General features: G+C 39.2%; 2 protein-coding genes across 4 annotated transcripts; one reads left to right on the top strand and one right to left on the bottom strand.

The window, feature by feature from the left end:
- Window positions 1-14,127: 14,127 nt before the first annotated feature.
- HNRNPDL (heterogeneous nuclear ribonucleoprotein D like) lies at window positions 14,128-19,369 on the bottom strand. Of its 2 annotated transcripts, XR_005028998.2 has the most exons (9): window positions 18,701-19,369; window positions 17,754-17,922; window positions 17,488-17,649; window positions 16,900-17,031; window positions 16,660-16,774; window positions 15,971-16,141; window positions 15,551-15,643; window positions 15,072-15,176; window positions 14,128-14,387 (listed from the first exon to the last, which is right to left on the bottom strand). XR_005028998.2 is itself a non-coding variant. In XM_036906411.2 (8 exons), the coding sequence occupies exons 1-7, from the start codon at window positions 19,141-19,143 to the stop codon at window positions 15,573-15,575; spliced, it is 1,263 nt and encodes a 420-aa protein (XP_036762306.1). In that variant the 5' UTR covers window positions 19,144-19,369; the 3' UTR covers window positions 14,128-14,387; window positions 15,551-15,572. The 2 variants fall into 2 exon arrangements, 1 of the variants encoding a protein (XP_036762306.1); XM_036906411.2 differs by lacking the exon at window positions 15,072-15,176.
- A 721-nt stretch (window positions 19,370-20,090) lies between these two features.
- Window positions 20,091-59,574, top strand: ENOPH1 (enolase-phosphatase 1). 2 transcript variants are annotated; one of them, XM_036906413.2, is made up of 6 exons: window positions 20,091-20,376; window positions 46,955-47,056; window positions 49,193-49,395; window positions 50,905-51,037; window positions 52,938-53,061; window positions 58,470-59,574. In XM_036906413.2, the coding sequence occupies exons 1-6, from the start codon at window positions 20,293-20,295 to the stop codon at window positions 58,607-58,609; spliced, it is 786 nt and encodes a 261-aa protein (XP_036762308.1). In that variant the 5' UTR covers window positions 20,091-20,292; the 3' UTR covers window positions 58,610-59,574. The 2 variants fall into 2 exon arrangements, with proteins under 2 accessions (XP_036762308.1, XP_036762310.1); XM_036906415.2 differs by having other exon boundaries at window positions 20,093-20,347.
- Window positions 59,575-64,749: the final 5,175 nt, after the last annotated feature.

Here is a 64,749-nt window from a genome sequence, read left to right on the forward strand (position 1 = left end):
TAGCCTTCTTGTATCATTTTCTTTTGGGTGTATCTCTTATAAATGACATATCCAATCTTTGTCTTTATTTTTCCCATTCTGTCTTTTATCAGATGAATTAATTCATTTATACTTCAGTTTCTGTTATGTTTGGACTTTTTCCAGCCACCTGATTTTTTTTTTTTTTTAGTGTCATCAATCTACAATTACATGAGGAACATTATGTTTACCAGACTCCCCCCATCACCAAGTACCCCCCCACAAACCCCGTTACAGTCATTGTCCATCAGCGTAATAAGATGCTGTAGAATCACTGCTTGTTTTCTCTGTGTTGCACAGCCCTCCCTGTGCCCCCACCCACATTATACACGCTAATTGTTATGCCCCCTTTCTTTTCTCCCTGCCTTATCCCTACATTCCCACCCATCCTCCCCAGTCCCTTTCCCTTTGGTAACTATTAGTACATTCTTGGGTTCTGTGAGTCTGCTGCTGTTTTGTTCCTTCAGTTTTTTCTTTGTTCTTGTACTCCACATATGAGTGAAATCATTTGGTACTCATCTTTCTCCACCTGGCTTATTTCACTGAGCCTAATACCCTCTAGCTCCAACCATGTTGTTGCAAATGGTAGGATTTGTTTTCTTCTTATGGCTGAATAAAATTCCATTGTGTATATGTACCACATCTTCTTTATCCATTCATCTACTGATGGACACTTAGGTTGCTTCCATTTCTTGGCTATTGTAAATAATGCTGCAATAAACATAGGGGTGCATCTATCTTTTTCAAATTGGGCTGCTGTATTCTTAGGGTAAATTCCTAGAAGTGGAATTCCTGAGTCAAATGGTATTTCTATTTTGAGCTTTTTGAGGAACCTCCATACTGCTTTCCACAATGGTTGAACTAGTTTACATTCCCACCAGCAGTGTAGGAGGATTCCCCTTTCTCCACAACCTCGCCAACATTTGTTGTTTTTTGTCTTTTGGATGGTCAGCCACCTGATTTTGTACTTACTGTCTATAATTCTTTCCCATGGAGTAATCTTTCTTGTCAACTGTTTTTCCAGCTCTGGCAGACAAATTCTAAGGTAGCCCCCCATTATCCCCTCTTTCTAATATTCACGCCTTTATGTAATCATCTATCTTTGTGAGTGGGGTTTCTTAGTTGCTTCTAACCAATAGTATACAGCTAAGGTGATGAGATGTCACTTCTGTGATTACTTTATCTTGCATAAGACTGTCTTGCTATCAAATTCATTCCATATTCTTTTCTTGCTGGTTTGTGGATCATTTAGATTATTGGGGCAGACAAAGCTTAAACTGGATTGGATATTTAATAATTTCCCTTCCTAATAAATAAAAAGATCAAAATAATTTTAGGTTTAAAAAAAGCAGGAAACTTATATTGTTCTCCATAGTGTTATTTTATTGGTGGGAAATTGGCCATACTTAAATATCAATGGGATAACAAATGCATTATAGTACAGCCTTATGATGGTTTATTATATAGCCATGAATAAAATCTTGTTTTGGAAAAAAAATCACAGAAACCCAGGATGGACTAGAATGTCATCTTTCTATTGAATAAAAAAACCTAGTGTGAGAGGAAAACAAAAAAACTCTGTTTTGTTCCCTGTGCATCTGAATTGTAGTAGAAAATAAATTTTTGAACTTATTTCAAAAAATTGACATCAGAAAATAAAAACAAAAAGAAAGAAATAAAATAAACATTTTCTAATTTGATTATGCTCCCCCATACACATATACATCTAAATGATATTAAGATTACTTTTGATGCTTCTCTGTTGAGATTAGAACATTTTTATTATGTTTTTATCAATAAAAACATTATACTAGAAAGATACCTTGATGAATTTTCAACTCTTTTATAGCTAAATATAAAATAAACTTAAATCTTTGATTAATTTTATATGGAGAGCAGTAAAACCATTTCCAATGTTTATCATTTTCTCTTTATTTCTCTGAAATTATTTAATCAGAATCAAATCTCTGTTTTGAAATTTTGGTCATGTTTTGCCCATATATAATTTTACCATACATTTTGCCACTAACTTTCTTTTGGTGACCATAATTTCTACCAAGTCAAATTTTCCAGGTCTAATTTTATGTATCTAAATTTTGTTTAAAAGTTTTAGTTCATCAATTTTTAGTTAATAAAGGTTTTTCTTTTATCAGTTGAAAGTTTTGTGTCTTAGTTCATTATTTCTATGCTTTGCTGGGTCAGTATTTAAAGTTTTCAATGATATAAAAAAAAAGATGTGATTAAAAAAAATAAAATGTGCATCACTAGTTTTACATGTGCAGTTTTAGGTGAAATCATTTTTATTTGTTGCATTCATACCAGCAGTATTCATTTTGAATTTGATAAAAGACTAATGATTTGTATTTTTCTCTTAGAAAATCCACGAGAAAATTATAAGCTTTTGATCATCCAGGATTCTTCTGTTATACTAGATGGTCTAACATTTGGCTAATCTAATTTTTCTGCATACTTAGGTCAGCTTCTATATGATGTTATAACTGTTCACACTAGGGCTAATGCAAAGACTAGGTAGTAGTATATACAAATATTCTGAATGTCCAAAATAACAGAGTCAAAATATTCTGTCAGTAACAAACATATAAGGTAAATAATAAAATCCTTTTGCATTTGGAACTAACTAATAAAGTCATATTAAAATATGAAGAAAGACTAAAAGATCTTCAGCTGCCATTACATTTTCTTAGGTTAGGGGAAAAAGAAAAAGTAAAGGCCAATGTTGGCAAAGAAACAAAATAAAATGAATGAGTACAAAAATGTTGCAAAAGGTCCTGTAGCTTATTTAGTCTTTTTGGAAAGCAGTATGACAATAAGAATAAGTTATATTACTTTGAGAAATGTATAAGAAAGAATTACCCCAATCCAAAAGAAGAATATTGAATAAAGACACTTATAGTCTCTGTTATAAAAATAAAACTCTGAAAATGCCAAATAACCATTACCTTATAAAAATGATGAAAGGTACACAAGAATATATCCTTCTTTATGAACATTTATTTTTTCATAGCCAACATTCATGTCAAATTTTCCCATATTTACACTACCATTTTTTTTACATTCTTTCTCTCTGTGATAATTCATCTTCTACTTTATATTTTAGTGTAGGCTTTAGAATTTCCTTTAGTGAAAGCCTCCTCATAGTGAAGTGTTAGTTTTTTTACTTTTAGAAAATATCTTTATTTCACTTCCAATCTTGACAAATTTGGAGCTGATAGAGAACTTTCTGTTGCAGTTATTCTTTCAGCATAGTGCATGTATAATTCCACTGTTGACTGGCTATCATTGTTTCTATTCAGAAGTAGTCTATAAGCCTTAATGTTGTTCCTTCGGAAATAGTACACTTCTCCTCAGTTGCTTGTTATTTTACTCTCCTATTAGTTATTTTTCATATATTTAAGTGGAAATTTCTAAACACAAACTACACTAAAAATAATGATATAATTAACTCACATACCCATTACCTACTTTTAAAAATTTATCAGTTATTTCAGTTTTGGTATATTTGTTATTTCTTATTAAATGCAGTTATTATATTTGGTATGTGATATTTACAGCATGAAAAGAAAGGTAGAAAAAACCTTTCTTTTTATGCTGTAAATATCACATACCAAATCATTTAGAATAAATATTTTTATATGTACCTCAAAAAGTAAAAATTGTTTTTAAAAGATAACTAAATATCATTGTGATGTTCATGTTCAAATTTCCTTCATTTGTTTTAAAATTGTCATGTTTGGTAGCTCAAATCTGTTTCAAATAAGGCATTTACTTTGTATTGGATAGACATCTTTTTTTTTTAGTAACAACTTTAAGGAAATAATTTGCACACTATAAAATTCATTTTTTTATGTACAATTTAATGGTTTGTAGTATGTTCACTGAGTTGTGAACCATCACCACTTTACAAGCTTTTCTTCTTGCCATAAAGGAATCCTATATCCATTGGCCATCATTCCCCACTCTGTCTTCTAGCCCTTGGGCAACTGCTAATCTATCTTCTGTGTATATGGATTTACATATTTTGGATATTTCATATAAATGAAAGCATATAATATGTCACCTTTTGTATCTAGCTACTTTCCCTTAGCATGATGTTTTCAAGTTTCATCCATGCTGAATAATGTTCTATGAACATTTGTGTTTAAGTTTTTGTGGGGACATGTTTTCATTTTTCCTGATACATACCCAAGAGTGAAATTGCTGGATCAAATGATAACTCTACATTTCGCTTTTTGAAGAAATGTCACATTGCTTTCCACAGTGGTTCCACCATTTTACATTCCAACTAGCAATGTATGAGGGTTCTACTTTCTCCATATGCTCACCAAAACTTGATCATTTTTTTTCTTTTTCTTTTGTGCTTTTGGAAAGTGTTGCCTAATCCAAGGTCACAAAGATTTACTCTTATGTTTCTATATTTTATTCTAAGAATTTTATGGTTTTAGCCAGTACATTTAGATCTTTCACCCATTTGCTGTTAAGTTTCGTATATATTTAACGTAGGGGTACAACTTCATTTTTTTGCATGTTCATATCAAATCATTCTAACACTGTTGAAAATACTATTCTTCCCTCATGGAATTGTGTTGGCACCCTTGCCAAAACCCAGTTGATCATAAATGATTTATTTCTTGACCCTCCACTCTGTTTAATTGATTTTTATGTCCCCTTTATGCCAATACAACACTGTCTAGATTACTGTAGCTTTGTAGGAAGTTTTGAAATTAGGAAGTGCAAGTCCTCCAACTTTATTCTTTTTTCTCCAAGATTGTTTGACTATTCTGGGACCCTTACATTTCCGTAAGAATTTTAAGGTCAGCTTGTTACTATATGCAAAATGTCCACCTGAGGCTTTAATAGTGATTGCACTGACTCTGTAGATCAAGTTGAGGAGTATTGCCATTTTAACAATATTAAGCCCAATCCATGAAGATGTGCTGTATTTCCATTTATTTAGGTTCTTTATTTCAATAATGTTTTATAGTTGGCTATTTATAAATCTTACATTTCTTTTTTTCTTTTTTTAGCTTTTGCTGTATAGCAAACCACCATCCTTGGTGATTTAAAATAACCATTTTATTTAGCTCATGAGTCTGTATATTATCATTTTGGGCTGGGTCTGCAAAATGGTTCTTCTGGATTGATCTGGGCTCACCTGTACTTGACTGGGCTTACACACATAGCTGGGGAGTTCTCTGTAAGGTGTGTCTTTCTCCAGAAGGCTAAACTAGCCCTGTTCATATAGTAGCAGAGAATAATGTTAGTTCAGACTTCATATATAATTTCTGCCACATTCAATTGGTCAAAGTAAGTCACTTGGCCAGCCCAGATTTAAAGGATAAGGAAATAGACTTCCTTTTTATTTTATTTATTAATTATTTATTGACATATATTTGATAAACAATATTAATTTGGTCTCAAGTATACAACATAGTGATTGAAAAGTTATCTACATTATTATATGCTCACGCCAACTAGTACAGTTACCATCTGTCAACATAGAAAGATGTTATAGAATTATTGACAATATCTTCTGTGCTATACTTTTATATTTTGTAAATTTTTTTCCTAAGCATGTCACTTCTTCTGATGCTCTTGTAAATAGGATTGTTTTCCTAATTTATTTTTGCATTGTTCATTGCTAATATGTAGAAATAAAACTGATATTTGTATATTTACCTTGTACTCTCCAACCTTGATGAACCCATTTATGAATTCTAATATTTTTGCAGATTTTTAAAGATTTTCTATATACAAAATCATGTCATCTGCTAACAGAGATAGTTTTACTTCTTCCTTTTCAATCTGGGTACCTTTTCTTTCTTTCTCACCTAACTGGCCTAGCTAGAATTTTCAGTGCAATGTTGAATAGAAGTAACAAGAATTGACATCTTTATTACTTCATCTTAGGATGAAAGCATTCAGTCTTTCACCATAAGTATGATGCTAGCTGTCTGATTTTTTTAGACAGTCTTTATCAGGTTGAGGAAGTTCCCTTCTATAATAGTCTGCTCAGGCTGCCATAACAAAATACTAAAGATTGGGTAGTTTAAATAATAGACATTTGTTTTCTCAGTTTTAGGAGGTAGAAGTCCAAGATCAAGGTGCCAGCAGGGTTGGATTTTGCAGAGGCCTCTCTTCCTGGCCTACAGATACCTTCCTTCTTGCTGTGTCCTGACATGGCCTTTTCTTTCTGTGTGTGGAGTGAGAGATCAATCTCTGGTGTCTCTCCCTTTTTTGTTATAAGGACACCAACCCTATCAGATTCGGGCCCTATCCTTACAACTCATTTAATTACCTCCTTAAAGGCCCTGTTTCTAAGTATCATCACATTGGGGGTTAGGGCATCAACATACCAATTTTGGTGGGGGAGGACACAATTTAGTTCATAGACCTTTCTATTCCTGGTTTGTTCAATTTTTTTTATCATGAGAAAGCATTGGTTTTTTTCAAGTGCTTTTTCTGCATCGATGGAGGTTTTCATGTGTTTTTTTGTTCTTTAGTATATTAATATAGCATGTTACATTGGAATTGATTTTTAGATGTTAAACTAACTTGCTTTTCTGTGATAAATCCTGCATGGTAATTGTGTATAGTCCATTTTACATGTTGCTGGATTCTGTTTCCTAGGGGTTTTTTTTGGCAAATTTGTATGAATATATTCATAAGAGATATTGATCTGTAATTTTCTTGTTATGTTGTTGTCAGGTGTTGACATTAGGGTAATGCTGGCTTCATAGAACGAATTGGGAAGTATTTTCTCCTCTTTTTTGGGGAAGAGTTTGTGAAGGAATGGTGTCACTTCTTTAAATGTTTTGGTAAAATTCACCAATGACATATCTGATCCTGGGTTTTTCTTCATGGAAAGTTTTAAAAAATACATTAATTCAATCTCTTGTTTGTTTTTTCATTTCTTCTTGAGGTAGTTTTAGTATTGTCATCTTTCTAGGAATTCGTCCATTTCGCCTAGATTATCGAATTTATTTGGTATACAATTATTCATTGTCTTCCCTATAAGGAAGTTACAATGCACAAAGCACATTGTTCTGAGATTCAATCATTTAAAAAATAAAGAAATGCTCCTGGGATTGTTGCAAGACTATTTTCAGAATTCTGAAAAAGTTGATTTTGACAATTTTTGTTACTGTTCTCATTGCTTCTACAGAGAAGTGAAATTGTGGATGTCCTCACTCTGGTGTTCTGGAAGGGCTTCTGATTAATATTTCTGTTACACATCCATTTCTCACTCTGTTTATATTTTTTGAGCTAAGAATGAATTCAATAATGACTATTTTAGTACCTCACACTCTCCAGGAGAGTTGGAAAGCCCCACTTGGGACTCTCATCCAAGAACTATTTCCAAAATCACATCCCAGAACTCAATCCATAAAGACACCTCCTGTTTCCACTGCTGCTCCTGCTGTACCCAGGTGCCGCTGCTCTCAACAGTGACATACCAACACTAGATACTAAATGTTAGGCTAGAACCACTGCTCTTTTCAAAAAACAGCTGCTACCATGGGTGCCACCTGTCCTCGTATTGATTGTACTAAATCAATTTGATTCCCTAACCCCTGTCTTGAAGTCTAATGTAGGGAAATTCTAATTGACAGAGCTGAAGTCACATACCTGTGCTCTGGCTGTAAGGCAGCCTGGGAAAATGATTTTTAAATTTCTACAGCGATTGGTAATTTTTGTTTTTCACCAAGACTCATCTGATGGGAATTCTCCAAACACAGGAAAACAGTCTTCATTTTCCATAAAATCCATAGTCATAATTAAAGAATAATGATTTGCACTTTAAATGCTTGCTTTCTATAAGTCTCTTTTCATTTTAGAACCACCTCCACTGTTTTTATTCATTTAATTTGTTTGAAGAAATCGGACATTCTAAGTTGAATTTTCCATATTCTAGATTTGAATGGTTGCACCTTTACAGTAGTTTGATATATGACTCTATTTCTTGTATTTCTGACTTACTAGTAGTTAGATCTAGGTTTAGCTGCTTTTAAGATTTTTGTTGAATATTTTGGTTTCACCTAGATGTATCTCTGTGTAGATTTTTCTTTATTTTCCTACTTGCAGTTTGTTGGTATAGTGAATCTGTAGATTGCCTTTCATCATTTCTGGAAAATTTCAACCATTATCTCTTCAAATATCACCTCTTATTTGGTCTCTTCTTCTAAAACTCCAGTTAAATATGTTATTCCTACCAACTATATCCTTTATGTCATGGGTCTCCATAGCAATTTTTTTTTTTTCCCATCCACATTTTGGAGTTTCTTCTCATTTATCTTTCAGTACTTAAATTGCATCCAATCTGTCAGACCCATTCATCTTTTGTTTTAAATTTCATTTATTGTATTATTTGTACAAGTTCCATTTGATTCTTTATCAGATCTGCTATGTTGCTTTTATAGTTTCCTCTTCCCTGGAGATTTTTTCAGATATTTTATTTCATATTTCATGTATTTTATTATTTATAATACACATGGAGGTCTAATACCTCCTAAATTCTATCATTGTGCTGATTCTCACTTGTGCTAGATTTTAGTTTATTTACGGAAGTATATTGATATGCAGTATTATATTGGTTTCAAATATACAACACAGTGGTTCAACAGTTACCCATATTATTAAATCCTCACTCCCACTAGTGAAGTTACTGTCAACATAGAATGATGTTAAAGAATCATTTACTATATTCTCCATACTGTACTACCATCCCTGTGACCAACTTATGATTGACAATTTTTGTGCCCCTTTATCCCCCTCACCCTTCCCACCCGTGCACCCTAACCCACCCCATCACAACCACTAGTTACTTCTCAGTGTCTATCAATCTACTGCTATTTTGTTCATTCTGTTTTGCTTTGTATTTATATTCCAAAAATAAGTGAAATCATATGGTATGTGTCTTTCTCTGCCTGGCTTATTTAACTGAACATGAATACCCTCTAGATCCATTCACGTTGTTGTAAATGGAGATTTTAGTTTATTAAGTGTTGGTCATTATATTTGAGAAAAATAGTTGTAGAAACAGACATCTAGGAGGTAGAAATGATTCTCATTTGCTTCTTCCAGGCACTTGAGGCCTCTTACCTTCCCAGATCTTAGTCTAAATTTTTATATTGAGGTTCCCTTTAATGCATAGCTGAGGAAACTGGGTTATCTCTGGTTTTGAGAGTGTAACCCTTTGGAAACCATTAGTTTAATGGAGCAATTGGGTATCAAAGTCTCCAGCTGGGATTGGACTTACACTTTTGACTTATGTGCCCTTTATCCAGGAAGCCATAGAACCTTTAAATGACATGCTTACTTCTCTAGGTTTTTACCTTCTCCTAGTCTTAGCTAGTTGAATTTGTATTTTTAAAGCTCTTTTTAGTTCAAGATTTAAAGAACTATTGCATTGTCTGTCTTCAGGATTGGTTTGAACTTAGGCAATAGTTGCTGAGAGCAGGAAATACTCTTTGAAAAATTATATACTCCTAATCTGTAGATATATGTATGTATACCTGAGTACATACTCTTAATACTGTGTTAATGAATGGAAATGTGAATGTGTAATGCTAAATAAATAAAGAATAGGATGTGATCTTAGGACTATTTTTGGAATAATTCTAAGAATTTTTGACATCTTCATGTAAATCCCTTATTTTTTTCCCTTTCTCGTGGCAATAAAGGTAGCTCATAAACTGAACATTTTTCTTAATGAAGAAAGAGTTTGCATACCTTTCCCAGGTGAATTACCAAGAGAACAGTAATTAATGTCTGTTATTTCCTGGTTATGAGCATCTGCTTTATTGTTTCTAATTAAAAGTGGAGAATGAAATTTACCCATTGGTATCCATAATGAAGTAAGAGAAGAATGATTTCATCAGGGAGCAAGTATTTACACCCAAAATTTAAAATAAAGATCCAGATTAAACAATTAACACTAGCCTGGCTGTACTATGGATCTTGGCTATGGGCCAATGGCAAATCTCACTGCCACCAACACAAAAGAGACCCTCCTCTCTTTGGGGTTCAAGATATTTAAAAAAAAAAAAAAAAAACATGGTCATCAGAGAATTGTGTAATGGTGTATCTGAACTTTGCTGTCTTGGATGGGAAATTCCCCTCTGCTAATATCTGTATCAAGGTGTTCTAAAAACATCACACGAATAGCGATTAAAATAGCTGTTATTAAAAGAATAAGGGGAGACCTAGGCCAGAGTAGGGTACTTCGTAATTTTGACAGGCTATAAGTCCTGTATTTATTTTACATGGATTATAATTAAATATGAAAAAAATGTTAAGTGGTGATCAAAGGTGTAATTTGGGTCTTTTGCTGATGAAATCATTCAAATGAAGTTTTAGCAATTATAATTTTATCTGTACTGCAAGTATTTTAAAATTCCAGATTATGAACCTAATGCATGGTTAAATATGCCTTTGATTTTTCCTAATCTTCAATTATGTGGTAAGGGTAGTTCTAAACTCCTAGAAAGTAGTGAACATTTTTGGCTTTACTTTTACTATTTTACAAGTCTGCATGATTCTTAAATATGTAGAAAATCACGTATTTTAGAAAATCTGCATAAGCTAATGACAATTCATCCTTGATTTTAGCTGTCATTATTAGTAACTTGGTGGTATGGTGATTATCACACTTAAGTTCTGACAACTATATTCCTTTGATTAACAGTAATGTCACTACATAATGAGGGATGTATTTGTCAAGAGCAGCCATTCCAAACATGTAGTCCATGGGGGAAAATACTTGAGGGATTTCCTGGCAATGAAAAATGTTTTAATTACCCTACTGAAATCACTTAGCCCCCACTACCACACCACCCTCCTCATCCCTCTGCTTGCAAGTTCTATGAATGTTTATGTCCCAAACATCTCACGGTTTAAGAGCAACCTAAATTATCACTGTCAGTTCCATAGGACTGATCTCTCATGGGAATGAGTAACTGCTCCAGGTTTCTTTCATCAGAGGAACAAGAATGAATAACCTGTAATAAAACTCTATTTTCCTACAAAAGATCTCAGCAGTCACAAACTGTACTTAAGACTGCTGAGCAATCTGAATGCTTAAATCTAATTCCCAAATCTGACACACACTTCTATTTGAAACTTGGTAGAAATGTAGTAATTTCCAAAATGTAATGTTATTTTACACTAGTTAACTTCCCCAACTTGAAAAATCAGGTAATTAATGGTTTTGCATGGGGCCTTTTGTGGGGTTGGCTGTTCCTGTCTACCAATAAAACAATTACTCTGTATGAGCTTTCACCAGCCAACACATACACAAATACCCAGGTACAGAATATGCAAAGATATTCCCTTTGTGCAACTTCATCCATGATAGCAAGTTCAATAATTTTAGTTCACCGTAAGAACCAACTACTAGAGCCTTTTAAATCTACACCTTTCCAACAAGCCTGCATTTCTATTAAACTTCATTTAATGTATAGACATGCATTTAGAGGAATTCATTTTGGTCAGATTTTCAAGAAACAGTATGAGAAAACTTGTCTGCAGGCTAGTTTCTCACACATTTTTAACTTGTGCTGGTCTCTGATAAACCCAAAGCTTAGGCATTGTTATTGTAAATTTCCCCATCTTTAGTAAACAAATCAGAGATTATGTTGGATATCCTTTTCCAAACTATAAATCAGTATCAACAACCTCTGAAATGATATGCCCCACTGAAAGGAGGTATGTCTCTTGAATGAGTTACTGATAAAACGGGAAATTAAATGGACACTTAAAACATGTTCAGCATTACCGTTAATTCCCAGACCACCACTCTATTTTCTATTTTATAAAAAGCAAAGGTAAATTTTTGCTATACAACCAAATCTAAAATCCTACATCCAACTTGACCTATGCACACACACTGTATATACACACAAAACCCCAACCAATCCTAAAAGAACAGCTTATTTTATGGCAGTAATTTTTCAATTTGTATGAAAACCAACCAAGCTGTGCTGCTTTTGCTCCAAGCTGAGACCACAGATGTCAGTTCTATTAGGTTGTAAAGTTTGAGGAAGACTTTTTCAGTGACATTCACTAGACAGCATCAAGTCAAAAATTCCAGTTTAACCACAGTATCCTTGAATCACCTTTTCAAATCAGTGAAACTTTGCATCCTGTGGTTGACATCCTATAAATCTTGGCAATGGGTAGTGATAAACTTTTGATGTCTTTGTATTAAGATTAGCAAGGGCTCCCCATCACAATTATGAAAAAGATCAATGGTAACAGAATAAAATTGCTTATCCATGTTAGTATCCCAAGTCATCTTAACTGTATTTCCAATCTTGTAGTTATCAGACTGGAATATTAATGTTAACATTGTTAGGATGAAAAACATCACACAGAACTTGGTCAAAAACAATTCAGGAAGCATTTTTAACAAGATGGAGGTTGTCTGTCATAGATACGTCAGAATTTCTGCCTCAACCCCTTCTACCAACTTGTCAGATTAGAGTAAGACCTTGACACTATCATTCAGTACCTAAAGCACTTAGCCTTGGCCTATTTATTTCAAATTTTTATCAGATGACATCTATAGGGCCTAGACCTGGGAAGTCTAGAGCCCTGTGGAGAAAAAATACCAAGTGCATTCTCACTCCTTCAACTCAAGACAATCTATTTCTTCACTCACATATATCAAGACTTGATTGAAGAGTTTGGATTTTGTTTAAAAAGCTTTTATTCATTTTTTTATCAGGGAGGACAATCTCAACATCAACTTGTCACCTAATCATCAATTTAAATGTACAGGATTCACTGCCCTGAAGACACTGCACCTGACTTTAACATAAAATGAAAATCTTTGTTGCCTAAGGTTGCATATTCAAATACAGAATCCCTTCCAATAGCCAACATTGTACTCAGCCTTAGGTTAAGGTCAAATAGCAACTAGCAAAACAAGGCCAAGGGCATTTATAACTTGAAAGCCCAGCAAGTACAAACATCATTGGAACAAATTTTCAGGCACCAAGTAAGACGCAGGTTCAAACGGTGTAAATTCATATTTGAAAATGAAGTCAACTACTCTGCATGTAGTATGTGTCCCAAACCCCAGTGGCCAACATGGAACCACAAAAAGTAACTTAAAAACTAAAATCCACTAAATATAAAATTCAAAGCTTGGATTTTACCCAGGAAACCCTCAAAGAGTCTAGGGTTGAAACTGCTTTTTAATGCACCATGAAGATCTGCTATGACATGACCTGGTCAGTTAGATTTGCATTTACATACTTAAGACCTGAACTGTACCTTTCCTACTAGGTCTTCCTGCATCTGAATGTGAATATGCTTATCTACTTGGCTCATGCACTAATGCATTATATTGAGACTACCATGACTTTTTCTAAAAACTCAACACATTATAGTCAACACCCAATAGAACTTTCTAAGTATGCCCCAGAAGAAAGTAATTTATTCAGTTTGGTGCTGGCTGTGACATATCAACAGTACAACTAATTTAGACTTTGCCACAACTTTTGTTCCAACTTTAGTATAATTTCAAACCTGTGAAGTCCTTGTGTTATATATAATGTAATCACTTCTGATGTAGCTACTATCAGTTTAACAGTCCTTCTTCCCTGGGTATGTGGTTATCAAGAGAACATTTAAAGTCATGACATTATGGGTAGCCAAAGCTCCTCCTAGCAGACTATTAAAGTTAGATGCATTTAGCAAATGGCTTTCCAGACAGGAACAAAGCAAAATCTTTTCTACTCATCAAAGCTACCAACATGCTTTAAAAGGTACATTATCTCCAAACTATAATCCAGAGAACTCAAGGTCTACTAGACAAAGCTTTCACTAATGACAGCACTATAGCATCTCCAGATAAAGGAAACATTTAAAGGTGTGGTGGAAATCTCGGTCAACCAACAGGAAAAATGACGACTTAGAACACAGAATGCATCTAACAAAAATGGGGAACAGGGTGACACTGTAGCTGGCTATTCATAAAGGACCACAGTTTTTTCCTATAGATGATACTCTCTACAAAATGAACTGGGCCTTAATTATTGCTTATTTAAATTATTTTACAGAGCTATTTAGTACCCGACGCAGAAAAACAATCACAAAGGAAGCATTTATTTGAGGTTTTAACATGAAATCATACAAAAAAAATTTGTATAAACACAAATCCACATCCAGTCATAACACAGATAGCAAAAGACAAAGTAAAAACAAAACTAACTGGCGGCTATATACAGTTGGACACAGTTGTGTCTTGTACACTAGAAAGTCTTTTACAAAATAATCATCTTAGATCAACAGAAGACCAATCTTCAATATCGTCCTGCAAGATGGGTTACTTTAGCAATCTCCCCCTAGAAATAAAAACAAAATAGCAATTACATTTCTGCAACTCTAGTAAGCTTTCAAAGGTCCACTTTCATGAATTGTTTTAAGTCCTCACTTTATTCTTTTCTTCAATAATTAAAGATCATATGCATATTGATTGGCGAAATGCAGTTCGGGTAATAAATTCACCCTGGAGTTCCCAAATGATATTCAAATTAAATTTATTTAGAAAGGTACCTGGGAATGCAGTCTTCCCATATTCACAGTTTGAACTGTGCTAGACTAAGGTCTACTAGAAGTATCTCTAGTAAGCCAAGTAAAATGCCATTACAACAAATACAAATTTCTAATAGGCTTATTTTATTCCAAGGAAACAAATTGCTGTGTGCATATGATCTTTAATTTATATCCCAGATTTTAAAGTTCTTGTTTTGGTTTGTAGATTTCACTATTAGCTATAAAAAGAAAAAGCAAGCATTAAATCTTAAAGAATGAACACTTAAAATGAGGCTCCACAATTGAAATACAACACTAAACAGAAGACCAAAATGATTAAGCTGTAAAAAGGCATTTATGTACTTTAACTCCTGTAAAAAACCATTTAAGTTAAGTTTAGACACTTAATCTTCAAAAAGATTAAAAAGAAGCCAAAGTCTGAAGTTTTCCACTTTAATCTTTACGCTGGTACATGAAGTTGGAAGAGACCATACCACAGGACAGCGTTTTCTGGTGTATGCCTTGCGCTCTGCCCGCAACGTGCGACCCCCAGAGATAGACGTGGTCAGGGTGACACACGGCCTGCAATGAAGTTCCCGCTGGCGGGTACAAACAAGGTATAATGTCAGAGTTAGAAGACAACATTCTTGTTTTCCTTAAGTTGTACCCATTTCAGTACTTTACCTGTTAATAGTTCTAAAAAGTTTAATTATTCCTCTAGACCACCTGGTACACAAAGCAAACAGAAAAACTCTTAAGTTTTTCCGTAATACTAAAGAAAGTGAGATAAGACTTTAAAGTTAAAGATCTATAGACACTTTAGGCAAAACAGGCTCATAAAGCAATTAAAAAAATCAACAATTTAGTAAGAACAGGCTACATAATATTTTGTTTTTACGTTATTTTTCATTTGTCTATTGATCTTTAAATTAAATTAGACATTTCCACTGGTTTCTTGGACTCTTATACACACCTGTTTCTGCCAGTGTCCTCCTTCAGTATGGCTGGTAATTGTTTTGGTGATTGCCACCCCCTCGAGATGCCTTGCCATAAGTGCTCTGTTGGCCTATTTTAAAAGACAAAAAATTCTATTAAGAATTTTCTATAAAACGGTTTCACTACACATTATATTTAAAAACTATTAAACATGTAAAACAATGCATGCATGCCAAGTATGAAAATTAAATATTTTAAGTCATTATAGACTAGGCATATTATCACATATTATAGAACATTTGTAACCAGTCATAACCACGCCCATTAACTATAAAATGCCTCCAAAACATTAGCTCCACACGTATAAATGGAAAACCCAAACAACTTCAGATGGGATTGTACTTTAACACTAAATTTTAATACCACAGGTTTATGAAATTAAGTTAAATATTCTTACCACTGTAGTCTGCATATCCCTGTCCATATCCATAGTTCCCATAGTTATACCCAGTATAATCATAGCCGCCATAGCCACTATAGTTTTGATCACCACCATAGGCACTATTGTAATTTCCATATCCTTGATCATAATAGTTATTAAATCCTTGGTTCCAGTTTTGGCCCTGACCTGAAACAATACACGATTGTTAGGACACAACTCTGACCCCCAATCTTAACACAAAATGATGTTTCTGTTCCTTACACCCTGCAATCTTAAAAGGTCAGAATGGACATTTATATTCCTGTACAGAGAAAATAGCCATTTCAGTTTTCATAAAAAGGAAGGCAGAAAGTCCAACTGTGTCAGTATCAAAGCTTCCTAAAACCTAATGGAAAACCAGAATAAAGATGAGAAGATTGTTTAAACTTTACAACAAGGACTCCTGTCCAAGAGAACCTATCACACCATGATGTTATCATGTAATCTTAACTCTTAACAGTATTTTCTTCTTCAATGAAGACACTCAGAGTGGCTATTGTCTGAGCAGGTGAAACCAGTGAACTAAAAAACAAAACCCACCAAGAAGCGTTTTTCATGTTGTAACAGTTTAAAAATTTGGCATTACTTTCCTGTGGGCTTAATTCATATTTAGCAGTTACAGCTTAAACCACTGAGCCAAAAACCAAGAATTAAGCCTCACTCACCTCGGCCTCGACCCCTAGTCCCACCTCGTCCTCCAGCTGCAGCACCTCTTCCTCCTTTCTGTTGTTGCTGTTGCTGCCTGTATACCTCCTTGGGTTGTGCAACTTTGATTTCACACTACAATCAAATTTAAAAAGAGAATAAATAGAATTACTGAAGTTCTAAAGTCATTTTATTATAAAAAATAAATTATTACACACACACTCAAAAGTTTTCATTTTGTTTAATTAAAATGGTTTTACCTTCCCAGAACCAATTTGATGGTATCTGCTTTCTAACAATTTCTTTACTGGCTCTTCATCTGTGTATGTGATAAAACAGAATCCTCTTCTTTCATTTGTTTTTGTATCCATGGGAAGTTCAATATTTTCAATCTGAAATCAAGATACCTACACTCAAGATCATCCAGTAATGGTGAAGCGCTACCTAAAGGTTTCAGAATGCTACAGGTCCTCTTCCAAGCTTTAACATGTTTTTCCAGTCAGATGATTTATGTACAGAAACTGCTTTACTACCATCAATTTAGAATAATTTGTTCAATCTGCAAACCATTCAGAGGGGAGAGCACACCTTCATTTAGTATTTCCTACCCAACAGATGCCACCAGTTACTACGTGGAATGGCCACACCAAAGCATACTTGTTTTGGCCAATAGATACTCATTTCCCTTATTTTATAACACATAACCAGCGATTAAGGTGACTAGAAGGGACCTAAGCAGTAATTTAATCCCATTTTCACTTGACATGAATTTGTTCTGTAAGTGAACCAGGGATAATTAAAAACATTATCAAACGTAAAATACGCATAAACATAATCACACAGCGCACCTCTCCGAAGGCTCCAAAATATTCTTTAATTTGTTCTTCAGAAGTGTCCGGGCTCAGTCCACCCACAAAAACCTTTTTTGGAGGTTCCTTTCCTTTTAATGCTTTGGCCCTTTTGGGATCTATCAATTTGCCATCCAATTTGTGTTCTTTCAGTTCCAAAACCTAGAAGACAGACTTATTTAATCTAACAGCCACACGTAACCTACCCAACGACTTGGGAGGGGAGGGGAAAGGCACACAGAAGCAGCGCAATGAAAATGTGCTACCTTATCAACACTAGCAGCGTCTTTGAAAAGCACAAATCCAAATCCTCTTGATCTTCCAGTGACTGGATCTGTTTTAATTGTACAGTCTACAACTTCCCCAAATCGAGACAAATATTCAGTCAGATCCTTCTTGCTTGTATCCCAACTTAAGCCTCCAATAAACATTTTACTGGAAACGAAAAGTTTTAAAAAAGGTTAGCAACATTCAAATGGTATTTCAGTCCTGCGATTATGTTTACGAAATGCAGGGGACGTTTGCCATTAAGAGCAAAACAATTTAATCCACGCTTACGAATACATATTAAGAATAAACCACAAAAATCTCCAAACCCTATAAACAAACCTCAAAAATCTCCAAATTCTATCGAGGTCATTTAGACAAAACTTGGCCCTCCACATTGCATAATATAAACGAGACCAACAAAACATTACAGATTTAGTTTAGAAAATTCAACTTCGTAAGCTGATCCCTCCCAATTTAGGCCTATTCCCTTTCTCAGCTGTCAAGCCTAGGTTCTATCTAAAGAGCCCGTTATACCGCGTGCTGGTGATCTGGGTACCAGTAGTACACTGGTTCTGGAACCAACAGTTCCCTAAACTCTCTCCAAGAAAACTGCGCGGAGCCGCAACAGACAATGAAAAAGCGGCGGTAGCGGCAGCACGCGGCGCAGCGAGGACGCCCCTCCCCCTCGGGCCCACGCAGCGCCTGCGCACTCGGGACGCAGATGCCACCGCCCTCCTTCAACCCCGCCACCCTTCCCCCACCTTTCGCGGCCCTCTCGAGTCAGCTCATCTCCCCCTTCCCCCTTCCCTCCAAGCTGGTGGGGCCTAGCGGGCACGTGGGGAATCTATTAGAGGCAGGAACAGAGGCAGCGCGCGGCTCCCGAGGGACGAAGGGCGCGTGAGGCGCGCCGGGGGAGGGGGGAAAGAAGAGAAGCGTGCAGTACCCGTCATCCTGTTGATTCTTGCTCGCGTTAATCTTGGATCCCTCTGCGAATTCCTCTATGTTGCTGTACTCATTCATGTCCTCCATGGTTGCGGAGTTGTCGGCTGTGGGGTGCTGGCGCGCAGTTCGAGTCGTGGCGGTAGCGACGGCGGAGCGTTGTATGGAGCTAGATTTAAAATGGCGGCGGAAGAGATCCGGGCGCCGCCTGCGCCCTCCCTTTATAGCCGCCCCGCCTGCCAATCGGGAGGGCTGCTGGGCGGTGACGTGGCGCTGGGCCCGTCGCGCCCCCTGCCGAGCGGAGGTGGGAGCGAGCGACGGGAGGAGCGGGGCGAGCTGCCTCGGCGCCCGCGGCCGCCAATGGGAGAGGCTGCGGGAGGCTAAAGTAGCGGGAGCGGAGGGGAACAATGGCGGCGGCACATGGGAAAGCCGGGGAGGGACCTCCATCGCGGCCCTCCCGGTGAGGAGCGAGGTCGCGGGCTTAGGATGAGAGAAGCGTTAGAAGAGAAAAACGAAGGGGCGAAAAGTCCTGGGGTCAAAAATCCCGAGCAGCGCCGTCGCAGGGCCACAGACCCCCCTTGCCTTGAAAGCCTTTGTCTCTGCCGTCCGGTTCAGCCCACTCTAGCAAAGAGCCGTCAACCCCGCCTCCTTCCAAAGCCCACGGTCCCCTAGTGCGGAGATGCTGCGACGAGTGCTGCTATCGATTAGCACCGAGGCCGGAAAACAGCGGACTGCGCGGGGCGCCGGCGGCCGAGGTGGCGAGCGCGTCTGCCCGTTCGTCGCCGCGCGCACGCGTGTTTTGTCCTCAAGCTGGTTGGAACCAGCCGAACAGGAAGCGGCCGCACGGCGGCCCCTGTGGGCCGTGGCGCTACGCGGGCGCCTCTTCCGCTACCGCCTCAGGCGCGCAGGCTGTGGGGGCGCGTCGGGCCTCCCTAGGCGATCAGCCGGAACCGCGGCCGATGCAATCAGGCAAACCAGGGCCCAGCACGGCCTCTTGCAGGCTGAGGACAGGAGGAGGGGCGCGGGCCCGGTCAGATTACTGTAAATATGCCAATCGGAGGCAGTGGGCGGGGAGGGGTCTAGGTGTTGTAGAGGGCAAGGGGCACTCACATCCCCGGCGCGCCACTCGCGGGGCTCCCGTCTGCACGTGCCCCGGGCCTCTCCCGCTCTCTCAACCAGTCTGCGGAGAGCGCACGCTCGCGCACCCGTCTCCCGCGTTGGCTTCTTTGTTCCCGCCCACGCGAGGCCCATTTTGACGGATCGGGTTCGGCCCTCTGGCGGCCAATCGGCGTCAGCGTCTTTACTTCTCCCCGCCCCCTCTTGCCCCGCGAGGGCCTCCCCCTTCCTTGCCCACGTGGTCTCGGCCTCCGGCCCAGGGCAGTTCGGTATTTCAGATCCCCTGTATAGCCGGCTTCTCCACTTCCAGGGGCGCGGAGGTGGCCTCTCCAGCTAGTGCTTCCGGACGCGCGAGGTTGCCAGCTCTGAGGGTCCTTGCGCGGCTGTAGGAAACCTAGGACCGTGCCGGGGGCGCAGCCGGCACCGCCCTCCGCGCTCAGTACGAGTAGGCCGATTGTCGTGTTAGCCTCCGGTAGGGAAATGGTTGTGGTTTCGGTGCCCGCCGAAGTCACTGTGATCCTGTTAGATATCGAAGGTACCACAACTCCGATTGCTTTCGTGAAGGTGAGGGGCGGAAGGGAGCGGGGAAGTGACTTGTGCTGAAAACCAGTTTAGAAGAAAATTTTTAAAGTTATTACAGACCTTGCCCTAGAGACAGGAGGCATAGGAGAGGCGGTGTGGCTTTGCACCGCTGTGGGATGGGAGGGAGCCGAAAGGTTGCGGCGGGTTGTGAGGATGCTATTCCTCACGGTACCGTGCTCACCCTCTCGGGTTACTGCTCTTGGTTAGATGCAGATGTGTGGGCAGGGATGGAGGTGGTGGTGGAGAAGGGCCGAGAAGGGTAGGTCCGCCCGGGCGGGGCGAGGCGAGGAGATGTGGGCGTCTCCCCAGCCCTGGGGCAGGTGCGCGTGCGGTCGCCGCGCAGGTGAGCGACGCTTTGTGCTGGGTCGGGCCTGAGAGTCGCGCAGCCGCGATTCGGTTGTCCTGGAGGCTTCTAGACTCGCAAAATGGAAAGACTGAAGCGTCAAGATGATTTCAGGTAGCTTTGGTATCGTGGTCGACAAATAGCTACTCTTCGCCCCGCCCCGCTCCTGTTTAGTGGCCGAACTGCACACTTGATATTATTGGACTAGGCACTGTGGAACACAGCGCTGATGTATTAAGCTGTAGAACAAACAGGTCTGGATTCCGTTTCTTTTCCCCAGAAAACCATGGAAACTTGAAGCTCTTACCAATAGCCTAACTCCCTAGGGTGGCACTGTTAACCACCACTCATCTACACTTAATTCATATGCTTACAACTTTGTATTTTAGCCGGTTCCTTTTTTATATATATTCGTCTGTCAGAGTAAGTATCAGGTATTAGTACTAATTTTTTTAGAATTCCGGATCTAGGGAAGCATAACTAAAGGGGTTTCCGTAGCTTAATAGTCGGTATCACAAAGTAAGAGAAACTCATCTTCCATCAAACTGAGCAGCCTGAGTTTCAATTTTTTTTAAATTAGTTGTATTTAAAAAAATTATCTGTGAGGAATGATTTTCTTGATGTGGCTGTAGTATAAAATCGGTGTACTTAAGACTCCAATATAACAATTACTTGGCACATTTTTTAGAAGAATCACAATACCCTGCCATCTGTCTTACCAAGGTTCTTAAGAAGTCTACTTTGACATTTTCTCCAAGTGTCTAATCATACTGGGGGCCTCTAGAGAAATATTCAGGACTGCCCAAATACTGATAATTGAGTTAACTTTGTTTTTCTTGTTGATTGTGGCATAATAACGGCTTTCTTGGAGTTTTCATAGAGGAAAAAGATTCTTCATCTTTGTGGTTTATAGTTTACAGCTATCTCCATTCTGACTTTTATCTTGCTTTCCACAGTCACCAGGAAACAGGGACAAAGACCCTGGAGGTACTGATTTGGCACAGGATATGTACCATTCTTAGCAAGTTGATTAAAGTAATAAAGTAACTCATGCAAATCAATTTTGTACAAAACATAATCCCCACCACCACCATATCTTCTGACAGATGACCTTATGACTCATTTCTTGGAATCTTTGTTTATGGCAAACTTACTCTTGAGTTCTTTCTGAGAGTAAAAATGCCTTAATGGCCCAAATAGATTTTTTTTTTTGGATTTGGCATGACTGTAGGCAAATTCAAGGCAGGCTGCAAAAGTGTGTTTCGGGAATCTTGTTTAAAGGATTATTTCCTGTGCCCTGTCCTGTAGTCTATTATTACTATTATTTTATTAATATTAATCTATATAATGTTATTAACATTTCACATTAATTTATCAAAACTGATGTTTCTAAAAGTATGTTCAGAAGAACTTAAGGTTTGTGTGGGTGTTTATAGTAATTATACAAAAAAGGGATTCTATTAAATGCACTTTTGGGAAATGTTAGGTTATACGTGGTCAGCTAGATTTCTTTACTGCACGATTTTCAGAACCTTTATATCATACACATGTCCACGCATGTATGCTTTGTGAGTCTTCAAGAGAGTGGCGTTTCACAAATTTACTTGAACAACAAAAAAACTTAAAAGAGTATCTCAACAACTAATCTGAGTGTTAAGTGATGTTCTACTTTATTAGTCACATTAGGTCTGTGAATATGTAGCCATACTTCCTGTGGAATGATAACAGGAAACAAACATTGAGTACTGTATACATTCTCAAAAACTCTGTGAGGTGTATGTAACTGTCTAACAACTGATAGGAAACGAAGGTTTCGAAAAATTGAACATATCTGCCTGGGATTTGAACCCAAATGATCTGACTTAACTCTTACTCTTCACATTATATTCGACCTCTGAAATGGGAATCACAGCGTTTATTCCATCTTCTTTGCTTGGCTGCTATGTATATTAAATCACACAGTTGTTATGAGAGCACTTTAATCAATATGAAGTACCAAAAAATATAACAAATTTCAGTTTACACTACCTCTTGGTGATAGGTTTAGGAGTGAATCCTTGAACCAGAATAACTATAGCTGAGTCTTTAATTTGGGGATTTGGTTCTGCAGTCAGTGTATACTGTGAAAATTGGGTATTGTTAAAAATTGCCTTTGAAATGCCTTAGGAAGTCAGTTCTCTTTGGAAACTGATTTCCGTCTTTCAGTCAGTCATATGCAGCTTTCCTTTAGGGTTGAAATGTATTTCTGCCTTCACTTGAGCACCAGTAGTTGGTTTGGGATTAGGTGATATAAATGAAAAATATGTGTGACAAACATTAGCCTCACACTGTTGAAGACACTTGGGGAACTGAGACTTGTCCAGGGCACAGAACACCCTCATTGAGTGGAATGACTGACAAATTGCCAGCACTGGTTATGGTCAATTTTTCCTCTTTTTTTTTGCTGACCACTTATAGTTGCATGTGTGTATATGATTCAGCTTAACTACATTTACATAACATGAACAACCCTGGATCTTAATGGGATTCCATAGAATCTTCCCAGTCAGGAAGTGGTGTTCTCTGGATAGCCTGTTGCTCTGTCAGGGCATGCCTCAGCCCTTTATGGCTGACAACAACAAACAATGGCTTTATCTACAAGTAATTATCTTATTTTCTCTAAATTTCATAGAACTGTCAAATTTCTACAGTGGGAAGGGCACCTAGCTGGGATCATCTAGTGAATTTTGCAGTCAGCTGATTTATTGCTCATACAAGGCAGTTGATGCCTGTGGGAATGTCCTGTGTGAGGGTCATCACAACTTGGGGCGAGAGCAGATTTCCTTGGATGTTCCCAGTCCATGTGAGGCCTCAAAGCTACCATCCCTGCCCCTCACTGTAGGACATGTGCCTCTGGGGTTTGTTTTCTTTTCAGGGATTGACTCTGATTCTCTACAGTAGTGATCTCCCAAAATTGTTTGGTTATGTACACCATTAGCAGAATTGGAGCAGGCACTGCCAGTAGAATTTATAAATTGCCTACATGTATTACTTACTGTACTGTGTTATAAAATATTTGGAATTTAAAGATGAAATTGAAGTAATATAAACAAGTGCAGCTATATTCTCTTTCTTTACCCCATTGAAACGTCTTGCATGCTCCCAGTATACATGTGCCCCATGTAATCACTGTGGTGAAGTAATAGTCATTTGCAGACTTTGTGTGTTGTATTCTAATGTTTTCAGTCTGTAAGCATATGAAATGACACCATCACCAGTCCTTGTGGTTATCCTGTCAGAAACCTTAAAGTGTTGTGTGGTTGGGGAAAATTATCTCTTATTCCTGAACATGCTCTTAATTTGGTGGCTCTCCTGTTGTTATATGTCAGATAACAACAGTTGCGGAACTTATGTTCTGTAAAGTCACGGTGAACATTTTGAGCAAACACTGAATCATTGCCCCCAGAGAAAATACCATGTTAGGTTCCTGTGAGCCTCTGGTCACATTTTTGTGAATTGATTAATACATAACTTTGTCTTATATGTGTTTCTGTTTACATTGTTTAATATAGATTGTTGATTCACAAACATTGAACTTATAGCCAGTGGCACTGTAACTCAGCTTTAAGAAAGCTTGCCTAACACATACATTTTCTTCATAAGGCACATCACAGCTTCCTGGCTTTGAGAACACTAGACAGTGAGTGCTTGCTTCAGCACTTTGGGGGCCATTTTAAACTGCAAAGTCTGCAACAGAAAGCACAGAATGTGAAGAATGTGACACTAAACAGACTCTGAAAAGGCCACTTGTTTAAAATATTAGTGGTGAAATAAGGCAACTCATTACCTCGGCTGAGAGTGTATACATCAGACGTTTGAACACTCTTGCCATTTGGCACATGTACCTGTCCACAAGTGATCGGGAAAGTACAGTGAATATTGATTTGGGGATACAAATAAATTTGAGTGAGTAGGAGAATTCACAACTATGGGAACTGCAAAGAATGAGGATTGACTGTGTAGAATAGTATTTATGAGGATGGTTTTGGAGACTGCAGGTCTGGATTAGCATTCTGGATCCTCCGTATATGATTTGTGGCAAATTAATATCTTAGTCTAGGTACGTATTTCCTCAGATGTACTGTGGGGATATCTATGTCATAAAGCTACTGTGAAAATTTAACAAGTGCTTAGCCCTTTATAAAAAACTTTATAAGAGGAGGAGGAACCAAGATGGTGGCATGAGTAGTTCAGTGGAAATCTACTCCCAAAAACATATATATTTGAAAATACAACAAATGCAACTATTCCTAAAAGAGAGACCAGTGGATACAGTACAACAGCCAGGCTACATCTACATCTGCGAGAACTCAGTATCTCACAAAGGGGGGGTAAGATATAAGCTGCGGCATGGGGGGACCCAAGCAACCCCCCCACCCCAGCTCCCTGGTGGGAAGAAAGGAGTCGGAGCGGGAAGGGAGTGAAAGCTGAGGACTGCTAAACAACCAGTTCTAGTAATCCGCACTGGGAGCGCGGACACACGGTGCACAGTGTGCTGGATATTAGAGAAATGGGAGGGCAAAATCTGCAAGCAGGTCCCCGCAACTGGCTCCCCCCGGGAAAAAAGAAAAGCGAGTGCTTTTTGAAAGTCTTAAAGGGACAGGGACCTCACAGCTGGACGGAATCGTTCCAGCACACTCAGCCCAGAAGCTGGGAATCCCGGGGAACTCCAGGTGACCCAACCCCCTAGGCGGCCCCATAGCTCTGAAGCCCCTCACAGCGATGAGCAGCCAGCCAGTTGTTCCCCCAGCTGGTGCGGACCCTGACACACTGGCCCAGTAGCACGCGAGCCGGCAGTGGCAGCTGAGTGAGCAGCCCGGGAGTGGCCCTTGCGAGCCAGCAGAGCTGGCCGAGGGAGTGGCCCGCATGAGCCGGAGGTGTCAGACGGTGGTGGCTGAGCGAGGGGCCAAGGAGTGGCTTGCGTGAGTACAAGGCGGTAGCTGACCAAGCAGCCCGGGAGTGGCCCATGTGAGCCTGTGGCGGCAGCAGCTGAGTGGCCCGGGAGTGACTGCATCCCAAGCAGCCGCCCAGAATCTCCTCAGCCACCAGGGCCAGACCCAAATGCAGTGGCCAGCACGCAGCTGCCCGGTGGGGGCACCGCTCTCGCAGGAGAACACACCTGGGGAGCCTGCCACTCCCTGCAGGGCTCTTCCCTACCCTGATGGAGATCCTGCCCACAGCAGCTTAGGGGGTAAATCCGGAGGCTGCTCCAGGAGTGTGGGTAAGTGACACAGGCAGCAGAGCAGGACAAGGCGACCAGCAAGCAGGAAAGGACTTTGTTTTCCCAGCTGACACACACGCTACCTGCCTACGGATACCTCTATCACCATGAAAAGGCAGAAGAAGTTCGTCCAGTCCAGAATTACCGAGACAACCCCCAAGAGAGAGGACCTGGGGAGGTTGATTTAACCAATCTCCCCGAAAAATAATTAAAAATAAAGGTCATAACCATGCTGATGGATCTGCATTGAAATATGCAAGAGTTAAAGGATAAAGTTGGGAGGGAGAATACAGAAATAAAACAGTCTCTGGAAGGACTTAAGAGCAAACTGGATGAAGTGCAAGAGGCTGTTAGTGGAATAGAAATCAGAGAACAGGAAACAGGAACACAGAGAAGCTGACACAGAGACAAAAGGATCTACAGGAATGAAAGAATATTAAGAGAACTGTGCAACCAATACAAAAGGAACAATATTCGCATTATAGGAGTACCAGAAGAAGAAGAGAGAAAAAAAAGGGATAGAAAGTATCTTTGAAGAAATAATTGCTGAAAACTTCCCCAAACTGGGGGAGGAAATAGTCTCTTAGACCATAGAGGCCCACAGATCTCCCAACACAAGGGACCCAAGGAGGACAACACCAAGACACATAATAATTAAAATGGCAAAGATCAAAGACAAGGACAGGGTATTAAAGGCAGCCAGAGAGAGAAAAAAGGTCACCTACAAAGGAAAACCCATTAGGCTATCATCAGACTTCTCAACAGAAACCTTACAGGCCAGAAGAGAATGGCATGATATATTTAATGCAATGAAACAGACGGGCCTTGAACCAAGAATACTGTATCCAGCACGGTTATCATTTAAATATGAAGGAGGGATTAAACAATTCCCAGACAAGCAAAACTTGAGGGAATTTACCTCCCACAAACCACCTCTACAGGGTATTTTAGAGGGACTGCTCTGGATGGAGCACTGCTAAGGCTAAATAGATGTCACCAGAGAAAATAAAATCACAGCAAAGAAAGACCAACCAAATACTAACTAAAGGCAAAACATAAAATCAACTACTCACAAAAGCAGTCAAAGGAAACACGAAAGAGTACAGAATAAAACACCTCACATACAAAGAATGGAGGAGGAGGAATAAGAAGGGAGAGAAATAAAGAATCATCAGACTGTGCTTATAATAGCTTAATAAGTGAGCTAAGTTAGACAGTAAAGAAGCTAACCTTGAATCTTTGGTAGTCATGAATCTAAAGCCTGCAATGGCAATAAGTACATACCTCTCAATAGACACCCTAAATGTAAACGGACTGAATGCACCAATCAAAAGACACAGAGTAATGGAATGGATGGAAAAAGCAGGACCCATCTCTAGGCTGCTTACAAGAGACTCACCTCAAACCCAAAGACATACAGAGACTAAAACTCAAGGGATGGAAAAAGATATTTCATGAAAACAAAAGGGAGAAAAAAGCAGATGTTGTAGTACTAGTATCAGACAAAATAGACTTCAAAACAAAGAAAGTAACAAGAGATAAAGAAGGACATTACATAAGGATAAAGGGATCAGTCCAACAAGAGGATATAACCATTATAAATGTATATGCACCCAGTACAGGGGAAACAACATATGTGAAACAAATACTAACAGAATTAAAGGAGGAAATAGAATGCATTCATTTTAGGAGACTTCAACACACCACTCACTCCAAAGGACAGATCCACCAGACAGAAAATAAGTAAGGACACAGAGGTACTGAACAACACACTAGAACAGATGGACCTAATAGACATCTATAGAACTCTACACCCAAAAACATCAGGATACACATTCTTCTCAAGTGCACATGGAACATTTTTCAGAATAAACCACATACTAGGCCACAAAAAGAGCCTCAGTAAATTGATAAAGATTGAAATTCTACCAGCCAACTTCTCAGACCACAAAGGCATAAAACTAAAAATAAATTGTACAAAGAAAACAAAAAGACTCACAAACACATGGAAGCTTAACAACATGCTTGTAAAATCAATGGATCAATGACCAAATTAAAATAGAGATCAAGAATTATATGGAGACTAATGACACCGACAGCATAAAGCCCCAACTTCTGTGGGATGCAGCAGAGGCAGTTCTAAGAGGAAAATATATGGCAATCCATGCCTATCTAAAGAAGGAAAAAAATACACAAATCAATAGTCTAAAGTCACAATTATTGAAACTGGAAAAAGAAGAACAAATGAGGCCCAAAGTCAGCAGAAGGAGGGACATAATAAAGATCAGAGAATAAATAAATAAAATTGATAACAATAAAACAGTAGAAAAAAATCAATGAAACCAAGAGCTTGTTCTTTGAAAAAGTAAACAAAATGGGGGCCTAGCTAGACTTATTAAGAGAAAAAGAGAATCTATACACATCAACAGAATCAGAAACGAGAAAGGAAAAAATCACTTTAGATCCTACAGAAATACAAAAAATTATTAGAGAATACTGCGAAATCTATATGCTAACAAGCTGCAAAACCTAGAAGAAATGAACAGCTTCCTAGAAAACCACAACCTTCCAAGTCTGACCAAGGAAGAAAGAAAATCTAAACAGACGAATTACCAGCAATGATATTGAATTGGTAATCAAAAAACTACCCAAGAACAAAACCCCTGGGCCAGATGGATTCACCGCTGAATTTTATCAGACATGCAGAGAAGACATAATACCCATTCTACTTAAAGTTTTCCAAAAAATAGAAGAGGAGGGAATACTTCCAAACTCATTCTATGAAGCCAGTATCACCCTAATACCAAAACCAAGCAAAGACCCCACCAAAAAAGAAAATTACAGACCAATATCCCTGATGAACATAGATGCAAAAATACTGAAGAAAATATTAGCAAACCAAATTCAAAAATACATAAAGAGGATCATACACCATGACCAAGTGGGATTCATCTCAGGGATGCAAGGATGGTACAACATTAGAAAACCCATCAACATCATCCACCACATCAAGAAAAAGGACAAAAACCACATGATTATCTCCATAGATGCTGAAAAAGCATTCGACGTACTTCAACATAATAAAGGCCATATATGACAAACCCACAGCCAACATCATACTTAACAGCAAGAAACTGAAAGCTTTTCCTGTAAGGTCAGGAACAAGACAGGGATGCCCACTCTCCCCACTGTTATTCAACATAGTAGTAGAGGTCCTAGCCATGGCAATCAGACAAAACAAAGAAATACAAGGCATCCAAATTGGTAAAGAAGAAGTCAAACTGTCACTATTTGCAGATGACATGATATTGTACCGCGTTCGCCCCTTGTTGCAGTGACGACAGCGATACGTACACAGACCTGGTTCACTTCAGTTCTTTATTGTTGCTCGGAAGGCCGGGAGAAGGTGAGTGAGAAGAAGCAACAGCCGGGGGGAGCGAATGAGAAGAAGAATGAGGGGAGAGAGGGAGACAGAGATTGAGAGAGTGGGAAAGAGAGTGAGTGAGTGAATGAGTGAATGAGTGAATGAGTGAGAGAGTGAGAGAGCGAGTGAGAGAGTGAGAGAGTGAGAGAGTGAGAGAGAGAGTGAGTGAGAGAGTGAGAGAGTGCTTCTCTTTCCTGCTTATGCCTTATATAAAGGAAGCTGGCCTATGGTGATCAAGATCATGCAAGCCTATAGGAGCAACTTCCTTATGCTAATGCCACCAAACCAGGCAGGGTGGCGCCCAGGAAGCGTGCGCCACCTTAGGGCATTGGTCAACTAGAGTGGAAGGGCGGTGTTCAGCCATAGTGGGACTCAGCCTCGGCCGTAGGCCGGCCCCTACATCTCCCCCTTTTTTGTTTTTTAGCACAATGAGGCTCGGGGACCATGCCTGTCTTAGGTTGTCAGGGAGGTGCAGCATCCTTACCCGTCATAAGGCAACAGACAGCTAAGGTCTGCGCCCTGTCTTAGGTTGGTATGCGTACCTCCTGATCTTACCCGTCTTTGACTACTGGTCCAACATATTGTGCTACACCCTAGGGGAGATGCCTTCTTCTATAGCTGCCATGGCCTGCACCAGAGCCATCGCCCGCACTTTCCGATGTTGCCATTGCATGGAACAGAACACCCATGCCTGACCAGGCTTTGGTGGCATTTAGCACGGCTTCAGCAAACTGAGCTACAGACAGCGCCTCTAACTTTTGGGGACTAACATTCAATATTTCTAGCCATAGCTGAGTGGTGAGCACATCAAACTCACTGGACCAATTGGTGGATAACATCTTGCCTAATTTCCTCGACAGATTGGCAGCTTTAGAGAGGTTATGAAAGGAATGCCAGTAACACATAGAGCTGTCAAAAGACAGATATGGGAGATTAAGTGTACTATAGGTAGAGAAAAAGGCAGGAAAGGTATGTGCAGTTTCAGTCACTGGGAGTGGAATAGGCCAAGCCTTCACCAGAACCCATAGTTCTCTGGGCTCCGCTATCGCCTGCTGAAGAATCAGTAGCAGGATGAGCATCAGTGGCATCGGCATCTTGCACTTCCGATTCTGGTCTTGCCACTCTCCGTGTCAGGCGTTCAGGCACCCAGATGGGATTGTTTCGGTCCTGTGGGAAAACACAAACAGAGCCTCGGCTCCAGATTAACACTGGATCCGGGCCTTTCCATGATCCTTCCAATACATCCTTCCACATAACTGCGGGCATGTCTTTAGGCCTGGAACGGTGATTATGCCGCTCTGCTGCACTGTGGCCATCTTTGTCCAATGTCAAAAAATTTAAAATGAACAATATGATGTTAAGTTTGTCTCTGGGGGATCTGAAGTCTGCCCCTATTCCCCCTTTTTGTTTATAGAGAACATTTTTAAGGGTCAGGTTGGCGCGCTCTACCACGCCTTGCCCTTGAGGGTTATAGGGAATGCCCGTGGTGTGGGTGATATCCATTGTTTTTAAAAAGCTGAGGAGCGATTGGGATGTATATGCTGGCCCATTGTCAGTTTTTAAATGTTTGGGCTTTCCCCAGGCCGAAAATGCCTGGAGGCAGTGAGATATGACATCTCTAGATTTTTCTCCTGTATGGCAAGAGGCAAAAATGATGCCTGAGCAGGTGTCTACAGACACATGGACACATTTCATCTTACCGAATTCTGGAATATGGGTAACATCCATTTGCCAAATGTGATTGGGGAGTAGCCCCTTTGGATTAACTCCTTCTGAGATGGAGGGTAAGAGTGTGACACACCATTTGCAACTAAGTACTATGGCTCTTGCTTGGTCTCTAGTAATATTATATTTTAGGCGAAGGGTATGTGCATTGACATGGAATTGTTTGTGAAATTGAGCAGCTTGTTCTACAGGGTCAAATAGAGCTAAGATGTTAAACTCACGGGTCAGGGCATCGGCACGTCTGTTTCCCTCAGCAATGGGTCCTGGGAGGGAAGTGTGGGCTCTTACATGTCCAATAAAGAAAGGTTCTGATCGAGTCCATATTAGTTGTTGTAGCTTTCTAAAAATGTTGGCAACGGGGGAAGACTGGCTAATATAACTTACATTCTCTAAGATGGACACAGCAGTCACTACATACTGACTATCTGCTAAAAGGTTAAAAGGTTCCTGTGAGAAAAGCGTAAAGGCTTGTGCTACAGCCAACAGCTCTGTTTGTTGGGCTGAAGTGGTTGGAAAACTGAATGTCCAAGATTGGTCACCAGTGACCACAGTCCCAATGCCATTCTTTGACCCATCAGTGAACACCACCTTGGCTTTGGGTATGGGATTACATCTTGTGTTTTTAGGAAAGATGACGGGATTAGAGAGGCAGAACTGTAGCCAAGGATGTTTTGGGTAGTGGTTGTCAAAGGAAGCATTGGTGATGGTGTAAGCAACAGCCCATGCATCACAGCATGCAGTAAGACATTCAATCTGCTCAGCAGTATAAGGCGTTATTATCATGTTTGGGGGAATCCCAAATGTTTTTATAGCTGTCCTGATTCCCTTGATGATCAAATCAGCTATACTCTGAGGATACCATCTTAATGTTTTTCCTGGAGAGTGGGCCAGATATACCCAGAGAATTGGCCCTTCCTGCCAAAGTACCCCTGTTGGGCTATTATTACTGGGTATCACTATAAGGAATAGCAATTTGCCATAGTCTATTCTATCTACCTGGGCAAGCTGCAAGCGGGATTGGACTAGGCTCAAGGCTTCCTTGGCTTGCTTACTGAGAGAGCGCGGAGATGATAAATCAGAATCGCCCTTCAGTGTCTCATATAATGGACTGAGCTCTTCATCTGTAAGCTTTAGGAATGGCCTTACCCAATTTATATCTCCAAGTAGTTTTTGAAAATCATTAAGGGTTTTTAATTGATCTGTTCTTATGGTTATTTTTAATGGCCTAGCAATAATATCTTCCAATTTAATTCCTAAATACTGTTTGGTGCAAGTTGCCTGTATTTTCTCTGGTGCTAGTTCCAGACCCCATATCTTAAAGTGTGCTTGCAAGAAGCAGAGGGCTTCTTCTACTTTACTATTCTTTTCATGACATAAGAGAATATCATCCATATAATGATAGATAATTACATCAGGGAACTTTTTTCTAACTTCTGCCAGGGCCTCATGCACATACAACTGGCACATAGTAGGGCTATTTGCCATGCCTTGTGGCAACACTTTCCACTCATACCGCTCATCTGGGCAATCATGGTTGATGGCTGGTACAGTGAAGGCAAACTTTTTACAGTCCTCAGAATGAAGAGGGATGGAAAAGAAACAATCTTTGATATCTATTACAATTGATTTCCAACCTTTTGGCAGGGCCATAGGCAATGGTAAACCTAATTGCACTGATCCCATGAGAATCATCTGATTATTTACAGCTCTTAAATCATGCAGCAATCTCCATTTTCCTGACTTCTTTCTTATGACAAATATGGGTGTATTAAATGGGGAAGTAGAACTTTGAAGATGCCCTGCGGCAATTTGCTCTTGCACTAATGTGTCATTGATGTCCCTGCAAACTTTGAGGTACACATTTAAATCTTTATTTTTCCAAGGCCTGATAGCCTCTTTACACCATTTATTTGCTTGCTCATAGGCCAACTGTTTTACTAGGGGCATTGCTGTGTCAACATCTCCAAATATACGGCCTGCAGTTTGCATTAACTTTACCAAGAAGTCTGCATAAGGCTCATTTGGTCCTTGCAGTACTTTAGATAATTGACCCTGTAAATCACCAATGCCCTGGAGTGTTTTCCAGGCCTTGACAGCTGCTGTAGCTATTTGCATATACACAGCAGGAGGGTAATTTATCTGATTATGCTGTCCTAGGTAAGGTCCTGTGCCCATTAGCATCTCCAGGTTCCACTGATTGTTCCCTGCGGCAGCGTTGCGCCGGGCAGTGTCTTGAGAAAGCTCTGCCCACGCAGTTTTGAATAGCAGGTACTGACCTCCAGTAAGGCATGCTCTGGCTACATTAGCCCAATCATCTGGTGTTAGATTCTGAGTGGCTAATGACTCCACTATGGCCACAGTGAACGCTGCTTGCACTCCATAGGTGGTGGCAGCTTCCTTTAGGCTTTTAACAAGCTTAAAATCTAGGGCTTGATGGTATCTTTGCTGGGTGTTTGGATCTTCTATTACTGGGAAGGCTGCATTCCCCTCCATGGTTAGCCATTCCCTCCATCTATTCTTGCCCAATTGTTCTTGGCACCCCTGGCCACCACAATATGAGTAACTCTGGTAAAGGGGTGGCTCTGCTCTATAGGTTGGAGAGCAAAATGGATAATTTGGGGCGGTTGGCACAATCTCTTCTACCTTACTGCTCTTATTGGGAAGAGGGGCTGAGCTAGTCTCTCCTTCCTCTCTGCTTATTCTCAGTCGGCTCAGTGAGGAGCACAATGTGGGCCGATGTCCTCTCTGAGCAGCCCTAGCCTCTAACTCTTCTCCTGATAATTCTTGGTCCTCTTCCTCATCAGAGGACCCCCCCTGTGTAGATCCACTTTCAGATGCTCTCGCAGAGGCTCTTTCCTCTTTCACTTCCTCAAGAATCTCCTCTCCCTCCCTTATGGCTTCTCTACAACTAGGTTTATTCTCCTTTAGGCAGCTCTTAACCAGCCCCCATATGGGGAGCGTCCCAGCCGGGAGCGGCTCCCTGCGATCTGCGCTGCGCAGATCCTCGCCTAACTTTTCCCACACGGGGGTAGTGATTCTTCCTGCATCTAGGAACCATGGAGCATGCTTCTCCACCGCGTGGAGGAAAGCCCTTGCGGTTTTTGTTTTTAATGAGGTTCCGTTGGCCCTCAGGAGTGCTCTCAAAGGCTCTTCTACTCTAATTCGAGACTCTTCAGATCCCATGTTAGCGATTAAAGGATAAAAGGCTACTTCTAAGTTTATGGGTAAAGGGTACTCTTATCGCTAACCTGCATTCGTCGCTATACCGCGAACTTTCCTTGCTTCGTCGCTTTCCCGCGAACTTTCCTGGCTTCGTCGCTATCCCGCGAACTTTCACTGGCGCCCTAAGTTTTCATAACATTTTTGACAAAACAAAACAGTACAACAAAGAACACTATGACGGACAGACAAAACAGAAATCCCCACCACAGCCGCTTGCTATCTCCTTTCCTACTCCTACATTTGCTTTGCTCGTTGGTCCACTCACCCTTCTCATCTGAGGCGCCTTCCCGAGCAATCCTTCCGAACGGGGTCCACAGGTACTGCTTCAGGGTAAGAAGCTCTATGGCGTCTGCGTCCACTAGTTTCTCCTCTGGGTGGTTGGAGAAAAACTCCCGGGTTTCGGCACCAGATACCGCGTTCGCCCCTTGTTGCAGTGACGACAGCGATACGTACACAGACCTGGTTCACTTCAGTTCTTTATTGTTGCTCGGAAGGCCGGGAGAAGGTGAGTGAGAAGAAGCAACAGCCGGGGGGAGCGAATGAGAAGAAGAATGAGGGGAGAGAGGGAGACAGAGATTGAGAGAGTGGGAAAGAGAGTGAGTGAGTGAATGAGTGAATGAGTGAGAGAGTGAGAGAGCGAGTGAGAGAGTGAGAGAGTGAGAGAGTGAGTGAGAGAGTGAGAGAGTGCTTCTCTTTCCTGCTTATGCCTTATATAAAGGAAGCTGGCCTATGGTGATCAAGATCATGCAAGCCTATAGGAGCAACTTCCTTATGCTAATGCCACCAAACCAGGCAGGGTGGCGCCCAGGAAGCGTGCGCCACCTTAGGGCATTGGTCAACTAGAGTGGAAGGGCGGTGTTCAGCCATAGTGGGACTCAGCCTCGGCCGTAGGCCGGCCCCTACAATATTGTACATAAAAAAACATAAAGAATCCACTCCAAAACTACTAGAACTAATATTGGAATTCAGCAAAGTTGCAGGATACAAAATTAATACACAGAAATCTGTTGCTTTCCTATACACTAACGATGAACTAGCAGAAAGAGAAATCAGGAAAACAACTCCATTCACAATTGCATCAAAAAGAGTAAAATACCTAGGAATAAACCTAACCAAGGAAGTGAAAGACCTATACCCTGAAAACTACAAGACACTCTCAAGAGAAATTAAAGAGGATACTAACAAATGGAAACTCTTCCCATGCTCTTGGCTAGGAAGAATTAATATTGTCAAAATGGCCATCCTGCCTAAAGCAATCTACAGATTCAATGCAATCCCTACCAAAATACTAGCAGCATTCTTCAATGAACTGGAACAAATAGTTCTATAATACATATGGAACCACCAAAGACCCCGAATAGCCAAAGTAGTCCTGAGAAGGAAGAATAAAGTAGGAGGGATCTTGCTTCCCAACTTCAAGCTCTACTACAAAGGTACAGTAATGAAGACAATTTGGTAGTGGCACAAGAACAGACCCATAGACCAGTGGAACAGAATAGAGACTCTAGACATTAACCCAAACATATATGGTCAATTAATATATGATAAAGGAGCCAGGGACATACAATGGGGAAATGACAGCCTCTTCAAGAGTTGGTGTTGGCAAAACTGGACAGCTACATGTAAGAGAATAAAACTGGATCGTTGTCTAACCCCATACCCAAAAGTAAATTTGAAATGGATCAAAGACTTGAATGTAAGTCATGAAACCATAAAACTCTTAGAAAAAAACATAGGTGAAAATCTCTTGGACATAAACATGAGTGACTTCTTCATGAACATATCTCCCCATGCAAGGGAAACAAAAGCAAAAATGAACAAGTGGGACTATATCAAGCTGAAAAGCTTCTGTACAGCAAAGGACACCACCAACAGAACAAAAAGCATCCTACAGTATAGGAGAATTCATTCATAAATGACAGATCCGATAAAGGGTTGACATCCAAAATATATAAAGAGCTCACGCACCTCAACAAACAAAAAGCAAATAATCCAATTAAGAAATGGGCAGAGGAGCTAAACACAGTTCTCCAAGGAAGAAATTCACATGGCCAACAGACACATGAAAAGTTGCTCCACATTGCTAGTCATCAGAGAAATGCAAATTAAAACCACAATGAGATATCACCTCACACCAGTATGGATCGCCACCATCCAAAAGACAAACAACAAATGTTGGCAAGGTTGTGGATAAAGGGGAACCTTCCTACACTGCTAGTGGGAATCTAAATTAGTTCATCTATTGTGGAAAGCAGTATGGAGGTTCCTCAAAAAGCTCAAAATAGAAATACCATTTGACACAGGAATTCCACTTCTAGGAATTTAGCCTAAATATGCAGCAACCCAGTTTGAAAAAGACAGATGTACCCCTATGTTTATCACAGCATTATTTACAATAGCCAAGAAATGGAAGCAAGCTAAGTGTCCATCAGTAGATGAATGTGGATAAAGAAGATGTGGTACATATGCACAATGGAATATTATTCAGCCATAAGAAGAAAACAAATCCTGTCATTTGCAACAACATGGATGGAGCTAGAGGGTGTTATGCTCAGTGAAATAAGCCAGGCAGAGAAAGACAAGTACCAAATGATTTCACTCATATGTGGAGTATAAGAACAAACAAAAAACTGAAGGAACAAAACAGCAGCAGAAACACAGAACTGAAGAATGGACTAACAGTTACCAAAGGGAAAGGGACTGGGGAGGATGGGTGGGAAGGGAGGGATAAGGGTGGGTAGAAAGGAGGCATACAATTAGCATGTATAATGTGTGGGGGTGTACTGGGAGGGCTGTGCAACACAGAGAAGACAAGTAGTGATTCTACAGCATCTTACTACGCTGATGGACGGTGACTGTAATGGGGTTTGTGGGGGGGACTTGGTGATGGGGGGAGTCTAGTAAACATAATGTTCTTCATGTAATTGTAGAGTAATGATACCAAAATAAAAAAAACCTTTATAAGACAAATGAGTAATAGGATCTGCCATGCTTATAAGGTGGTGAGGAAGATAGAATGAGCTGCAGTGCAGTAGTCTTTGAAAATTGTAAATCCCTATAGAAACACAGATTCTAATGCAGGATGTGTCAGACTGGTAGAGACAGAAAGTACTTGTGAAGGGTTAGCATGAAAAAGGGGAACTAACATTTACTGAAACCCACCTCTAGGATTTTTTCCTACAATGATTACTTCCACCTCTGTTCCTTATTGCCCTAGTCAGAAATACGTTAAGAATGAGATCTAGAACACTACTAATGTTAAAGAACTTGTGGAAGCACTGGAGTGGCAGGATGGCCTTGCTGAGTAATAGTTGGCTTGGTTAAAGTTCCTTTCCCCATTGCTTAGAGTAGTGTTTCCCAAGTGGAGATACACTTATGGTGGTGAGAGGATTTCATAACTGTGTCTGAGTAAATCAAGAGGTGGCTAGAAAACACCTCTGGCCTTAATTTCTTATCTCTTATTCTAGAACCTTCCATGTCAAGGCTCTTACATAATCTTTCAATCCTAATCAATCTTTCCTTCCTTTCTCTCAAATTTATTTGAATACCTATTATGTGCCAGGCTCTGCTAGGGATCCAGAATCCTTAAGACCTAGCTGCCACCACTATGGAACTACTAAGGAAGACCAGTATAAACAGAGGTTATGTTTGTATCATCGATATCCTTTGTGGTTTCCTGTTGGTCAGGAAATAAAGTTTCAACTCCTAAACTTCAGTGAATTGGGTTTTCCAGTTTACTATCCATCTATTCCTTTATTCATTTTATAGCTGAACATGCCCATTTGGTTCATACCCTTTCATGCCTCCACCATTTCATTAGGTTGGAATGTCCTCCTTCCTCTCCCAAGTGCAGGCTGGTCCATCTCATTAACTTAAAAAATTCTGCTAGGCTGTCTGAATACAGAGGTAAGACCTGCTTCTGTTCCCAAAGAACTTTTGTTTAAGCACAGATTCCAGAGTTCTGTACTGCAGGGCCACATATTGGCCACTGTAGCAGATGCTGCCTTGGGGTGCTGTACGTGTGTCCTGTTTTCCAGCAGTGCTGAGAGCTCTGCGGGGCAGACCCCAGAGTCTCACACAGGCCTGCACATAAGGCATACAGTAAATGCTTGGTGACAGGGATATGATTCCAGAATGAACATGGAAGAGGCTCAGGTTACGTTTCTGTTAGCTTCTGCTATCCTTGCTATTTCAAATTTCCTCAAGGTGGTACTTTATCTTATTAGAACAGCATGTTGTTTAAGTGTTTCTAGAAAGGCATTAGGATTTTCATTGACTCAACATTTCTAAAACCTACAAGTGTTAGAGGAAGAAATCAACTAATAGTGGAAATTGAAAACCATAGAAGACAGAAATTTTATTAAGTTAAAACTAAGTGAAAAAGCTAAGTACATTATTCTGTGGAAACTCGTGTCTGTTAATGTGAGGAGAGAGGAATGTGTTTTTTTCCTAAATTTTCCTCAAAAATTAATTGACGCTTGTTACAAATTGCAAATATTAACAGAAAAATGTAGTGGAGAGGGTGAATGCACTCTTGCTCCTACCACCCAAAGACGACCAGTGAGAGTTTGGTGAGTATTCCTCCTGATTTTTTTCCTATGTGTACAGTAAAGTCATTTAGATCTTTCAAAGAAGTGTAGTCAGATTTGTTGCAGTTGGGGACCATGAGAATGAGAAACAGTCAGAATGACATTTAATGCCGAGGGCTTAGACTTCCTCTGGAGAATAAGCACCAAGTCATCGCTCCCCTGTGCTTTTATTAAGTTACAGCAAGCAAAAAGACAGGCAGCGATGAATGATTATAAGATGTTTTTTCATCAAGCTAAACAATTGCAAACTAATCACCTCTTAAAGTTTCTCTTATGTCTCATCAAGTCATCTGGCCACGTGAGTCTCGTGGTGTGTTCCTTATCTGGATTTGCCTCAGAAAGGATCACAAGAAATGTTCACAGTCCTTGTCACACCGCTCATGACTCGCACCAGATTCCAAAATGCAGCACCTATTGTTCTCTCTTAGATTAGTTTTGTCTATAGATTAAATTTACGCAGGAACTAAATTACAGCAAGGTTAACTGCTGGGGTATCTACACAGATTGACCCCCAAAAAGCACTAATTTTAATATATAACCCCTGCTTTTTAAATATGTAAGTAGGCCTTATCTTGCTCAGATAAACTTTTTAAGGATATCCTGTGTTTAGCTCTGTAAAGTCCTACCTTATCTGATGGTTCTTAAAATTTTCCATTCTTACGGGTCACTTCATGTCACCCCTCCACTAAAGAAAAAAAGGTATTTTTATAGTAAAAGTTTATTTTTATATACAACTTTGGGTCTTCATATTTGATTTAAAAAATTCTGAAATTGGCTTTGGTGGAGATGTAGGGGTCAGAAGAGGAGTGGGAAGCCAGCCCACCCTGATCCTGTTGCACCCGGTTCTCCATGACCTCTTAAAGAATGTGTGGAAAGTTGGTAGCCCTGTCCTTAGAGTCCTTCCTGGAACCTCTTGGTACCCTTCCCGCAGACTCCATTCCCAAAACACAGATTCCATTTCAAAGACCAAAGTCTTTAATACAGAAATGGATTATTTGTCTTCTGTGGATGTATACAAGGTGTTCATATCTTAACTTCATTTTCTTTTCAATGACTTATTATGTGGCCTAATAAGAAGTTCCTTTTCTTAAATCTAAAGAGTGTGGAGCTGACATCCTTGACTGAGTAGAGAGAGACTAAGACATGTGTTTTGGAAACTAGTGGTAATCCCAGAAGCGGGACCTGGATGGAACTTTGGAGAGGAGTGCCTGGTCAGACCAGGGTTTGGCAGTTAAGCTGGTATGCTCCAAGAGGCTGGCTGACCTCTGGGCTGGGCCTTGTGTTGGTCCAAATCATTGTAAGTTTGCTAAGCTAATTAGTTTCTTTCAACTGGGATGATCCTGCTTTGGGGACCTGACCCTTCAAATTAACAAAGTCCTGGTGATAAACTGTAATCATGACTTACTAATTTGTGCCTCTGTAAAATGGAGGAACTAATAGCACTGGTTTCATAGGGTTATTATGAGAACTGAAATGAAGTCATTAGGGCCATTCATTAATCAATTCATTGAGTAAATTTGGAGATCTTGGTAGCAGTGGCAATGGTGAGAAGTAATTAGATTCTGGATATATTTTGAAGGTTGGGTTGATGTGATTTGCAGATACATTGATTGGATGTGGAGCGTGAGAGAAAAAGAGGAATAAAGAATGACTAAGGCATTTGGCCTGAGCACCTGGAAGATGAGATTGGTGGATTTGGGAGGAGTAGGATTAAAGGGTTTGGTTTCAGAGATCCAAGTGGAGATTTGGGGTAGGCAGTTGGAAAAAATTGGTTTGTAGTTCAGGGAAGAGGTTTGGGCCAAAGCTATGGATTTGGGGGTCATCAGCAATAGACAGTATTTAAACTCATGAGATTAGATGAGCTCACTAAGGATCGACTGTAGGTAGAGAAGTGCCTGGCATAGCAAGGATTCAGTAAATGTTAGCAGTTACTTCCACTATTACTACAGCTAGTCATATTATTACTATTTCTTGGAAACAAATAGTTACAGAACTGCCAAGTGAACCAAACTCATTTTCTTGGTATAGTTTTTTTTTGAGAAACCAAAGCTGTATTAGAAATTTTATAGGTAACATAATATCAGTGTCCAGGGAGTTGGGTGATCCTAGTGAGTTGTGCTCCCCGAAGTCATCCACCCACAAAGCTGGATTGGCTCAGGTATTGAGATTCTGTAGGCCTGGGTTTGAGACCTGGCTTTACTTTATACCTGCACTGAAACCTTTCTGAACCCAGCTGCTTCATCTATTCAAAGGTATCACTTTGTGGGGGTGGTAGGTAGATTCAGTAAGATAACTGTCAGTTTCTTCCCCTTCTCTTTCACTGTAAGGACCAGGCCTAACTCTGGGCCAGTCAGGTTTCCCTCTCTGGAACTCATGAGATAGTAATATTGTGAGTCTATGCTTCATTTTTAAGCCTTATCGCAACTGCTAGCCCTTTAAAATGATAACCTTGCCTTGTGTGCTGTGATTCATTGCAAGTAATCAGATTATAGTTTATCTTTTTTACAATTTAATTTCCTTAATAGGTGTGTGTAGGGGAGGAGGGGGATCCCTGCAATAGGATTTCAAAGCCACTTTTGTCAGCAACATAATTTTTAATTCACTTTGAATGCAGATGATGAAATCTAATGTTCATTCCTAAAAGCTTCAGCTTTCAAAGTGGAATGGTTATATCCCTGCTTACCCCATGAGGATAGGGACAGGAAAGTTATTACTTCTGAGCCCCTGTGGCCCTATGTAGCAGCCAGAGTACTGAAATTTCTCGATAGTTCCTAGTATGGTCCTAAGGGAGGATATTAAGGAGCAATTCCAGTACCACAGTTGCTGAAGCTGTCTGTTTAATGGCATGGACCACTCTAAGAAGTAGTAAATTCCCATCATTAGAAGTGTTCAAGCAGGTACAACTTCCAGTTATAAAATAAATAAGCTCTGGGGATGTAATATACAGCATGGTAACTGTAGTTAATATTGTATTGCATATTTGAAAGTTGTTAAGAGAGTAGATCTTAAAAGTTCTAATCACAAGAAAAAAAATGTAACTGTGGTGATGGATGTTAACTGGTCTTTTGTGATGGTTATTTTGCAGTATACTGCATACATCAAATCATTATGTTGTATCCCCCAAAACTAATGTAATGTAATGTTGTTTGTCAATTATATCTCATTTTAAAAAAGATTATACACTTCTGTTGTAGAAAATAGATATACCCCCTCCCAAAGAAGTTTTTTCTTGTAATTTCATGAACTAGAGAGAAATTCTACAAACATTTATGTCCATGTTCCCCTAGATTTTGTTCTGTGCAAAAGATTTTGTTTTGTGACCTGTATTATTACTTAGAGAATGTGGTTTGTTTTTATTTTTATTTTATTTTATTTTATTTTATTTTTTTATTGAAGGGTAATTGACAACAGTATTACATTACATTAGTTTCAGGTGTACAACACAGTGATTCAACATTTATATACATGATAATTCTAGGTACCAGCTATCACCATACCAAGTTGTTACAATATTTTGACTATATTCCTTATGCTATACATTACATCCCGGTTACTTATTTATTTTACAATTGGAAGTGTGTTTATATATATATTTTGTGAGGGCATCTCTCATATTTATTGATCAAATAGTTGTTAACCACAATAAATTTCTGTATAGGGGGGTCAATACTCAATGCACAATCATTAATCCACCCCAAGCCTAATTTTCGTTGTGGTTTGTTTTTAAAAGTCATCAACTACTTAATTCTCCTTCGCTTTTTATCCTCTGAGAGTAATAGAGAAATAGTAACCTACCAACATTGCCTTTGTGTTTAATTTTCTGGCTGAAAAAATTGTAAGTTCTCAAGTACTATAAATCATTTGCACTGTGTGGTTCCATTGGAAGGCTTTTAAAATAGTTCTTTAAATAGCTGTACTCTAAGTATTACCCATTACCTTTCTATTCATTTTCTTCAAAGGAGACTTCAGTAAATATTATAGCAACAATTTTATTTTTATTGATTCTATGACCTTTTCTTTAAGACAGCCACTTGACCATAAAGCAGATCCATCCATATTTGGACTTACAGACATTTAATGAGGCAAGTTCTTTAATTAGATCTTCAGAAATTTTGTGGCCCTTAATGGAGTTCTTTCAGAAAGCTACCATTGAACTGCATAGAGTAGTATAAGTTGCTGCTTGCATAGTATCCCTTTTAGCATTTAGTGGAATTTAATTATAGTCCCCTGAAAGAGAAATGCTCTCATTTAGTTCTATAGCTTTTGGTTATATGTGCTACTTAACCATAACAGCTCCTTAGGTGCCTGGTGTTTTGTTCCTTCAGTTTTTCTTTGTTATACTCGACAAATGAGTAAAATTATTTGGTACTTGTCTTTCTCTGCCTGGGTTATTTCAGTGAGTGTAATACCCTCCAGCTCCATCCATGTTGTTGCAAATGGTAGGATTTCTTTTTATGGCTGAATAATATTTCATTGTGTATATTTACCACATCTTCTTTATCCATTCATCTACTGATAGACATTTAGGTTGCTTTGTTATCTTGGCTATTGTAAATAGTGCTGCAATAAACATAGAGGTGCATTCAATACATTCATTTTGCTGTGTTTTAGAGTATGAATATATCCCAGCTTATTTATGTGTTCTCTAGCTGATAAAGATTTAGGTTGTTTCCTTTTATTTTGCTATTATACCCAGAGCTATAACATACTTTTTTTTTTTTTTTTTACTTTCCTCCTTGTGCTCAGGAGTTAGAATTCTCTAAGAGTTATGCCTAGGAGAGGAACAGCTGTGTATGTGCACCTTCAGTTTTACTATGTCTGCATACTAGCATGTGGTAGGGCCAGTTTGCAGTTCTACCAGGGGGTGTGAGTGGAGGAGAGATACTAAGTAAGAGAAAGGAAGGCACAAGGAGGGGCATGATGGAGGCCCTGAAAGGAAAATATTATTTTTTTATTACATAAATATTTAAAGAAAATTAGAAGCATGTCAGTTCAGTAAAAAGGAATCTCTTGCAGAAAAAGAAAGCTGTCAATCTTAGCTTTTCATTTTCCTTCTTTAGATCCAAGAATGAGTTGTTTTTTTTTTAGCTTAAACAGTGGGTTTTTCTGTCAAGCATCCTGAAAAATTTGCTTGATTGAACTATTTGCATGCTTCTGAATTTACAGAATGATCCATTACTTCCTGTAATGGCACATGATAACAAGCAAAATTGAATGACTTCATTTTTACTAGGTAAGTGAAATGTGAGTAGCATATTCTGAGGAGAGGTGAACACTTGAGTCCTAGAATTCTCTAAGAGTTATGCCTAGGAGTTATGCCTAATAATATACGTATTAGAAATACCATCTATTTATTTTCTCACTTAATCTTTTTAACTGAAATATAATTGACATACACTATTAGTTTCAGGTGTACGATACAGGGATTTGGCATACACATTATGAAATGCTCACTGGGATACTTTGTTACCATCTGTCACCATACATTTAGTTGTTACAGTACTATGGACTGTATTCCCTATGCTGTCTGTTACATTCCCATGACTTATTTTATAGCTGGAAATTTGTACCTTTTAATCCCCTGCACATATCTTGCCCATCTCCCCACTCTTTTAGTCTTACCTTTTAAGAAAGCCATAATAACTTTTTCATGTTGTATATTTTCATTTGGGAGTGCAGTTTTAAGTTGAACTTAGATTTGGTACTCCTTAAATATTAAAAAATTCTAATTATGTAGCTGACCTTTGTTTTTTTCCAGTCAGGGGAACACTAGATACTCTAAAAAAAAAATATTATTCATATTAATCTCTCCTAATCATATCATCTCTAGTCTTCTTTGGATTAATCCTGTTCACCTTTGGTGAGTCTCAGACTTTCTATTCTCAGCATTCCTTTATGTACTTAAAAATTACTGAGGACCCAAAGAACTTTTGTTTATGTGAGTTATATTGATCAATATACATAATAGAAATTAAATACGGCATTTAAAAATATTTATTCATTTTAGATAACAATAAGCCCCATTACTTTAACATAAATAATGTTCTTATGAAAAATAGTTTCTTTCTTTGTTTTGGAAAACATGGTTAGAAGAGTGGCATTATTTTACATTTTTGTAAGCCTACATATTGAAGAGAGCTGTGTTCTCTCATCTGCATTGAGTCTATTGTGATATCACACATCTGGTAGCCTCTGGAAAACCCTATTATACACTCCTGAAAAAATAACAGTTAAAAAGGCAAAAAATATCTTAGTATTCTCATGAAAATAGTTTGATCTTGTGGACCCCTGAAAGGGTCTCAGTACTCTCAGTTCATGACACTTCTCCAGCGAAGCTTTCCCTGACTTCCCTCATGAGGTGCAGTTTACCTATTTTATGCCCTAATATAATAGTACTGTGTACCTCTTGTTTATAGTATTAAAGTATCTAAGTTTAATGTCTGTTTCTACTACTAGGTCTTTGAGATTAGGGATCGTGTATGGTTTTGGTTTACAGATCTCCAGCTCTTACCACAAAGGCCTGCCCTTTACTGGGCGTTCAGTAAATACTGTGAGTGAATGAATTCAAATGAACAGACTTGTTGAATTCAACTTGGTTATAGAGTTTCCCTTAAAATGTAAGGCCTATGGCTCAGTGAAATAAGCCAGGTGGAGAAAGACTAGTATCAAATTATTTCACTCATCTGTGGAATAGAAGAACAAAGAAAAGACTGAAGGAACAAAACAGCAGCAGACTCACAGAACTAACAGTTACCAAAGGGAAAGGGACTGGGGAAGATGGGTGGGAAGAGAGGGATAAGGGGAAAAGGGGGCATTACAATTAGTACACATAATGTAGGGGGTGGGAGGCATGGGGAAGGCAGTACAACACAGAGAAGACAAGTAGTGATTCTATAGCATCTTACTATGCTGATGGACAGTGACTATAATGGGGTATGTGGAGGGGACTTAATTCTGGGGGGAGTCTAATAATGATAATATGCTCATGTAATTGTATATTAATTATACCAAAAAAAAAAAAGTAAGGCCTCTGAAACGTGTGCTTGGGGTCAATATTCATACCATATATTGATCTTCTATTTTTTTAGGCTCTGGTTATTGCTGAAATTGTTACGGAGCCATTATACCCTGGATTTGTGCAGTGTTCTGCTCGTACTCTGCTTGTCTCACCCATTGTACCTCATTACAGTTCTTTGCCTGCCATCCTCTCATCCTCGCTCACCCATGTGCTTGAGCTTACTGACAAAAGGAGCTATGACTTACTTATCTTTTCAGTCCCTTTTATGACCTACTCAAGGTCTAGCATATTTTGGCCTATATAGACACTAAAATAATTATTGAATATGCCATATCTGATGTGAAAAGGTACATGTGCTATATAATTGTAAATAAATGTAAAAATTTCTACTTGAGGATATCATGTTTCCAGTGCATGGATTACTGACAGGTTATTTCCGAATTGTGTTGTACATCGCTTTGTTATGGGGAGTCTGATTACTAAGAAAGAATCATGGTGATTAGGTTTTCTTTAAACATTTTTCATATGTGGACACCATTCTTTCAGCAGATATTTGAGTATGTTCATGTGCCAAGTACCTTGGTGTACACATGGCATTGGGTATACAGCTGTGTAAGATATACTTGACCCTTACCTTCAAGCATCTGTGATCTAGCAATCTAGTTTGGGAGTCAGCAGACTTTTTCTGTAAAGGGCTGAATAGTAGTAGTAATAGTGTGGTGGTGTTCCAAAAAAGCTTTATGGTGCAAACAGGAGTTAACTAGATTTGGCCCCGAGAGCTGTAGTTTGCTGACTCTTCATCTAGTTCATTTGTTTCTTGGTCTCCTGTCTCACTGATATATCCGTGTCATCAATTTTCATATTCTCAATGAAATTTTCAGTGGCTTAATTGTCACAATTAGCTTAAGGTGAGATTGTTGAAGAACTTGATGTCCTACAAATGACTAAAGCTAATTCTTGTTTTTTCTTTTTTTTCTAGGACATTTTATTTCCTTACATCAAAGAAAATGTTAAAGAGTATCTGCAGACACATTGGGAAGAAGAGGAGTGCCAGGAGGACGTCAATCTTTTGAGGAAACAGGTTGGGACATTTCTATTCCGTTGCTTTCATACTCCCAAGTGTCTTAGAATTAGGATGCCTAGAGACTTAGAATGTGTTCTGAGCATATCGTAAAGTTAAGTGTTCTGGATTCACAAGGCATGGAACTTGCAGTGACTTGCCTACTTAGGAATTCACAGATGCTTAATGAAATGGCATTTTATTGTCTCTATAATTGCCTCTTTTGGGATCTATTTCAGTTGCATTAAAATACCATGTATTTATAAAATCAAGTCTTTTATGGGTGGAATGCAGAGGGTTTTGTACCATGTTATCACATTTTTCATTAATGTCTTCAAGGTAGCATCTATCACTTCATTCTCTACTGCCTTCTGCCTCATGGCACAAGCCCCTGCTGACCCCCCATAGTGCTCCTTGGCCCTCGCTCACATCCATACACCCCTCCAGACTTCTCCTGCCAGTTCACACTTGGCCTAGCCTTCATTTCATGTGCTCTGTTCCACTCTGTTCCCTCCCTGGTTTTCAGTCTGTTTTTCTTTTTTTTTTTTTTGCATTTTTATTTTTTTTATTTTTTTTTATTTTTTTTTATTTTTAAATAATTATTTTTTATTGAAGGGTAGTTGACGCACAGTATTACATTACATTAGTTTCAAGTGTACAACATAGTGATAAAACATTTATATACATAATTCTAGGTTCCAGCTATCACCCTACCAAGCTGTTACAATATCTTGACTATATTCCTTATGCTATACATTCCATCCCGGTTACTTATTTATTTTACCATTGGAAGTCTGTCCTTTTTTTTTTTTTTTTGTGAGGGCATCTCTCATATTTATTGATCAAATGGTTGTTAACGACAATAAAATTCTGTATAGGGGAGTCAATGCTCAATGCACAATCATTAATCCATCCCAAGCCTAATTTTCGTCAGTCTCCAATCTTCTGAGGCATAACAAACAAGTTCTTACATGTAGAACAAATTCTTAAATAATGAATAAGTTACATGGTGAACAGTACAAGGGCAGTCATCACAGAAGCTTTCGGTTTTGCTCATGCATTATGAACTATAAACAGTCAGTTCAAATATGAATACTCATTTGGTTTTTATACTTGATTTATATGTGGATACCACATTTCTCTCTTTATTATTATTATTTTTAATAAAATGCTGAAGTAGGTAGATACAAGATAAAGGTAGAAAACATAGTTTAGTGTTGTAAGACAGTCTGTTTTTCTTTCTACATTGTGTGCTGTGGAACTCCTGTTTCTGTTGTTTTTCATATTAAAATTGCTTTAGTGGCAAAGATACCTGCTGTGCAGAGCTAACTGCATTGTTTTCTCTGCATAGTTTTCTACACTGGACAATGTGGAATGCTCTCTGTAAACTTTTTAAAGTTAGGAGTTAGGTTTGGAAATATGGTCACATCCTTTGGGCATGGAGTTACATTTAACATGGGCTTGTTAAATTTTCTGAGAAATTCAGAGTTGGTCAGAAATACCACCCTCCTTACCTTTTTTGTTGTCTCAGCTCTTGCTCTTGAAACATACATACATAGTTCCTCTCTAGTGTATACATCATTGAGTCTTTAGATATTGGACATATCATTTTCACAGGGACCATGTCCTCAATAGTTGTTAGGTTTTTTGCAACATGTGGGAGATTGCAGGGGACTGAATGTGAACCAACCCCAGACATGGCTTCAATAACTTCTTTTTATTGGGTTCCAGACAGAAACTAATATTACTGAGATTTTCCTTGTTTTGTCCTTGGTTAATTATAGTGCAGAGAAAATGATCAGATTTAATTGAAATCCTGGTTCATTGATCCTAATAAGTGAATCAACAAACCAGGTCTTACTATATCTTTTTAGCATTATGTGCTCTCTCTCTCTCTCTCCTCACATACAACATGCCTCTTGGTTTAAATATCAGCTTTAGCAACATAGGAAAGGTAATATAAATTTATCAGTTGTAATCCAGTTTCTTTGAGGAATCATTCATATCAGCCCCAGAATGTAGGACACTTTTAATTTGTAGCAGTATTCGGTGCTGACGATAATTGGAGAGAGTTAGCCTGCTTGGTTTTCAGGTCTCATTTTAAGTGATTTTTTTTTAAAGTAAGTAAGATACTAACTTCATGTTTATGACTTAAAGGCTGAAGAGGACTCCCACCTGGATGGGGCTGTTCCTATCCCTGCTGCATCTGGAGATGGGGCAGATGAACTGCAGCAGATGATCCAGGCTGTGGTAGACAACGTGTGCTGGCAGATGTCTCTGGACCGAAAGACCATAGCCCTGAAGCAGCTGCAGGGCCACATGTGGAGGGCAGCATTCACAGCAGGATGCATGAAAGCAGAGTATGTAGCTGCTCACGTGACTCACAACGTTTCACCAGCCCCCAAACCAAATACATTTCTCACTAGTTCTCCTTCTCCAGTGTTAGTTGCATGATTAATAAAATAGGTAAAATCAACATTCTTCTTATTCCAACAAGTGAGTGTTCTGTTTTTTTCAATGTGGAGATAAAGCATTTCACCCAGCTAAATTCCCCAGACCTGCATGTCTGGCTTTGTGGGATGGTTGAAGGACTATTAATCCCAGATTAAAACAGCTTCCTAGAAAATAGTGATTTCCTTGAACTAAGTCACATTTGATTGTTAGCATGTGAGTGACAGCACTGTGGGGCTGCTTCTCTGGATTGTTAGATTACCTGCTTTCTGCTCTGTTAGAGAAATAAGAACACAAGATGATGCACCCTGTCACTTTAGGGTCACTCGGTGTCTAGAGTGCCACTATGTTCTGTGCTCTCAAACTATGAGCTAGTTCACTTTTCAAGTAGACACAATAGAGTGGAACCAGAAGACTGTGGTTGAAATAGTTAGTCCTTCCTTCTCTTGGTCTTGGTTCTGAGTTAGGAAACCAGGGACTTGAAATCAGTTATCTTTGGCTTCTAAGTCTTTACTTTGGAGCAATAACAGCCTGCAGATTCAGCATGGAAAAAGCTTGTCTCTGAGTGCAAAGTAGCACACAGTAATTCACAATTGTGTGTGCTGGTTTTGAACTAAGTGACCTCTTTCTTAAGTTAGTGCAACATATTAAGCTGTTTTATCCAGTGTAAGACTTCTCTGACACTTTCCAGTTAATCTTTTAAAGATGACTGGTTCCACATCCCAGGTTTCTTGTGCTCTTTTCACCCATCTCTGCTGATAGTATTTCCACTACTGACTGTGGAAGGTGGTGTAGAATTGGTAAATAAGACTGTGAGTGTCAGGAATCAGAAAACCAGAGACTGCTGATATATTAGCTAATGTGTGGTGGTACAAGTCTCTTAACTGAGTATTACTTAATGTTTTTTCTGTATAGTAAAACTTAAGCTTGTCTTATTTCTTGAGAAATGTATATCTGTTTTTTAGTTAATCAAAGATTAATAGCTTTGAGCCCCCAAATGTTTTTTCTTTTGTTTGGATGCAGATCTTTCTAAAAGCATTTCCATGCTTCCTGAAGGCACACTGACATAATTAGATATTTTCTTACATAATAATATAGTGTTTTTGTTTCTTGCTTTTTTGAGTTCCTTGGAATTTTTTTAAAAATCATTTTTATTTCATCCCTTTATCTGTAATCACTTTCTACTGTCATTAGTGTGGCTGTCAAAAATTATTCTCTTCACCTAAATCCTTGCTTCTAATCTGCGATCCTGGAAATCTAGTGATTTGTTTAATCTTTGGGAGTTCAGAGTCTCATGGAGTTGCTCCTCTGGGTGACCATTTGGGCACAAATAGAGAAACCTGTGGCAACTGTTTGGACTGGTTTTCATCTGGCTAGGGAACGCGTTCAGCCTTTTAACTTAGTGGTTTCTCCTCTAGGTTCTTTGAAGACGTAGTTCCAGCAGTCAGGAAATGGAGAGAAGCTGGAATGAAGGTGTATATCTATTCTTCAGGGAGTGTAGAGGCGCAGAAGCTGTTCTTCGGGCATTCCACAGAGGGCAACATCCTAGAGGTGGGTGGTCTGATTGCTCTGCTGTTGTTGTTGTCATTCTTTTGACAGTGTCCAAGCTAGTGAAGCTAAGTCAGCATTCAAGTAATTGCATTTCTTTATGCTAAGCAGGTTTTAAAGAGAAGTAGAAATTCTGGAGACTACATTAAAGGGACGGTGAAATGTTTCTGTGGTACCAGTCTTTGCATCAAAGGTTCCTAAACTTTGTTGAGCATTAGGAGTTGCCTAGGGAGTTTGTTAAAAATGTAGATCCCTGGGGTGGTGGGTCAGAAATAGACATTTTTAAACATCTATCCTAAGTGGTTCTGATGATGGTTGTACTAAAACCAGCTAATTCATTTATTCGCATATATATGAAAATAGAAAATACAGCTAATGAGACATGAACTAGCCTACAAATCAGCTGTCTTGCCAATATTAGGAACCCAAAGGAAACTAATAACATGCTTCCTTTGGGTGTTTAAATTAACAGGTAAGATGTAAAGTAGTAGCACATGGCACTATCTCACACACACGCACTCAGACTTCCTAAATGCAGAAGAGTACAAGGTGAATTCATTTCTTTCTAGCACTTTAGAGAGATAAGAGATTTTATTTTATCAGAAACAGCATTCTTATGGAAGAGAACTAGGCACATTACTGAATAGTCATTAAGACCACCATTACATTTCTTGTACAAGAAAAATTCCTGCTAGCTGCTCTGTCCTGCCATCCTTATGCCCCCTGGAGGGCAGGGTGGTCATTGGAAAAAGGGCGTATATTTAGAACTTTAAAAAGAAAGCTGACTAACTACAGGCTAAACTTAGTGATATACAGTAGGTTACTCCACCAATATTTTAAAATAAATATTTATTGAGCCTCTACTATGTGCAGAAAACATTTTGGCTTTGGATATTGTCATATTCTCATTTTAATATGTTCCCCTTGTTATCTTCGTTCTAAATCAAATTTTAAATCAGTAATGAAACCCTTTAATTATTGGCATCCATTTAATAACTGTCTCATCTGAATACAGATGTAAACTTCTTTTTTGCTCTCTCTGATGACATAGATAATAAGGTACTAGTAGACAGGACATGATAATTACTTACTGAGTTCAATAATAAAAACTTTATTCTCCAGTTACTAAGTGAGGCAGACACATTTCTTGAGAAATAAAATGTTCAAAACCAATTTAACTTCTTAAAAGTTAAAAAAAGTCATGTTACTATGACCTTAATTTGTCTTTGAGTGATTGATAGGCTTGTTTTTACTTTGTGGAAAGTTCTGAAAGTATTTAAAAGATCACATTGTAATAGCTGATCCTAAATGTGGACTTATTTTAATTACTGTTGGTTAAATGAGCAGGTTATATATTTGATCCCAGTTATTTCTAAGATGGCAAGGCTATCTTGGGTGGAATTTTAAAATGTTTTAATTAGAAAATGAAAGCTTCTTGAAAGTGAAGCAGCAGCTTACTAATGAGGCAGGTTAGAGAAACCTGTTCATTCCAGGATCAAAAGGACCTTTCATCAGGAGTGAAACTAAGTCTCATAAGGAATTTGAGGGCAAATAGTGTTTAAAGGATAGAAAGTAGGGAAGGGCATGTATATTTTATTTTATTTTTTGGGGGCATGTATATTTTAAAAGATTTGATATAAAATTAATGATCATCAAAGAAAACCAAGTAGAACATAAAATGATTTTATATACATTGAATTGATAGTTTTCTTCCAAATGTTTATTTCTATAAAGTCTTACTTTTTATTTGCTTTTTGTAATCTCCATAATGTTCTCTATTAAGTAGACTTATTGAATGGATGAAGTCACTTATGATTGTCATGTATTTCAGAGAAAAGGGATGAGAGACCAAGGGGTTGCAAGTGTATTTGTAGCATCAGTCTTTCCCCTTCTCTGTGTTCAGCTTTTTGATGGTCACTTTGACACCAAGATTGGACACAAAGTGGAGAGTGAGAGTTACCGAAAGATTGCAAATAGCATTGGGTGTTCAACCAACAACATCTTGTTTCTGACAGACGTTACTCTAGGTGAGTGATCTGACTTCTTATACCGTATAGTCCAGGACAGTTCCCGAACCTGGCACTGCAAACACACTGCCTCTTTAAACAAAGTTTATATGTGGATGCTTGAAAAATGAAATAGGTTTATAAAAAGAAGCAGTGAACTAACTGGCCCACCTCCTTTTCCATTTACCCATCCTTAGGGGTTGTATGTGGGAAGTGGCACTTGAAAGACTAATTCTTATTTTAACTCTTTATCTATGGTTCCTCTCTCATCTTTCTGCACAGGCATGTGCATGTGCATTTGTATACACACACACACACACACACACACAACATACACACACACTGATGAAACAGTAAAATAACAACGGAAGACCTAAGGGGTGACATCATGGGAAGAAGCATATGCAGGCAAGAGTGTGAGGGTAGGTGCTTGGTTAGTTAGAGACAGGTTACAGTGGACCTAAATCTTGTGTAATGAACAGCAGGGACAGGAGTTAATATTCCCTCAGCACTCCCCCACCCCCAAGAAAAACACCAAGGGAGAACTCTCAGTACTTTGTCTCCTTGTCATTCTAGTCGGTGAGCATGCCCTACAGCGTAGGAGCTTCATCTCCACCTTCCCTCAGGTGGTCTCGGTCTCCAGGCACCCCTTGTGTCGTGAACCCTTTAGGCCTTACTGAGCATTATTCACCTGTTTAAAGATGGGAACATACTTATCCCACATGGTCCTCTTTATTGTACCTCATACATTAGCATGTGCGTTATTATTTTAAGGATTGAGTGCCCAAAGCAGTATATACTGTACTCCATTGGCAATTTAAGTGGAGTAGTTTTGTCCAAATGTGAAAGCTCACACTCCAGCATCTGTGTAAGAATATGAGTCCACTAGAGAATGACACAGGAAACAGCAGTGCATGAGGAAACCAGCAGCAGCAGGTGGGCAGGTAGAGGGTACTGGGGGAGGTGGTTTGCATGTCTGAACCTGAAAGCCGCTGGCTGCTGAGCCTTTTCCAGACTCGCTGACTTGGCTCCAACTTTGGATTGCACGGTTATTTTCCTTAGAGTCTGTGCATCTCTCAGAGGGCCTATTTTCAGTGTGTTTGTAAGTGTGCTTGTATTTGAGGGCAGTTCTGCATATTTATATTTCTTCTACTTATCTTGGATCTTAAGTTTCACTCTTTGTTTACTCCCAGAACAGGGCCTGTTGTGCTGTGCAGCTTCTGTGAGGCATTAATATGCCTGTGCCATCAGGCTGGGGAAGGGCATTAGGAAAGAGGTGGAGGCAAGGAGGTGCTCTCCTGCCAAGTGGGTCCTTGGGACTGCTGGACCCCTTGGAGGTAGTCGGCAGGTGGTATTCCATTCTCCAGTCCTTTCTGTCTTATCACAGAACTAGAGTCACCCCCAGTCTAGGACTTTCAGAGATAGGACCCAAAGGCAAATCCAGACTGCTCACAAAGGCATCTTATAGGGCGTAGTGTGTGTTCGCTGCGCTTTTTCTCTGCAGTCGACCCTTCAGTTTGAAAAAAAGGCTGTTGTGTTAGGCAAGAGTTAATAGGTATATAAATAAGTACTAATTTGTCAAGCAATTTGAAAAAATGTCTTAACCAGCATGGATGATCTTATGCCTTCAAGAAGTTATAGTTAACATTTTCCACAAGAGAGGTAGAACAGGCTTAATTTTACCTGACATACAGTAGATATTCAGTAATTATTAGTATCTTTGTTAAATATGAGGACTGGGTCAATCCACACTGAAATTTTTTATCTGGGTAGATGTTACTAAATCACAGCCATTTGTTGTCCTGAGTTTTGAAAACTAGACAGATTTAGTGGGGATCAGCCCTATCTTGCATGTTCTGGCTTGGGTGGGCTTCAAAGTCCAAGGATTTCTACAAACTGTTTCATTTTTCTCCATCCTGGAAAGCTTTACATTTACATGTCTGACTGCACTGAAGGACAGAGACTGACAGATGCACAGACACACTGCTTAAAGTTCTTTGTGTAAGAGGGTAGCCAAGCCACATAAATGTACTATCAGTAAGCGTTAGCCTTAACAACCATTTTGTCCTACCTCCTCCTTGAACTGTAAGAAACCTTTCATTGATTCAAAGCTTGAATGTTTTCTGGGGCTAAGAGTGGTGGGTGGGGAGGTTGCTTTACTGTCTACATAGGTTAGGGGTGTGCCAGCAGTTTCTGTGGGGAATAATAATTTGAAGACCTTTTACTTGTTTTGTTCCTTTATGGAGAGGAGATGGGCCTTACTCTGCTGAGTTTAGCTGGTTTAATCTGTGAATTGTTTTTCTTTAATCATTCATATAAAAGGGGCTACTGGAATGGTTTGCCCTCTACTTAACTTCTCTAACACTTCAGATGGTATGTTTCTGCAGGTGTAGAATTAGGCATCTGCTTTGTTACTGGAGCTCCTCAAATGCCTGTCCAAGCATTCTGGGATTAAATATACTGTGATTCCCTAGACCCTCACCCTATCCCCCTCTTTTTGGTTAACTATTAATAACTATAACCCCTGCCCTAAGACCATGTCTAGCCTGAGGGGGATTGCCGCTGGGCAAGTTCACTCTGAATTCTGTGAGACTGAATAGCAACAGAATTTTAGGGGTGAAAGGGTTTATACCAAGCTTTATTCTCATGGTGGCAGGGCAAGTACTGTATTCACGTCTCCATCTGGGATAGTCTGCATGCAGCAAGCCCATCTTCAGTGTTCATCTGTACCTCTGTGCAGAGCACCAGGCAGACACCAACAATAATGGTTTATTGCCAACGGGAATGTAAGCATTAGCCTGGCAGTAGGCCAATTTAGGGTCAGGTGAGAATCCTGGCAATAGGATCATTTTCCCTACAGAACACTTCCAGTTTTTTCTTATTCATGCCTTTAGCCACATTGCTTTTACTAGTTGCCATCAAGAGCACATCTGTAATTTCAGGTTTTTCTCTTTTCTCTTAAGCCACTTCCTTAGGCTGCAGTCCCAGAAATTATTAACTTTAGAGAATAGAGATACCTCCAAGTTGGCCTCAAAACAAAACTGGCTTTCTCTGAGTCCTCTGCAAGGAGATTTTATTCCTGCCCTTGCTTTCTGCCAGCCGCACACCCAGTTAGGCAGCAGGGAAAGAGCTGGACTTATCTGAAGCTGGGATGGGGCCAGGTAGCTAGCTGCTTGTCTTGCTCTTTTCTATTATCTTTGATCCCGGGTTTTGGTACCATGTGCCCAGACTCTGCTGCCAAGGCACAATGGAAGACTTGAATTGATATCCCAAAGAAAACCCGAGTATGGAGACCTAAAAGATTTTTTTCACCTTGGAGGAAAGGAGAGAGGTCCAGAATTGTAAATAAACAAGCATTAGTTAGGTGTCTCAGTGTTATGCCAATAGAGCAGATAGGGGCTTAGGGACAAACTAGCCCCATGGTGATCTGCAAGAGGCTAAATGTGGAACAGCCACTAGCTAGGGTACAGGCCCACGTGGATCATGATGGCCTGACTTGGTTGAGATCCTGGGTTGCTAGTCACGTTGAAAGCTTTGCTTGAGGCAGTCAGGCTGGGAACTAGGGTTGAGTGAATGGCTCTGTAGTTTGCCTGAGGGAGGGATTTGTTTTATCCTGAGAGGGGATTGTTCAGCACTATATTTCCTCTGGGAAGGTGACATCCTTTTACATGAAGAGCAGAAAGAAGATAGACACTTGAGTTAGGTGGGTGGGAAGGACAGCTCTTTCCCATTTATTCTCTCTAGTAACTTCTTATCTTTCTCACCACTGCTGCCCTAATTTAATCCATTCATGTTGTTACTGTTTACCAAAGGTTAAGAAATTACAACCAAATCTAAATTCTGTTGAATGTGTTTCAGACTCCTGCTCAGTTTTGCTCTGTTTGTCAAATCATACCATCTCCATCCTGTGCTCTGTCTCCCACACTGACTTGCTCCCTTCTTCTAATATTTACACATGTACTTTATGTCTGTCTGGCATGTCTCTTCTTTTGCCAGTTTTCTTCCTTTAAACTTATGATCAAAATTCACCCCCTCTACAGAAGAACATCTGTCAAGCTGCAGATCCTAATTCAGTAATTCCACATTGGAGACCAGGGTGTTAGATTTTTGACAAGCTTCCAGGTGATTCCCATGCTGTTGGTCCCTAGACCACATTTGGAGTAGTATGCTCTAGAGCAGGAGTTAGCAGACTTGTTCAAAAAGGGCCAGATAATACACACTTTAGGCTTTGTGGACCCTACAGTTTCTGTCACAGCTATTCAACTGTGTCCTGCTAGTGGAAAAGCAGCCATGGACAATACAGAAATGAGTGGGGATGACTGTGTTCCAATAAAACTTTATTTACAAAAGCAGGTGGGTGGGCTGTGAATTGTTGACCCTTATTCTACAGCACAGACCATAGTGTCAGATTGACAATTTGAAACTTTAGCTTTACCGCTTGCTAGCTCAGTTTCCGTATCTGTAGAATGGGGGAGGTAATATGAACTACCTCAGAGTTGTGAAGATTTAGTTCAGAATGGGAGCTCCATGAAGGCAGATTTGTTTTGTTCACACATCTGTGTTCCTAGAATAGTACCTGGCACATAGTAGGTGCTAAATTAATATAAGGTATTAGCTGTTACCTTGTGAGTATTAACAATATGGAGAAGACTGTGACCCAAAGCATATTAGAGATGTCCCTGCAATACCTAGCTTTCCTAGTTTCATTTTGCTAATCCTATTTTTACTTCTACCCACTATGCAGTCACTGATCTTAAGGTGCTCAAGGTCTAATGAGAGAGACAATAAGTGATAATGTATTAATTCATATTGTCATGATGGAGCTAAAGACAGTGTGTTAAAGGAGCATATAGGATGCTCTAATTCAGGTGGTAATGGTTCTGGAAGATAAGAATTTGAGCTGAATTTTGAAGAGTATGAATTTGCCAGGCATAAGAGATAGGCAGTTTAGCTTGGAGGTATGACACCTTTCGGCTCAAGATGTGAGAGCAGGTATTTTGGCCTCATTATATCATAGGATTCAGTTAGTTCCATATCTGCTTAATTGATATTGTTATTGACAGCCTGTCCTCTGGGAAACAGCTTAGTTTTCTGTAGGACTGATGGGAGAGAATAGAGGACAGTGTGAACAGAGCATGCCTCTGTCCTACATTCGTAAGTACTTAAAAGCTCAGAAGTCTAGGATATGCAGCCATTCTAGTCTATCACGTACAGTTAGGTATTTTTAAAACTCTCTATTATGAAAAAATTAAGAATTGTGTCAGACAGTAATACAGTCAAACCCCCATATGTCTGTCTGTCTTCTAGCTTCAAAAATTATCAAATCAGGGCCCAACTTGTTTCTGACATTCCTACTTCCCCTGATCACCTTGAAGCAAATCTCAGACAGTAAAACTTGACATTTGTGACACGTATTTTGATTTTCACAGAGGCCAGTGCTGCTGAGGAAGCAGATGTGCATGTAGCTGTCGTGGTGAGGCCTGGCAATGCAGGATTAACAGATGATGAAAAGACCTACTACAGCCTCATCACATCCTTCAGCGAACTGTACCTGCCTTCTTCAACCTAGAGTTGGATTGCTAAGGAAGACCAAACTGTTCTCACAGTTTTCCCTGTAGTCTAGTTTTAATCTAATGGTAAAAGTGACTTATGTAAAAAATACATATATACACACACATCTGTATGCAGTGTATATGTGTGTATGTTTAAATTACCTTCCACAAACACTTAAGTGGGAAAAAACTCGGTACCGTGAAAAGGAGACTTATTAAAGATGCTTTACATGTAAAAATTATTTGAAAGCACAATGCTAATCCTTACTAAGGACAAGATGTAGTTGATAGAAGACCTACCACACTTCAGACCAAATGCGTGACATTTCTTAAGTCATATACTCATGTGGTAGATCTGAGAAATTACTCAGAAGCCGCCTTGTTATTTTAAAAATGAAGTATTTCAGAGACTTACTCATAATAATAGTTCATCTCCCTTTTAAATTATGAGTTAGAAGACTGTAATACCTGAATTTCAAAATATTGGCCTTCCTAGATACAAAAACAAAGCTATTTGGTTTTGCTCCAAAAGAGAACAAAATTTGGAAAGGAAACTCACTTGACTCTTGATCCTTCAAGTATCTATTATTTTAAAAACTTGCTAATCATTCTTGTGCCCCCAGTGAGCAGTTGCCTTACCAATGAAAAAGGTACACTGATAAAATATCTAAAATAAAAATGTGGTTCTTAATGTTTAACAAAACAGTCTGAACCCTGCCAGCTGTTACCGTAAGTTTTATACTTGCCTTTGTAACTACTTGGCACAGTTTGAGAATATATGTTAATTGCTGTTTACTATTAAAAAACAAAACATTTACTGAAATCAGTCCATAAGACCTAGAAAAGCCCTGGTAGGTAATATTTTCCTCTGAAAGGGATGTGTGAAATGTAAATTTTACAACAGCTTATTTATCCTGGTTAAGTTCTAATGGGATGTCATGTCAATTTCATGTTGTGATTAATAAAAACGTTTTCTTCTTCACTCAGTTTTAATGTACGTCCCTGAACTATATACCATATACTGCCATAAGCAAAGAGAAACTAAAGAGAGATTGAAAAAATAAGAATTTTATTTTAGTTTTTGTCTTAATCTTTTTCCCCTCAAATTTCCATTTTTTTAATTGAAGTATCATAGATACACAATCTTACATTGGTTTCACATATACAACATAGTGGTTCAACAGTTACTCCAATTCTTAAATCCTCACCGCCCCGCCCAGTACAGTTGCTGTCTGTCAACACAGGAAGATGTTACAGAATTATTGGCTATGTTCTCCACGTTTTTGCCTTAGTCTTGTGGGTATGTTATAGTGAAATTCCAGTAGAATAATCATTATTATTTGAGTTACGTGTACATATATGACTCACTTCCTTGGTGGTTATTTCATTTAGATAGTAAGCATTCAGGTTATGAGTGAGATTTCTTAGATGTTTGAGATATACAAGATAATGCTCAAAGGAGGTAATTATTCTCCTAACCAAGAAACTGTAATGAAACCTGGAATAATAATTTCGGTAGTGCTTTGAATAAGAAAAAGGAAGTAGCCTCGCAGATATGAGAGGGCAGGGAATATACAAGATTTTATGTTGATAATTTTTTTTTTTCTTTGTAGATAATTTTTTTTTTTTAGATAATTATTTTTTATTGAAGGGTAGTTGACACACAGTATTACATTACATTAGTTTCAGGTGTACAACATAGTGATTCAACATTTATATACATGACAATTCTAGGTACCAGCTATCACAATACCAAGCTGTTACAATATCTTGACTATATTCCTATGCTATACATTACAATCTGGTTACTTATTTATTTTACCATTGGAAGTGTGTACTTTTTTTTTGTTTGTTTGTTTGTGAGGGCATCTCTCATATTTATTGATCAAATGGTTGTTAACAATAAAATTCTGTATAGGGGAGTCAATGCTCAATGCACAATCATTAATCCACCCCAAGCCTAATTTTCGTCAGTCTCCAATCTTCTGAGGCATAACAAACAAGTTCTTACATGGAGAACAAATTCTTACATAGTGAATATAAGTTACATAGTGAACAGTACAAGGGCAGTCATCACAGAAACTTTCAGTTTTGCTCATGCATTATGAACTATAAATAGTTCAAATATGAATACTCATTTGATTTTTATACTTGATTTATATGTGGATACCACATTTCTCTCTTTATTATTATTATTTTTAATAAAATGCTGAAGTAGATAGATATAAGATAAAGGTAGAAAACATAGTTTAGTGTTGTAAGGGAGCAAATGTAGATGATCAGGTGTGTGCCTGTAGACTATGTGTTAATCCAAGCTAGACAAGGGCAGTAAAACATCCACGTATGCAGAAGATTTCTCTCAGAACAGGGGGGGTGAGGTTCTAAGCCTCACCTCTGTTGATCCCCAATTTCTCACCTGATGGCCCCCCTGCGACTGTGCCTGTCTTAGGTTGTTCCTCCCTTGAGGAATCTTACCCGTCTCTGGCTAACCAGTCATCTTCCGGGGCCATACAGGGAAATGTAAAGTTGGTAAGTGAGAGAGAAGCCTTATTGTTTGAAATGGTTAGCTTTTTATTTTGTAGATAATTATTTTTTATTGAAGGGTAGTTGACACACAGTATTACATTACATTAGTTTCAGATGTACATATGTTGATAATTTTTATCTTCTAGTAGCTAATTAAGAAATCTAAGGACTATGAAAATATAGAAGAGTAGTTAAAAGGGAAATGAGCTTCAGTAAATCTTAGAAATGGAAATAATTTATAAATGATAAAACCACATATGGTATGATGAAAGGATGAACTTCATTTCTGGAAAAGCTCATGAGAAGATGAAAGTGTCTTAATAACAGTAATAATTGGAAAAGTAGGGAAGAAATGGGAAGATAGACACCAGAGTCTAGATTAGAAAGAAATTAGAGGAAAAGAAGGGTGCTCAGTATCTAGACAGCAGAGACTTGAGGTAGATAATCTTTTAGTCCATTCAGGCTGCGTGACAAAATCCCAGAGACTGCCTGGCTTATAGAGAGCAAAATTTTATTTCTCACAGTTCTGGAGGCTGGAAAGCCCAAAATCAGAGTGCTGGCAAATTCAGTGTCTTCGGAGGGCCCACTTCCTCACAGACTGAAGTCTTCTTTCTGTAATCTCTCGTGGAAGGGGGTAGAAGGAGCTTTCTTGGGCCTCTTTTATCAGGGCACAATCCCATTCATGAGGGTGCTGCCAGACATCTCCCAAATGCTCCTCCTCCAAATATTGCTTAGGGGGTTAGATTTCAGCATAATGAATTATTGTCCATGATGAAAAGGGTACCAGCAAAACCAGTTTATATCAAATAGTTAAGGATGGAAATAGATTCAGGAATTAAGAGAAAGTTCTAATATCAGATGCAGCTTGTCAAAAAGCGATGTGAAAGGAAGGGGAAAAGAAGGTGAGTGGAATACTTCTTAGATCCTAAGAAACTCATTCACAATTAAATGTAATGGAAAATACCTTAGGAAGATTTAGTCATAATGGAGGAAAAGTGCCTAGCTAGGTGGTGGGTGAGTCCACATAAATTCATGGTCCTTAGTGAGGAAAGGAGGAAAAAGGATTTCCGAAAAAAGATAACAAAGGCACTCCATGTTCTCAGCATCTTGTTTGCAGAGAACAAGGGGGACAATGACCTCTTAAAATTGTGGCCCATTTTATTCCTATTTGTTAATCCAGGTCTGCCTCAGTTGGGCTCTTTCCCACAATGGTACTGATTTCTGGTTTTAGTTAAAAACCAAGTTAGTTTCTTAGAAGAGAAGGCTCAGACAAAAGAGCTGCTTTAATCTTATCAGCAATTCTGGAGTAGCAGAGCACCTTTTTTGGCCTTCTGGAAGGCTAGCCTTAGTTGCTAGCCTAACTGAGGGCCAGTTGAGAGTTGCAGAAGGAAAGGCCCAAGAGCCACTGGCCTTTTGCCAACACAGGTGCACAGCAGCCTTTGCCCAGAAGGTGGTGCTGTTTCTCCAGTGACCTCAAGTGTAAGGCCACGACATACAGCAGATGGAGCTAAGCAGTAACATTATGAGAGAAAAATTGAATATAGCTCATGCATCCTTAAAAGTTAATAGCATGGTATTTGCCATAGTAGTTTGGAAAAAATAGCAATAATCCTGAGTGAGATCTACACACTAATGTTCCTTTCCTGCCTTGTGCCTTAAGTTGCATAAAAAAAGAAAACCAATTTTGGATTGCCAGTTTTTCTACCTGCAGTTTTAAAAGACTTGATTTGAGGTTTTGAAAATTCCTATCCAAGTACAAGGTTGAATATATGTCCCAAAACAATTTATTAATCCACCACCCATGCGTAGATGGCAAAACGCTATTATCCTCAATCTGTTTAAGAATAATTTGCATTTTTTAACAACATTGCAATAACTTAATTGAAGAATGCACCTTTGCAGATTTAGCCCATGTTAACTCAATCGAATATTAACTAAGCATCTGTAATATGCTCTGGATCTGCTATAAGGGGACAAAATCTCCATTCCCATGGTACATACATTGTTGGAGGAGGCAACCAGGAAATAGTGAATAATGACAAAAAATTAGGTACCAGTAAGTGCTTTGCAGAGAAACTCAGAGTAGCTTTTTATGGGGGTGCTAAGAAGGTAACATCTAATTCAAATGACATGAAAATGTAAGAAACTAGAAGGAAGAGCATTTTGTGAGAGTGTAGTAAAGATCTAGTGCAAAGGTTGGCCTGTTCCAAGAGTTGAGAGAAGGCCAGTGGCTGGATGCCATCAGAGAAGTGGGCAGAAGCCAGATCATTAGCGCTTGGTAGCACAGTAAAGAGTTTGGGTTGTATTCTAAGTGTGATGGGAAGCCACTCGAAAAGTTTAAACAGGATGACATGATGTTATTTACATTCTTAAGGAAATTCTCTGTTGGATAGAGAAAGAATGATAGGCAAGAGTGGATACCAGAAGACCAGCTAGATATATCAGGGTTGAGTGAAACCATGTTAGGTTATTTTACTCAGAAAGAGCTTTAAAACACAGAGTGAGGCATTTATAAAATCAGTGGGAAGGACTAGAGTAGTAGTTAGGGGGACTACCACTAGACTCAGGAGTTGGAAAGACACCCACAGTAGTTATAACCCAGAGTTCAGGAAGCCTGCAACCAGTGAAGTTGGCTTTTCACATCCATGAAGCTGGCCAGATGCTGCAATACCAAATCTAACCATCATAACTTCCTCCAAACACTTGTATCTCTGTGACCTCGCTTACCAACAGCAATACCAACGGGAAGATTGCCTCTGTCTTACCTCTCTGTACAAATTCTGTGCTAGTGCATTTAATTGGCAGTACTTAATTCCAACCCAGAACTGCATTTAAGGGTGTCTTGAGGTATGTTTTTACGTTTCTACCTTGTCTGGTTAGCAGATAAAATGATGCTTGAGGGTGCCAGTCTCCTAGATCTAAGAAGGCTACTTCAGTAATGAAAGTACAGGATGGTCGGGGCTTGGCTTAGGATGGCAATACTTCAAAATGTTTTATGTCAGTCCCCTCCCTGCCTCTGACCCACAGATAAGGGAGGAGATGTAATGAGACATCAAAGATCTGAAAGGGCCAGCCAGGGGACTCAAGGCGTAACAGCACAAGAGTAAAGCCGAAAAGGCACTCCTCATATTTATTGAGCAAATGGACCCAAACATCCAAAGAATTTTGAGTAGGGGGTTCAACACATGATCAACACACAATCATTATCTGACCTTGAGTCCAGCCCTAGAGTGTGGTGCTCCTCAAGGACACCGAAACCATGTGAGGGTGGTCATGAGTTGTAGGAACTGTTTTGTCTTTACTCATTTTGTTATTGGTCATGCATCAGGAGTTGTAGGAGAAACAATCAGGTCATATGCATTTGTACATTTAATTTCTACATTACTTATTTATGTATTAATCCCATCAATCCCACATTTCCCCCTTTTCTTTTAAGTAGTAGATAAATAAAGAATATAGCAAGCAGATAGTTTCTAACAGAAAGCTTTTTGACACAGTTTACTTTTTCATAAAAGATAATCTGTTTTAAATCTTGTGATGTAATATAAAGATGGAAAGTAGAGTTTAGTGCAGTAGCAAGGTAAGTGTAGGTGGTCAGGTCCGTGCCTTATAGACTAGGCATTGATCCAAG

The sequence above is a fragment of the Manis pentadactyla genome, chromosome 5 (genome assembly GCF_030020395.1).
Source record: "Manis pentadactyla isolate mManPen7 chromosome 5, mManPen7.hap1, whole genome shotgun sequence".
Classification (NCBI taxonomy): Eukaryota; Metazoa; Chordata; class Mammalia; order Pholidota; family Manidae; genus Manis; species Manis pentadactyla.

Excerpts from the sequence above, each read along its gene's own strand:
- HNRNPDL (XM_036906411.2), bottom strand. The coding sequence starts at position 19,143 with ATGGAGGTCCCTCCCCGGCTTTCCCATGTGCCGCCGCCATTGTTCCCC. Across the intron at positions 16,775-16,899 it reads ATCAAATTGGTTCTGGGAAG|TGTGAAATCAAAGTTGCACA; the intron begins GTAAAACCATTT and ends ATTTGATTGTAG. Across the intron at positions 16,142-16,659 it reads GACTAGGGGTCGAGGCCGAG|GTCAGGGCCAAAACTGGAAC; the intron begins GTGAGTGAGGCT and ends GTATTGTTTCAG.
- ENOPH1 (XM_036906413.2), top strand. The coding sequence starts at position 20,293 with ATGGTTGTGGTTTCGGTGCCCGCCGAAGTCACTGTGATCCTGTTAGAT. Across the intron at positions 20,377-46,954 it reads CTCCGATTGCTTTCGTGAAG|GACATTTTATTTCCTTACAT; the intron begins GTGAGGGGCGGA and ends TTTTTTTTCTAG. Across the intron at positions 47,057-49,192 it reads TCAATCTTTTGAGGAAACAG|GCTGAAGAGGACTCCCACCT; the intron begins GTTGGGACATTT and ends TATGACTTAAAG.